Genomic DNA, 60948 nt, shown 5'->3' on the forward strand with positions numbered 1-60948 from the left:
ATCCGGTACACGCTATAACGAGACGAATATTTTTTCTCTTTTTTTTTGCGTTCAGACAGATTGAGATTCCATTGGGCATTTTTTTTATTATTTTTCCTCTACACTCAGTGTAAAATTATTGTAAGCTGAGCATGATACTAAGTCTGTTTATCCGTGTCTTTTCCATTTTTCTTTTGTTGTTGTTCATTATCAAAATAGAAAAAAAAATGAATAATATCATTATTCACGTGGCTACTGATGTTGACCTTGATTCTACATTTTTATGAAATGCATTCGACCAGCCGACTTGTATAAAAGTATTGTTCTAGTTGGTTCTGGCACATTTTACAACTCCTATTCGTAAGGGACCTAAGCCTTGGTTTTGTCACTTGTAATGTAAAGACAGCCATGTGTTGTCTATTTGCTTTTATATCTTTGTATTTCCTTTTGTAACTGTTTTTTTCTGTGGATCGAATTGTAATCCGATGATTTTGATAATGTCTTTGTCCAGTGATATTTGTTACATTGTATACAGTTGGTTTTGAAGTATGAAAAATAAATTCAGTTCAGTTCAGTTCAATTCGATTCGATTCAATGATGTATCAGTGAGTAATGAGTGTAAAAGCTGTGGTATAACGGTCGTTCTGTTTACACGGTAATTTGATGGCGCATGTGTGAATTGAGAACAGTCGAGACATGTAAACACACAAGGAGTATAGAGGAGAGAGAGAGAGAGAGAGAGAGAGAGAGAGAGAAAGATATGCATAGAGAGAGATATAATAGAAAGAGAGAGAGAGAGAGAGAGAGAGAAGGGGAAATGGAGAGCAAGAAAGGAAGAGACCAGATCACGGACAGACCCAATTACCTTCCTCTCTGTCTTACTCTGTCTGCCTCTCCGTTCATTATCCTTCTTTTCCACGAGCATTATGTTGGATCCCCCCTTTTTTTATTGCATTAAGGTACATAGTATTTATCACCTGTTACCAAAGGGTAAAGCTTATAGCGCATGGTTGGCGACCGTTCTGTTTGGTAATTCATGTACTGTGATTATGTCACAGACGCATGTGTAATAAACATTATTAAAATTGTAGAAACCAGCTATAGTGAGTATCATGTTTGTATGATTATGTTTGATTATATTGCTAAAAGGGAATTGGAAATGATGTCATATGATGGACTTGTACAGCTGACAAAGGAAATAATGTTTCTGATCGAAGGATTGCCGCCAGTTGAAATTATCCTATACTTGCAATTAAGAAAGTACAATCTGTACTATGGCACGTCTTACATGGAATATGGGGATGGGGCTCTCATTATAATAGCGAAGGTGTCTTGATATAAAGATATTCAAAGATAGTACCAGTCACTGTCAGCTAAGAGAAGACGGCATTTCTGTATAATATTCTTAATTGTTATTTACGGTTATTTTGCAACAATACATTGATTGATTCTATTTTTAGACAATAAATCTTTTTTGTCCCAGTAAAATACAGCGATATCCATGAGTCATGAGAGTAAAAGCTGTGGTGTATACGATTGCTCTGTTTACACAGTAATTTGATGGTATAAGAGAACGATGGGGTTGTTAAACAAACGCTTCTAGATTGATGAGTTCAAAGTCGAGACATGTAGACATACAAAGAATATGGAGGGGAGAGAGAGAGAGGGAGAGAGAGAGAAAGAGAGATAACAGACCCAAAGAGAATAAACCAAATTGGTTGAAAACTATGCAATGTACTTGTACAGCTTATGAAAGAAGTAATTTGCATAAAAGATTGGATTGCAATAATACCACAATAAAAAATAGCACCAATTTGTCTTAGGCCTCCAAGGGGGGGGGGGGGGTTCTCATTGTAGTAGCACGTTTTATGCAAGTTAATGTGTAAAGGCGTCAGGTATTAAATGACATTGCGTTATTAACCGTAATCGACGCGGTATTTGATCAATAAATACAGTACGTCAACAAGACCTACAGAGACATGGCGTGTATAGATCGCCTCGATGCATCATGGGAAAACTGTGTAGATATATCTTTGACACGACCCACAAAGACGATCCTTGTACATGTTCCTACTGAAGCCAATGAGGTTTGCCGGCAACAGACGGTTTGACAAGGCTAGCAACGTTGATAGTGATGATTTGACTGTTCTTCTTTCGATAATTTTCACACCGCTGCGGAAGAGCCAATGCTAATATATTCTAAAATCCACGTCATCCTGATCGCGCCTTATTAAGGTGGAAAAAGCTCAGACTGCGCATGTACACGAGCAGCTTCAACGTTCAATGTGCATCATTTCAATTGGCAAGGTGAATTGGAGTCTTTGAGCTTATTGCCTTGAGTTCAAAATGGCTGCTTTCGTGGGACTGAACGTTGGCGGTAAGATTTATCAGACGTCGCTTCACACACTTACGAGCGACCCCAATTGTCTGTTTCGATCGATGCTGACTGGTAAATTAACTTGTCCACATGACGAAAAGGGCAATCTTCGCATTGATAGAGACGGAGACATATTCCGGTATGTTTTGAATTACCTGAGATATGGAAGACTGTTTCTCCCAGACGGTTTCACTGAATATGAATTGCTAGAATGCGAGGCAGACTTTTTCCAGCTCAGCTCCTTGAAAGCCGAGGTTCAGATCTTAATGGGAAGGTCTGCAGCGTCGGAAAAGATCTGCCTCAATGTTGGCGGGAAAATCTACCAGACGACACGGACGGACCTGTCTCGCGAACCTGAGTCCGTCTTTCGTACCATCCTCGACGAGGATTCCGCCTCGGCGCGCGGGCAACACTTCATTCATGCAGATGGGAATATATTTAGACACATCCTAAACTTTCTGCGACACGGCTACGTCATTCTTCCCGATCGATTCGAAGAGATAGAACTGCTGAAGGCGGAAGCCAGGACCCTGAAGCTTAGATCTCTACTGGCTCATGTTTTGTTCGTGCAGACGATTGATGACAGTTCCTTTGGTGGAGGACTAGTACTCTTTCATCGCCGCACGGGCAAGCAGAGTTTCGTCGTCTATTTGCATCAAGACGGCTGGAAGGCGAGACTTTCTGTCTTTCTGGACTTGGTCAAACAGGATTGCACGATATCGCGTTGGGGACGAGTTCGTTCAATCGCCTTCAAGCTCGACGAGTCTCGATTTGGAGAAGAATTACAAATCGAAGGACTTCGCCACCGTGGTCGAATGTCCTATCCCACATCCAAAGCCTCCGTTGTAAATATCCTGTCGGTATGTGGCTACTCTACCCAATTCGTGGTCGAGGTGGACAAGCACACAAGTGTATCGGTGTTTGGCTGGCAGGATAACCCGGTCAGTCGGGACTTAATTCAAGACGTCCTCACCTGGTTAAACCGCACATAAGACGTCATTAGAAGACAAACTTATACAATGTATTTGTTGTTTTATAGGGCTTTAATTGTTTCGATATTAATCGTGATGCCTTCCGAAGACATCATCATCTGTTATTCATCCTCGGTGAATGATGATTGATTGAATCGATAGATAAGAAATGGTATTTACAAATGTGGCTACAAATCGTAATCATAGTCGATCTACTTACCATTGTCTATACTATGGCACTCTTCAAGATTGAGAATTGAGGAGCAGCTATACCAGCTGTTACACATTAATCAACTGACAGACAATATCAGGAATGTCTGAAGTTACAAAACCTTTGAATTGAACTAAAACATGTAGAATGACCTTTACATCTCACATAAAGTTTACATCCAATTGTCGCAGTGAATCGATACAAATGGAACCAAAATTAACTTTCAAACAGGACTTTTATACCAAATCTACGATGCAATCGTTCGGTTTATTCTTGATATTGTGATGATAATTATGTTTTAACACAAAGAGTAGGGTGATCACGTTTGATCTATTGCCTACAATTATATTTCTGCATGCTCGATGTTATATTTTCGCAACTTTTCTTTTTTTTAATAGACAACAATCAGTTCCCATACTTTCTGGTAGACAAGTGAAGTGTGTAATTCGCTTCTTGATAATCTAGACTAAATTTCTTATCAAATTTCCTCCTTTTTGACACTCAAATATAAGCTTACCCGAAGATTGCCCCAACGTAGCAACAAAATAAGGAACACAGTCATTTTACACTCAGTTTACTGAAATATAAATGGGAACTGTACACATGGATTGAATATCTACATTCTATAGGTCCTGAGGGAGAAATATCGGGTTTTTTTATACTTTGGTTGAGCAGTCTGAACTATGACCTGATAAGATATGTTTAATATCACAATGATTGAAATGTATTATAACGTCAGAAGACGGGTATATAGTTCCAGAGTGTTGATGACCTATCAGTAGCTCAAAATTTTTCATTATTCTCTTCATTCCATCAATAACAATTTTCTGCTTACCTAAGAACCAAGGTGTTGTTTTCTTTGATTTTGCTGACACAGTCATTTGCTGAGAGTCATATGTTTGGGGCTTCATATTACGTGAGCCTTACATGTCAAGACGGAAGCAGTTATTTGACTTGACACCACTTTGACACGACACGAATTCAAAACTATTTTTTTCTTTTTAAAGACTACTCCTTCTTGTTACATGAATGGAGAAAAATAAGATGCCAGAACAAACAGTATATTTTGTGTCATTATAAAGCCACAAGAAAGAAAGGAAGAAAGTAAGAAAGAAAGAAAGAAAGAACTGTCTCACTAGGATTCACCAGTAAGATAGGCATATACCCGACTTGCTCAAGACAGCGACTTTGCCGATAGGGGGAGGGGAGTACGCTGGAATATGACTTCCTCCCTTTGCGGCAAGGCCAGTAGAATGTGACCTTTAATTTGTTAAAGACTGAAACTAAATATGATATGATAGGCCCTATATGTATTCATATATATATATATATATATATATATATATATATATATATATATGTATATATATATATATATATATATATATATACACACACACACATATATATATATATATATATACGTATACTCTTGTGTGTATGTTCTGCTTCAGAAACGGATTTTTAATCTAACGTCACATCGCATCCTGGTCGCTGATGAAGAATGCGATGACTAACCTGTTTGGTGTCTTGTTCTAAAACATGCGCTTTCCTCGCCAGGATAAAGCGTTTTAATGCCATTTTAGGTTTTAATCTCATATATATGTATATATATGTATATATATGTATATATATATATATATATATATATATATATATATATTAGAAAGATTATGGTGCGTCTGTGTGTGTGTGTGTGTGTGTGTGTGTGTGTGTGTACAGGGATATACGTCTGGTGAATCAATATGAAAAAGTCAAGACCAAGTGACCAGGAGATGTGATGGTTATCTGAATAATAAGGCGAGATCATGTACCAATTAAGTATACTTGAAATTCAACAGAGTACATGCCAAACATTGACCGCTTACTTTCAGTAGATGATCTTCGTGTTAACCTAGACCCAAGGAATAAAGACTGATGGCGCAGTGGTTAGGAATGAGGAAATATTCACACACAAATTGATGAATGCGATTGTATGAAAAATGTTCATAAGATTTTGTATTGTAATGTTTCCCTCACATTTGGAGACTGTATAGTACCATAATCATCTTTAATCGAATAAAGTTATGTTGCACATCATGAAGTGGGCTGATACTCTATTATTGTTTGTTATTATTCTGGTTAATCATCAAACCGCAGGGTAAGGGTTGCTTTGCTTATTTTGGAGAGAAGTATCTAAAAGTATGTGAAATGAGCAGAGCCTGTGAATCTTTCTATTTTCCTCTGCGTTAAAGGGATGGCATGAAATTGTTTGAGGCGAGGATACAGTTCAGAACTCTTTGCGAGATACTTATAAACCACTGGTTTATGGAAATATTAAAGAACAAGCAGTTTATTAGACGAATTCAGAGTTTACTTGAAAGAAATCGATTTGAGATAGCGAATTGAGATATAGGAAAAAGTAAAGCAATGTTTTCCTAATAAAAATGTTGGTCTCACCTTTTATTAGGATCACTTTGTTTTGGGATTTCTCAGTAACTTGCAAAGCCAATATCTGTCAAATTAACTCTGAATTCCTCTTAGAACTATGCTTATTCATGATTACTATTTCACTAGAGATTTCTCATTATCTCAGAAACTTATTCTAAAAAAATGGAAATCTGAACCTCTATCTTAATCAAAACTGTACCATCCTTTAATTATTGTAGCACAGTTGAACTTGCAGTGAAAGAGACTGTATGTTTGTGTGTGTTCGTGTTTGTTTGTATTTTTATTAATCTATACCACTGCATGGGAGCAAAATATCTCTTTCACTCTCGTAAAGAAACACACCAAAACAAAATGTTTCACATAGACGTTCTAGTAAAAGATGGATCCATCTTGTGTTCACACCCCCAAAGTAACAATGTATTAGAAAGAGAAAACAGAAGTAGTACCTGTGTGATTGTCTTGTCAAAAGATTGTTTAATCACCAAACTTGTAGCTTCTTCTTACAAATAATTTCCCTCTCTGTATTCACTGAATGTATTTGTGGGGTTTTTTTTTTTTCATTCGGAGCTGTTAATTCCTTAAATTTCCGTTCGACCTCCGCTTCATGACAATCATAAAAGTTAACAATCATAAACGAATGTAGTGCTCACGAACGAAATAAGACATTTCTTTGTAACATAGTTTTAAAAAGGGATTCTTTATTCTTCTTATTATTATTATGACGTATTTTGTCTGTATCTTTAAGGGGTGAGACTTTTAGCAGTATACACACAATCATTCTTCTATGAAGGAGAGTGTAATTATCTATGAAGGAGAGTGTAAGAATCTACCGGGATTGTTTGCCTACTTTTTTTTTCCCACTGGGATATTCATTATCATACATCAAATGCATTCATCAAAACACATAATAAATCATATTATAATGAAATATCGTGATTCAGACCATCATAATCATCATACATATCAAGAGAACAGGAGTCTAAACAGACACCATTTTTTTCCGGAAAACTTGCAGCTTATGATTATTTCTTGCAATGATTTTTTTTTTCTTTATCATGATATTCCCTTACACTTTCTTTACATAAATCAAAACAAGGAATTATTCCTTTCATTTTACAAACATAGATTCCATATCATACAAGCATATAGGGATGCAATTCAATGACGAATTGTTAATGCCAACAAAAAATGATTTATTTTCCGTAAATTTTCCACATTTTTCGTAAATGTTATTTCTAACCCATCATTGACTAGACTTGATAGGGAAGTAGACTGTTTGTCTACTTCCCTGTAAACAATGCTACATCATTTGAAGTAAGACAATGAAAGGACAGCAAAATGATACTCTGATCCTCGCAAAACATCTCGGAACCTTGAACGTACTGTTTTGTCAAGAGTTTGCCCCCGAATTAAGAGTCTGACTTTTTGTTTTTGTATACACGAACGGAGAACGGGAAACTGTTTCTGCACATTACATCTCTACAAAAACGATCAAATAAACAAACAAAATAATAGACTCTTTTGTCTAGAATGTCACGTTCACGCATAAAAGTCTTTGCTCAGCTGTCCAGCAGCCATATGGTATCATCTCATCTCATTTCTTTTCATTTCATTTCATTTCATTTCATTTCATTTCATTTCATTTCATTTCATTTCATTTTCAACATCATGTTATTGTAGTAATTAAAGATTGGCCCATCGTCATACCATTATACCTAGTATATTGTAACACGAATGTACATTATTGATGAGACACCGAGAAAAATGGACATTTCGTGAAATGGCTGCGTTACAATCGCAGAGGGGAAGACAAACAACAACAGCAGTGTTATATAAGTCTGAATACAAAAACATTAGTCATCGTCTTTTTCAGAATATTGAGGAGGTACTTTCAGATACCTTTTCATAGCTTACACCATATCACCGCTAACATCTTTTATGATATATCGCAGTGATCAGTGGATGATCATACCAACCTCGCGAGATCACGAGAAATCTAAATTAGCATGCACGTTCCGATATCAGCCACTATGATCAAGAGATTAATGGATTTTGATTTATCGCGAAAAAAAATGAAAAGCGGAAAAAACCCTGAATATTAAAAGGTAAAAAGAAGAAGAAGAAGAAGAAGTAGAAGAAGAAGAAGTAGTAGAAGAAGAAGAAGAAGAAGAAGAAAGAATTGGAAAGTTCTTCATTGGCAATGAATAACCTGCAGAATTCCTGTAATTTGATTTATTACCCTGATCTTTTTTAAGGCTTCTTTGAACATAATCATTATTTCATGCAATAAACAATACGTAATTTACAAAACGACCTTGCAGTGTTATATTCATATCATTATGGATGTAGGTATGCATCCATGGTATGTAACATCAACCAAATAAGAAATGTGCAATACATACACATTAGCAAAATAAGAATTTATACCCTAGCTATCCCTTATGGTAGTGCAAAATGTAAAGCATTAATCGTAATCATGAGAGGATTATTTTTTTAATGTGATTCATATACTCAGAATTTAAAGAGTTAGTAATAGTTCCTCCGAGAAATCAAAAGTAACGGAAATGGGGATTATCCGATCTGTATATGTCCGATGAGAGACAGAAAAAAACAACAACAAACAAACAAACTTACAATCTGGGAGGTGAGCAGAGGTCCAGCTGCATCCTAGTTCAGGTTTTTATGACTTTTTCATGAAATTAATTCCAAAAAACACTTTTCTAATGTTTGTTTAAAAAAAAAGACTATAGGCCTCGCAGCCCTGCACTGCTGAGACAGATAAAGCCAATGTATCTCACAAACAACTCTCAAAACTCTCTCAAAAACTCTTTCAGATTCTTATTGGCCACGTCGCTCGGTAAGCCAAACACCCCAAGATATGAGGAAGGGAAAAACTTTCGATGGGTTTCCATGCCAACTAATACAGAGAAGAGTACAACCAAGTCATCTATATTCGCAGGATAACGACAAACGTGACCAGGACCCGTTGTTATAGAAACAGATTCTCCTGCGCGAGAACTGTCCAGAGTAACCGCCAACATGAGCACCTGAGTATTTCCTATCCATGTAACACGAATTGCATCTGCTGGATGCGAGCTTTCAGGTAGTAATATTGCAGACACACTCGTCAAAGTTGATTTATCCTTTGAGTATAAGACAAAATCGCCTCGTCTGGAAAACATTGCTACACCCCTGGTAGCTTTGTTTTCTTTTTGAAACATCTTTAGGACAAGGATGTGGGCGCGAAGAACATCAAGCTTCAGGATTTTCACTTCATCCTCAAGCAGCGTCAAATCGAAACCACGTGGAAGAGCAAGAAATCCAAGCTGGAGATATTTCAGTATGTAGCGGAAGAGCTCCCCATCACCTGGTAAAAAATACCGGCCGTTTACAGGTGTGGCTTGATCCTTTAGAATCTGCTGAAAAACAGAGTCAGGCTCTTGCGATAGAACCTCTCTTTTTGCCGTATATTTCGTTGCACCAACATTTAGAGAAACGAAGCCACCACGCATTGCCACTCTCAAGGTCTGAATGTCAGCTTTGAGAGATTCGAGTTGGTAGAAATCTGCTTCACGTTCGAGTAAGGTGAGCTCGTTGAAACCCTCTGGTAGAATGAGCTCGTTGTCCCGGAGGTAATTGAGAACGTATCTGAATATCTTGCCATCACGATCAATTCTGTAGTTCCCCTGATCATCCCTTGCACTGGGAACGGAACCACTCAGTAACGTGGTAAAGAAACTTTCAGGTTGACGGGTGAGAGTAGTTTCGGATGTCTCGTAGATTTTCCCACCAACATTCAAGCCTACGTAAGACGCCATATTTCGTGTCTTCTTACCTTAACACCCGACAAGCGTATCAAAATAGCGACTGGTTGATATGGGCGGAAGTGATTGGCTCTGTATTACGGGTAATGGGTAATATTGCAACGCTGACCTCACAGCGACCATACTCGGGATAAAATTGTGTTCCTCTTAAATCATATTTATATGGACTTTGCTCCTGTAAACACGAGCGTGTAGGCCGAAGAGAACTCTGAAAAATAATAATTGCATACCATTATTTGAATAAGGACTGGAGACACACGCGCAAACAAGGAGAGCGAAGAGTAAATAAGAGAACTGCGATCTGGGGGTACGGTATTTTTAGCCTTTTTCTGTTAGTTTCTTTTTAATAGCTTCTACAGGAATAGATAAGAAAAAATTACATTATGTATAACAGGCATATATGCCTGATTAGTACAATAGATGCATCGTATATGTATTTTTGTATTTTATATGTATTAGTATAATATATAATTATATATATATATTATATGTGTGTGTGTGTATATATATATATATATATATATATATATATATATATATATAGATATATATATATATGAAGAGTTTTATCTCAAAACGAGCTAACTCCATTCTTGTTAAGTTGAGACATTTTTGACTAAAGCTGCTAAAAACAAAGAAAAAATAAGAAAACACAGGATATTTTATATATCATAACTTTTAGAATATTCCTTGTTATGTCACAAGTGAGGTATTACTGGAAAGGGTTAATTTTGCTCTTTTCTGATGATGGACTTAATTCGAAAATATGTTGAAAAATGGCGCTTAGCTCATTTTGCAATAAAACTCTTCTATATAATTTTTGCATTACACCATGTCTGGTAGTCTTGTGGTGTTCGTTGCTGCCACACTAACCATGCCAACATCGCATCATTTTTTTTTACTACATTGTACTGGCGCTTGTTTCGTATGTAGCAGGAGGTATAGAGCTGGAAATAGAGACCTCAATGCTCGTCCACTTGAATAATATTAACCGTTTGAGAACGTGGGTGATGGTAGGGATCCCTGTCATCTTCCCAAAACGTGTTACGTGGGGTGGGAGGGGGGGGGGGAGTGTTAACAGCCGTAAGATCTTCTTCTTGAATATCTTGGCCAGATATGGTAATGCACAGAAGACTGAATTATTGGGCCCCTTTACACCAAAATAATTATCAACAAATTACAAAGCTATGTCAGCTTCATCGATGGCTGTTAAGGGAAAGCCAACCTTTTTGTGCGATGTGTGCGCTTTCCTTCACTATTGTTACAAGTAGCAAAGCGCAGATACACTGGTATAGTGGTGGCACTAGGAAATCTATCTGGTATTGGTGAGAAGCTTAAGAGCTGCAGCTGAGTCGAACTCCATGATTATTGCAACTGTTTGATTTGATTTGATTTTTTTTTTTTGCTCTTACACATTCCTAGAAGCACTTCAATAGTCGTCGTCAAGCTGAATGTGGTGCGGTGCAATGTGTAAGTGAAAAAAAAAAATTAGTCATCAACATCATAAAACATATCTTTGATGGCTACAACAACTTTACTGAATTCGCTTGGCGACTGATACCCTTCCTTGACGTGAAGTATGAATGATGATAAGACCTATATGGAGTCACTCCGGGTGAAAGACGAGCATGGTTAAATCAGGGAGGTGGAATCCACCTCCCTGGTTAAATGCAAGGTGAGCTGGCTGGGAGGGCCAGTATCATCATAAAAGTGACAGTGTTATAAAACTCATGTAGAACCAGAGCAAGAATACTGTTTCCGCATCACGATTACTCCATGTCGCATGCATGACGTTGAAACCTGTAATGCAGGATTGGGTAGACAATTACATAGAAAAAGAGTACTGACAAACATTACCTGGCGTGCCAACTTAATCGAAGGAACCAAGAGAGTAAACCATTTGTTTCTTTCTTTGTTTCTTTGTTTGTTTTTGTTGTTGTTTCTTTATTTAGTACTTCTTTCCATAATAGAGACTGAATTATAATAGGCGGTACCATAGGCCAAAGTGATCCCACACTAATATAGAATATCTTCGTTACACATACTGCGATGAAACACACTGTAAACTCAATGTGAGATTCGCAGTTTATTGTTACAAACTAAAGGAAGAAGAAAATGAGACCATTTGGGGCAGAGGTTCACAATGCACAGGTGGAAACCCAAGCTTGTAAAAGATCATCCCGAGGTGAAGGGTCACGTATGAACCGCTTAGATTAGTATCACAATATGATGGTGTTATCTCGTCGGAGCGGAAGGGGGTATACGGATAGGGGTGTATGGAGCCGAGAAATGTGCAAGCCTCTTGTCATGAATGTGCAAACAACGTTAAATCGAGGCAGTGTTTCTAATTCATCCATAATAAGTTTCAATCAATGTCATCATCATTTCAATTTCAATTTCAATTTGTTCAATGTGTACCATGCCCACTGTTAGGGGAATGGGGATAGGGGGGAGGTGGACCCGCTACCCCCAATTAGTCAGTTTTACACACCTTTGTGTGTGTGTGTATGTGTGTGTGTGTGTGTGTGTGTGTGTGTGTGTGTGTGTTTGTGTGTAGAACCAGAAGTGAAAAACCTACTGACATTGGTATGTTTGTATTCATTAATGACCGCAAAGTTTGCTTACTATGGCGGACCTGATTCACGGTGCCCGGGCAAGAGGCATCATACCATTGCATACCATTGCATACCATTGCATACAGGGTATAGAATTTCACTTAATTCAAAATAGGTGCCAATCCCATTGAGGAGGGGGGAGGGGGGGGGGGAAGAATGCTATTGATGCCTCAAAACTATGGGATTGCTAAACAAACATTTTCTATACAGAATCAGAAGTGATAGAAGAGTATATTGTTATTGTTATATTCATACATTGATGAATGTAGTAAAGTCCGCTCATAGGGGGACTGATGGGTGCACGTCACGAGACCGACACCCACGAGTCATACGGGTGCTGTTCGTTATTCCGAAGGTTCGCTGTTCCGAAGGTTCGTTAATCCGAAACACGCAAACTCCCTATACCTAGAGGTTCGTTAATCCGAACTTCAATTTTGTGGCGTTATTCCGAAGGTTCGTTATTCCTAAGATTTGTTAATCCGAAAATGAAATTTGGAATAACGAACCTTCGGAATAACGAATTTTTGGACTGAAGAGCTTTCGGAATAACGAACCTTCGGAATAATGAGCTATAACCGAGTCATACAGCTCACAAGTCATACATCCCATTAGGTATACAGCTCACGAGTCATACAGCCCATCAGTTCGACAATTAGCTAACAAGGCCCACGAGACCGAAACATAAAACTACGTGTTGTATCTGTCGAACTCGTGAGCTGTTTTCACCTAGTGTCGAACTCATGGGCTGTATGACTCGTGGGTGTCGGTCTAGTGGGATGACCCCGGACTGATATCGGACACTGGATTGGGCAATTTCGTTTTGCCGAAGGTTCGTTAATGAAATAAGGTTCGTTTTCCCGAAACGCACAATGTCTCTATAATATTATACTATAGTTCGTTAGTCCGAAAATAACGCTCGGCTCGTTACTCCGTAGGTTCGTTCATCCAAAAATGCTTAGTCAGTGGAGGGCTCTTAGTAAGAAGTTTACGGCTCACATTAGATTGATGACTGTTGATTCAAGTTTGCTCAGAATGGGCGAGGTGGGGAAGCCGGAGAAACTTTCCCCTCAAATTAGTTATTTTCTTTCCCTTATGTCTTTACTGCAACCCCCCCCCCCCCCCGTATTTAAACAAAATACAAACTGCCTTTCACAGGTTTAAGGTGAGTATATCTAGATGGTGCGTGTGCGTGTATGTTTGGTATTATACATACAGACACACCCATATCTGTATGTTACCCTGCACCACAAAACAAACAAAAAGTCGCCAAACACGAATTTTTAGTTAAGACCATATTCTGAAAGAGCAGACTTCAAGCTTTAAAATGATGTATAACTCAAATCAAATGGACTCTCGTAACCTATCTAAATATTGGAAAGAAAGCACAAACTCAGGAAAAGTGTGAACTGAGAAAAGAGGCTCTGAAGTACAGTGTCTATTCAAGCGCTTAATCTTTACCAAACCGTGCTGGCTGTGCGATGAATGGGACAGAAAATAGGAAGTAAACCACCCGAGTAACAACAATGAAGGAATTATCAGATTAAACTGAAATTAAACATGCCTCATTAACACATTCTGTCAATAATTAATGCCAACTTTCAAATCAGTAGCACTATCCTTTATTAAAGGTGAAAGTGAAGAGTGTGTACAAGGTTTTTCAGAAATGAAAAAGGGACTCTAAAGACACACCTAATCACACTATTCTACCAAAAATGTTCGAGATAAACTGCTACAAAACACACTTTCCCACCCGTTTTATGACCCTAAATTTTAGCATAATGTAAAAAAAAGACTTGCTCTTTCAGAAAATATGAAAAAGTCAAAATCGGCTAGGTTGACCCATTTCACTTATTTTCAGTCCTCACGCAAAATCAGTGTGTGCGACTTTTTGTTCGTTTTGTGATGCACGGTCACATATATTATATATATATATATATATATATATATATATATATATATATACATATATATATATATATACATGTATATATATGTGTGTGTGTGTGTGTGTGTGTGCGTAAGAGAGAAATCAAAAGTGAATAAAATTCTGAGTAAGTAACAAAAAAACAAGAATTTGGTGGTCTAAATTATCATTCAAGTTCAACTTGTCTTTAAACTTTCCAGCAAACATCCAATACAGCTTTCTTCTCATAGATTATAGTGTACAGAAATACTGCTCCCAACCTCCAGTTTCGATTTTCGCTTGTTTATTTTCATACTTCTAAAAATAGAGAATATGTTTGTGTGGTAATGCAAAGTACATAGCAGACAGAAAGGACTTTTGTTTGACTCTCATAAGAACATACAGGGAAAAAAAAAAGTACATATAAACAGTCATTATGCTGGTATTGTTAATATAAAGGAGCAGAGAGACATAAAATATGGCTGAAACACAGGAAATCTACCGTAACTTTGTAGGAATTGCAAGTCTCAAAGGAAGTATGAGTTCTTAGAATAAGTAGAATAAGTATTCAAAGTATAGTATATTTAGTGTAGAGAGTTACATTCGATCTACTGTATACACAATAATTGCATAGACTACAAACGACATACACAATAAATGGCACCATGCAACCTCATCGATTATTATATGCATCCTCATTGACTGCTATCATTTTGAGAGCTTTAATAATACAGCAGAGTAATCAATCAATAGAAATGATCTTAAAATACGTTTGAAAGCATTAATAGAGAGGTAAACCAAGCTCGTTACTTCAAATGGTAAATCATTCGACGGTTTGTGTCCTGGACATGCTGGAGGCGTAACTGTTTCTCTACTTGACTAAGCGAAAACAGCTCGAGTACTCTGACGTGGAAGGTGATTTTAATCTTTACTCTATCGAGTTCGTTATAGGTATGCTAAGTATGCTTCCTGTAAAATAGATTAATCGTAAGTGAGAGATAACCAGCGCGATTGATATTTCGAATAGCATGTTTTTGAATAATGAGGAGTTTTTCTGAAATGACTGTTGTACAATTTCTATATTTTCTATAATCTATAAATTTCTACTTTCTTTTCCCTATAACCAAGAGGGAGCTCCGCGTGCACTCCACAAGAAATCGACTTCATTTTTCACTCATATAGCCATGAATAAATGGGCATACACGAACTGCTTCCTATATTGTGCAATAAAGCCTTACCCCATATTCCATAATGCCTTGGCTTATCTTTAGAAAAGTCCAGGAGTATTCAAATAGTATGGGGCATATATGCAAATGCATCATGAGTATACCCTATCAATAAATCATATATAAAAGTAGAATATGTAGTACAGACTGTCGTATTTCTCCTATAAGCCAAGCTGAAAGTGGGATAAATACATATATTTAAAAGATCAAGTACACGTGTGTAAACTATCCTTTCAAGAATTCTTGACCGAGATCATTTTCTCTTGTATATACTCTCTATGGGGAGAAACGCATACTATAAACAGGGCCGGCGCAGCATTACAAAAGTGTGGGGGCTCACTTCCGGGTTTCATGAGCTAACAAGCAAAAAAAAAAAAAAAAAAAAAAAAAAAAAAGGTCCTCAGCTCTTTCTCTCCCCTCCCATTTCCGGGTGTTATAAAAAAAAGGTCTTCAGAGAAAAACATAACCTTACCGCCGCCATACTTCAAGATCTCTATCTATTTCTATTTTAGTGCCACTTACGTACTTCCGGGTTGAAAAAAGTGTGGGGGCCCAAAGTGATGACACCTTATGTATTCCTTTGTGTGGTGCACAAAGTGTGGGGGCCCGGGCCCCCACGGCCCCACGGCTGTGCCGGCCATGATAAAGATGAAAAAAAAGTGTGATAGGGAAGATACGAATTAGGTGATCACCTTTTTCAAGACGAGTCTTATAACACCATCGTAGCCACATCTTTCTTAATTTTAATTGAAAATTTAGAATAACATCCTTCACTTCTTCTTCTGTTACCGGAGTAAAAAAGCAAAAACAAAAAGCAAAACCAAAACCAAAACCAAAACCAAAACCCCAAAACAAGACAATGATTGAGAATTTGAATTTAATAGCCGAGAGTGTGAACGCGTCTTTTCGCAACCACTAACAGCGTTTGTGTCCGTTTCGTACTTGGTTATTAAAGGTGTATTTGTTCGGTCACACTTCTCAATTTTTCCGATACCTGCAGTTTGTGCTGGTCCCGTGGCCTCTTTCCCCTCCCTCATATTACAATCATAACCAAAGTAATATTGGCAGTTTAATACGCCGAAAAAAAATCAAATTTACATAGATTGCTGATATATTGACTACTGTAGGTCTTTGGGTATAGGCCTATATTACACCGTATTAAGCAGAATGCAACCAGTGCATTTAATTTCAGTTTTGTTTTTGTTATTTTGGGTTTTTTTGCTTCCCGGCCATTACCATTCATGTCAAAGTATAGGTGTGTCCTCAACTGCCTGTCGAGATACATTATCTGAATTTATTACCCATGAATCAAGTTGAGAAACTTGGGGAGACAGGTTTAGTATTGTACAATTAATGCCGATCCGATCACCAAAGTACACATACCTGTCAATAAAATCAAAATTCGAAGGGTAATTTCCTTGTTTTTTGTTTATTCTTTTGATATATAAAATGGTGAGGAGGCCGTGCGAGAAAGTCCTTAAGTTTTGAATGACATTTTTCGGTCTTTTTTAATCTTTCTTTGGATGACAGATTGTACCCACGCACTAGATAACCACACCAGATATGTATATGTTTTATGATTTGGGGGTTGTTGTTATTTTTTTTTCTCAAGAAACACAAGCTAACAAAACTTAGCCCAGGCTATGAAGAATATACGGGGTTATGGACCAATCGACATTTTTACCTATCTGGGCCTACTGAAATAAAATGACTGTTTTTAACTGTAACAGGACTATTTTTCTTACTTTGTATGAAATACAGGTGTACATGTCTCAGCATGTCCTCAAGGCTCAAAATTCAGAGTGAGACAGCAGCTAGAATATTTCTGCTAAGCACTTACCGATGGCACTACTGAGGAAGCTATCACTCCGTAAACCAAACACTCCAAGATACGAGGAAGTGAAAACCTTTCGATTGGTTTCCATGCCAACTACCTTAGACAGGAGTGCCACCAACTCGTCTCTATTCGCAGGGTATACACAGCTGTGATAGGGTATTCGGCCGATACTAAAGAGACGGTCAAAGTGATTAATTGAAGTCACCCGTATTGGTTCCCCTGCCCGAGACCTGTTTAGAGCAATTGGTAGCACGAGCACCTTGATAACTGTTTCTCTCGACGTAAATTGGATTTCACTGCATGAATCTTGATACGAGCTTTTTGTTAGAAGCACTGCAGATAAAGTCTTCAAAATTAGTTCATTTTGTGAGTACAACACAAAATCGTTCCGTCTGGCAAACATTGCCAAGCCGCTCTCGGCGGTATCGGACGTATTTCCGACTGGAAACATTAACCTACAGATCATGATGTGTGCGAGGAAGACCTCAAGTTTTAGGAATCTTGCTTCATCCTTGAGGGACGTCACATCGAAGTCGTGTGGAAGTGCAAGAAATCCGAACCGCAGATATTTCAGTATGTAGCGGAAGAGTTTCCCATCACCTGCTATTAAGTACCGGCCGTTTGGGTCAGGTGTGGCTTGGTCCTTGAGAATCTGCTGAAAAACTGAGTCAGGCTCATGAGAAAGAACTTCCCTTGTTGTCGTGTAGATTGTTCCACCAACGTCTAAAGAAATGGTTTCACCTGGCATTGCCACTCTCAATAAGGCCTGAATATCAGCTTTGAGCGATTCGAGTTGGTAGAAATCTGCTTCACGTTCGAGTAAGGTGAGCTCGTTGAAACCTTCTGGTAGAATGAGCTCGTTGTCCCGGAGGTAATTGAGAACGTATCTGAATATCTTGCCATCACGATCAATTCTGTAGTTCCCCCGATCATCTTTCGCACTGGGAATGCTGCCACTCAGCAGAGAGGTAAAGAAACTTCCCGGTTGACTGGTGAGAGTCATTTCCGATGTCTCGTAAATTTTGCCACCAACATTCAAACCTATGTAAGACGCCATTGTTCCCGTTTTTTTTTTCAAATTAATACCAACGCGTGATAGGCATGTACTGCAGTTGTACTATTGGCGGCTGGTTGCGCAGAAGTGATTGGCTCTGTACTGTAGTCTGCATTACAGATAAGCCTACACTGCAGCACCGACTGCAACGTCGATATTCAGGGTGGAACCGTGCCCCTCTTTTATCAACGGACTTTGCTCTCTTTTGCAAACATGAGTAAGTTGGCCGAAGAGAACCAAAAAACAGAACAAAACAGAACAAAACAAAACAAACAAACGAACAAACAAACAAACAAAAATACATTTCAAATTCTTTAAACAAAAATCAGTTCAATTCAAACTTCTTTTTTCTTCAATAGAATATGCTCAGTGATGATTGAAATCAGACGTGCATATACAACACAAGAATGAATTAAACGTTAAACAATCTTTTATACTACAGTACTTGGTAAATCATTCCAGTTTTGGTCCTTGATGAGTTATAAATGAATGTGAAAATTTAGTTCGTCCATACGGAACTCGAATATGAAATTTTGATCTAGTATTATTTTTGAAGAAGCAAACATAACCGTACGTTTATGTCTATGATCGAATAAACAAAAACTTGCACCATACTAAATGTATATTGCGAGATGAAAGAATGGAGGTACTCACTCAAAAGAATATGCTTGGAAAGGAGAAAATGTGATGAAAAGCTTACAACCACAAAAAGTGCAAGGAAAAGAAAGCAGGGAACAAAAATAGGAAGAACAGAAAGTGTATGAGGAAAAACAAGCACTTGAATGAGAGCATAAATGAAATCCATTAATTACACGAACAACTAAAAGCGGTCTTTTTCTTGTATCCTTTTAAGACTCTAGAAGAGGAGAATTTACAATTGAAATACAATTATTGTGATAATAATTGACTCCAATGTCAAAACTTTACTTTTTATTTTAAAATTACCCACTGAACAATGAGGATATTACTCCGCAGTCTAAATTCACAGCAATATTAACGCACAGCACAAACGATGCAGTTTCCCCTATACAACTGTACAAAATGGGAAATCATTATCATGACATCTATTTTAGGAGTCCTCCACACCCATTCTATACTTATGTATAGCTTATGATATACATTAGTCTCGCCTTCTGCCACGGTCTGTATCAAAAGGTCTTAACATTTGTATTCAATAATTGTCAAATAAGGGGTTTGCATCGAATATTCAGTATATATATATATATATATATAAATATAAATATACATATATTATATATATTATATTATGTACTGAATTATTTGGTTATCGTCTAATCATTTTTAATCTATAAGTGATATTACATTGTATTGTCATTTTTAACATTTTGAAATAAATGCAGCTAAATATCTGCTAACAAGCAAACAAAAATACATATACATGAAAAGAGATGGAACGGATATTATGTGTTTGTGTGTGTTTGTGTGCGTGCGTGTGCATGCTTTCGTTTGTCAAAGGAATCTATATAGTAAGCCCCTAAACATCCTTACGGAGTTAGTTCATGGGTACATTGGTACGAATGACTTTTCTTCTTTCTCAGTCGCTTAGTTCGCTTATAATGTCCCCCCCCCCCCCCCTTTCCGATCGACACCCCTGACAACCTTGATAGGTTAGCAATCCCTTGTGACGAATTCACGAAGGTAGTACAAATGAAGCCATGGTTTAAACCATGGACAAAAACCATGGAGTGTCAAGTAAAATCGCACGGAATATTTCGTTACGAAATTGGTCATTTTGTCGACAAAATGACCGTTTCGTTAACAAAATTATCATTTCGAGGACGAAATGTTAATTTAGTTACAAAATAATAATTTCATCGACGAAATGACGTAACGAAATATTCCATGCGACATTTGGCGCTCCATGGTTTTTGACCATGGTTTAAACCATGGTTTCATTTGTACCACCTTCGAACCACCTTCGGGCCTTTAATGAGTCCTCTCGTCAGCCCCCCCCCCCCCCCCCCAAACACACACTCAGGCTGTCAACCATATTGCGTACTGTACATGTACACATATGCATGCTTGTTCCAGATTCTTAGAGAATATTACCCCCTATCACAGGCTTTTGAAAGGGATGCCATCAAAATTACCCCATAATCGCTGACTTTCTGAAGGGAAGCCAGTACAATTACCCCCACATCACACGTTTTTGGAAGGGGAAACCAGAAAAACAGCATGACGTACATGCTGTGCATTTGGCAAAATGTCCTGCGAAAAAAAGGCCACCTCAGTATGCTTTGCAGGAAAACATGCAGCGAGTACAATGTTCATTCAGGGAGGTGCTAGAGAAGGAGAGACAACACTTCTGCTCTCCTTTGAAGTCATGCGCGGCACCGCCGAGAAGTTATGCGTTCAATTACAGGTGTTGACCATGTGCTTTGACAAAAGAGAGCATCAATAAGGCCAAAAAAAAAAAAAAAAAAATGGTTTGTTTGCCCTTCGCGACCGACCGAAAATCACGGAAATTTCGGGTCGGGTTTTTTATTTTTTATTTTTTGCTCTTTCAAGCTTATTTTTTTTTCACAAATTTCATCTTCTGCAAATTTATGAACGGTTTTAAACCCAAAATTATCCATGTTAACCCTAAAAGGGCCGGGCGGGGGGGCGGAATCCGCCCCCCCCCCCCCCCGACGTTTCGCGCTATAATTCTGTAACGCGAGAAGGCCTCGTCGCGAGGCTTCTTGACTTTCTTCGTTCAAGTCTCGCGCAACTTTTGAGACCAAATTTGCAACGTCCGCGCATACTTTTGCGAAGCCACGCCCATTTTTGTAAAGGAATGTCGCCCCAAAATGGGCACAATTTTGTGATTTTGTGTACATTTCCTATGGAAAACAGTGCTCTGTCATGAAAGGCATAAAAACCTGATTATTTTTACAATTAATCACTTTCATTGATTAATTTTGTGCTAATTATGGTAGAAAAGTGGTCAGTGACAATTTCCAATGAAAAAACAAAGAAAAAACAAAAGTTGAAAAACAAAGAAATACATAAGAAATTCTGAAAACAATAAAATACATAAGAATTGAAATGAGTTTTGGAAGTTTTCGTGATGTATAATTGTAGAATATGCTAAAACAGATTTACAGATCAAAAATTAGACTCTCAATGCTTTTAATTAGGCTAAAATATCACCTTGAGCTTAATTTGCATAATTAATTAATTAAAATTAGAAATTGATTGTTTCAAAAAATCTTATGACACAATCTTATAGATTATGACGCGGGTCTCACGCATGCAAAATTTCATCGCGATCGCACCTCCGATGGCCGAGATCTCAGGGGGGGGGGGGGGGGGCGGAAGCCATCCATCCATCCCGGTCTGAGCATAGCCAAAAAAGCCCGGCCCCTTTAGGGTTAAGCTAAAGAAAGAATGAAAAAAAAAAAGTCTAAAAAATGTTTTTTCATCTCATCGACCCGTCGTAATCGTGTTCGGGCCGCAGGCTACGTTTAAAGCATGCATTGCATGCTAGCTACCTTTTTGGCTCACGTGCATAGGTAGTGTGCTGGCTAGCTAGCTAGCTACCGTGGTACTAAACGTCAGTAACTGCGACCAGCAGCCCCATACGCATAGCGTAATTGGGCTGCGTACTGTACCATCCAGGATCATGACAGGGTAGTATCGCGGACAAATATCAACTTAAAATCGAAAAATTTCTTCAATTTGAAGACTTACCGGTGAAGTTGAAGTATTGATAACAGAATTCGTGAAATGTTTGGTTCTGCCAATAGTCCCTTTCTGTTCAAATTGATGACTTAATGTGACTCGGTCGAGAGGAACCTGGGAGAGCTTCACTGAATTGACGGCCAGCGCATACGCACACAGACATCTTATCCAGTTGATCAATTCGAACAGAAAAGGACTATTGGCAGAACCAAACGTTGCAGGAACCCTGTTGTCAATACTTCAACTTTACTGGTGAGTCTTCAAATTGAAGAAAGTTTTCGATTTTAAGTTGTTATTTGTCGGAGTCGAAGTATTGCCAGAAGGATGAGTGTATTACGAAGATGCCCTGCCAAAGTTATAAAATTACATGGGTAAAATGGGTATTGAAACAAAAAAAAACCGACCTACCGACCCTCTTGGGTTTTGACAATTAAGGGCAAACAAACACTTATTTTTTTTTGCCTTATATCGGGACTAGCGCTCTCACATCTAGAAATACTTGCTCCTACTGCAATTCGCTCTCTCTTTCAATGTGATGGCAACAATGAATTTGTGTACCTTGAATTGAAGCAGCAAATCAAAATGCAGTGTAAAACTCACAATTTTAACAGCAAATAGTTTAAAAACACGCTGGAACACACTTTAGCGGAGTACTTTATTCTAAAGATCAAAATATCCCTTATTAAAAGATAGAAAATTAACATGCGGAAGTGAGCGCATTATAGAAAAATATTAGGTTTTTAAGAGGGCCTAATTTTCATTTCATTTCGATTTGCTAATTACGAAGAAACTAGAAATACATGTTTATAATATTGAAATCTTTCCTAAACTATTCTAAATCAATTCTAGTATTTCATTTAAAATTTTACGGTGAAATAAAGCTTGTAATTCAACGAAAGGTGAAATGCGTTCTTCGTCTCCGAACTTCGTCTTGCAACTAGAGCGGTGCCGAGCGTGACTTCAAAGCGTAGTGGAATGCTAGACATCCCATTGTAACGCCTTGAACCCAAACATGTGTTTGCATGAATTACGAAGAGTTGCCACTCCATCTCTGTAACACCTCCCTGGTTCATTGGAGAGAATCAGGGAAAAAACACAAAGAAGTGGCACTATCCCCATTTCGGAATATTTCAAGCCTTTGAAACTAACCCTATTTGGGAACCTATTTCACACCTGATATGTGCATCTTAACAAGTACATTCAGATGTTTGGACAATAACCTTTGTGTTATCATGCATCGTCACTGACAAAAGAACCGTTTCTCTCATTTTGGTCATATGAAGTTGAGGTGCCTTTTCAGATTCAAGTGCATTTGAATAAACACCGATAATAGGGAGCCGCAAACCTGAAAACGTGACAATTTTCCCATCACAAAATATAAATTGGCAATTACTGAAGTGGACACTTCCGCACACGCATATAATATTGCTTAATGACAAGACATTTATGTCATCTACGGCGTACTGTCCATGTTTACTCTGAACAATGTGCTAAAGAAAGATGTGAAAAATTATGGGATTACAAATCGCAATCAACCTTCCAAAACACAATTGCATTTGCTTTCTCTTGTAAAGTATGTGCATTTCGCAAATGCACATGCACTTTTTTTACCATCTTCTGCGCATGTACGACTAAGATTTCTCAAAGCGGCGTCTTGTTTTCATTCAGGCTGGCTGTCGGCGGTGATAATGTGATCAAAGCAGGAAAGCACGTTTTAAATGTTTTTGTGACACTTTCGACAGAAACCGGTGCATGAGATGAACGAATGATGAACGTCCATGTGTAGTAGATCCATGGAATGACAAGCCATATTTCATTTGCTGATAAACAACGAATATCACCTGAAAGTCTAATGTGTAGCTACAGTTCACAACTAAACAGTTCCCTAATATCCCTTTGTTCAACATTTCTGCATGTTTTACATGTACACTTATTGTATTCATGTATTGAATGTTTTGTATGACCAGGAGAATGAAGCAATACTTTGATCAAGAAGCAGTATTCATGGTAAGTGTACATGTAGTTCCTATAAAAATCATTAGATGTAATTAAAGGGGCATTCCAGACGATTTTCAAAATTTCACATCATGTACTGTAGTACACATATCGGCAGCTCCATGTATATATACAATTTCAGGGATTTATTGTGGTCCTTGAGCAGAAAAAACCAATACTCTGAAAAATCTTGTAACAAATCATACTGAACAGTGTTGATGACAGAATCTATACAGATGTGTAGAATCTGTGCATGCCTTCTTCTTTTGTTCTGCTTCCTTGAGCCCGAACTGATGCATTCTTATGGTGAGGCTGCCATGTCAACATCCTTGTTCATTGCAATTTGTTGTGAATTTTGAAAACATTCTTATTCCTCATCCCAACACAATGAATTCTAGAACTTTGTACTCAGTATAACTAATTTATAGTTGTTCAAATGTAAAAGTCTGAAAATCATCCGGAGGTCTGCATTTGGATGTCCACACAACCACCAATCACATGCTTTCTTAACAGATTCATAGCTCTGGCCATCACTCGGCATTCCATCGCATTCACAAAGAACACCTTGCACTCGTGTATTCATTGGTTCTCTCTCGTTTTAATGCTTCACCTCTGAAGAATGGATGGAGAGACATGTGAATCGAGGGGGCTTCTGTTAACATGGTATGATATTCACAAGATGTAAATTAAACACATTTCTATACAGCTTCGACTCTTGGCAACACAAGATGTGCTTGTGGGAAGAACTAGGCTCCATTTCCACGAGTTTGCCACATCCTGTGAACTCATTTCAGCAATGAACACCCCACCACATTTTTTTAATGAATTAGTGATGTATGGTAGCAAAAACTTAACGGTGGTTTTCTGAATGACACATCTTTATGAGCATCAATTGTGAGTACACAGGACACTCCAGCATAACTTGCAGTCATATGATATCATCTTGGCAATAGTTCCCTTTTTTGGGGGGTGGGGGGGGGGGGGGGGAGGGTGGACATTGGTGAAATGAACAACTGAATGTTTGGCTGACATCTCCTGGAGCCATGCTTTGCAGGTAAAAGAGCTGGACAATCACTGCCTACATCTTCAACATGCCATCCAGAGCAGGAAATGAAAAATATCTTGGACAGAGCTCTGATAACTTACACAACAGAAATGCGATGCAAAGTACAAAGTTTCTTTTTTGACAAAATTTACAGCTTTTTTTGAGAAAAACAAGGGAGACATTCTTATCAACTCAAAAAGACGCAGGACTATCCTGCAATCAGCATTGAAAGAATGCTGTACAAGATTGCAACAATAAAAAAAAAAAACCAACTCAAATACTCATACAGCTTGGCTATGATGATGATGATGATGAAAAATGGTGGATTAGAGTTCATGGAATAACACAAAGGAGTTTCACACAAACATATCTGTATAAAGAACTAGCAGTAAGATCAGATGCTGGAAATTGATACACTGGCAAAATGCATGGGATAAAACCAAAATGAAAAAGAAAACACATCTCAACATGTGAGGATATCTATATTGTATGCCATTCCTCATAAATCATGGAGGGATAGGAATAACATCTGTACATGTCATATCTGGCCCTTCCACAAAAATAAAAAAATTAAAACAAATGTAAAAAAACTAAAACTCTCAGATGCACTGCCATTATATTCAGGTGTCCCTCAACCCCCACCCCCCAGCAGCAAAATTCATGCATTAAACAATTTTGCAGAATCTTCTCCTCCTAAGCAGAGTTTTGTCTGCAACAGATTCCAAAAGGCATTCTCCACATGAGTGCACTTGTTGAAGAGATTTCACCTCGATGTTAATACAGGTATGTACATGTATTGTGTCATATTACGTGGACCAGGACTTCGCTTGCTCTTTTAATATGGCTGTATGTCCAACTTTGTGAAGTCTCACATTTATGGACAACTCAATGGAGAGCTCACTCATTTCATAATTCCACACAAATCTGGTTACAAACGTAAATGTCCTCTTTGCTTCACTGGAGTGACCAAACAAAACTGGCTGCTTTTGTATGTGTAAGTGGCAAGTTGCCTTGCAAAATTAAGAAAGCAATTCCTTTGAGGCATCCACATCTGGGGATAAACCCTGATCTCAGCTAAGCAGCGATGACGCACCATGTACAGTGAATGACGATACCATGAACTCGCCAATAATACACTTAAGACCTGATGGCACACATAATGAACACCGTGAAACTCGTTTTGCTTAAATTCCTCTGACTCTCACTGATCAGCCAGGTGTTTGCCCTTTTTCTCTTTTTCTTGTTTAGTTTTTTTTTTTTTTTTTTACCCCAATGATTGCATAGCACTCATGATATCAATTTGTTCAAAAGGGATTTCTTTTGAATTGTCCAATAGAAAAACGTAACTTGTTACACCGGGGCTACCATGCAAATCGAATTAATTTCATCATGCAAATCAAGTTACATATATATATAGATATATCAAAAGAAAAAAAAGACATTCAACATTAAATTTCCGTTGAGAAAAGATGCAAGACATAATTTAACTAGCAAGTTCTGACCCTTGTCAGACAAGACATTCGTATATCATACACATACGTATGCTGCAAATACTTCATGCCCAAATATCTCCACCATGATGCCTCCTTGTGAAATGACATATCACAACGTAAAAGTTTGTATAGATATAAAACACCGCTATCATCTGCTGACATGTTTATAAGCTGCAACTTCAGTGGATGAGAGATTTCTTCTCCAAATTTTCCCTTTTATGCTTCTTTCATCTTCCGAGAAAGAGAGAGAGCAAATTCATAAGGCTAACACATTCACACCGAAAATCCTGTCAGGGCCAGACTTATGCTAAGATGTATCAGCTCAGTGAAAGCACAATACACAAATATATGCACAAAGAAAAGGTGACTACTGCCTTCTTTACCAAATGCGGGGATAACCCGCCAAGTTTCATAACTGGGTTTTGGCCACAGATTCTCAATTCAGTAGTGTCTGTACAGGGAAATATGGTGGATATAGAACCAGATTTAAGTCCAAGTTTGTGTTGTTGCTGTATACAAGTCGTCAAAAAAGCAAAAATCGACCTTGGAGAACACAAAACCTGGAAATATTTCCACAATGTGATTCAATAGGCATTACTTCTCATTTTAGTACTTCTCTTCATTTCTTGCATTTCTTATAAACTTTTTTTTTGGCAACAAATACAAATATCAATTGTAATTGTTTCTTTCAAATATAGCATTTTGCCTTTCCACTTCTGCTGAAGTTTATTAATCTTTTTTTTTCTTTTTATTACTGCTCAGCATTGTGAACAACAACCTAAAAAAAAGAAAAAAGGCACCAGTCTACTGATGGCAATGTATGCTTGATAATTCCCAGCAATCACACCTAGTGTATCACTCGCAGTTAACTTCTCCAAGTGCCAAGCAGTCTAGGAAAACTGGTGAGCAGGGTCTCACTTTCTTCCACCATGTTACTCTCCCGAACATGTTAAGCAAAACGTACACCTCACTTGTTTCTCAGCCACTATGAAGACACCAGTACGCCACGTCTCGGTGTGAAATTGTTCAGTGGAACTGCTCGTACCCGAATTCACACATCACACAAGGTTTCCAAATAAACGAGACTGTCCTCGGAGAAGTATGCCGATCCCTAGCCTACCTGTTACGCTCTTGACCAGATCAGCACTGGTAATGCAAACATCACTGTCGCTCGTACACACAGCCACAAGGAAACTCAAGACTCGTTCTTACAATTACAGGCTTTCTTTCCATGCACCAAGACGACAGGTCAATCTATGTCCACATCCCTAGTCATTGACATATGTTATATTTGAGGGAGTTTAAAAAAAAGGACAAAAGGACTACAAAATTTCCAGGTACTAACTCACAGACAAGGGCTTGCTTCCCACTGGAACACATCTTTACAATGGGATGACATACAGAGCAAATGGCAACATGAATCGCTGCAGTTGCAAGTATTTCAGGAGCATAGAACTACGCGAATGTCAATACCAGATCCTACAAGGTAGATACATTTTCCTGTGGGACATTAAACGCGCAGCTCTATTCACTATCCAATCATAGGTACAAAAAATGGAAACTCATCACTGATCACATTGCTGGACGGAGTGATACCACTCTGGCATCACTGCACGCAGCAAATAAAATTTAAGAGAGTTACATTATCACGTTTCTTTGCAAAAGCCAACTTACTTTGCTATGTTCAAGACATATACCCTAATCACTACACCTGGAAGATTTCTACTAGAGAACAGAGACAGCATATAAATGGGGCAATGTAAAGAATTTAAAGATGGGTAGTTGGTCTGTCATAATTTTGTGATGATAGTGCTGAAAGAAAATAACTTCTGCTCACTGGCTATTATTGATTACACAACAAAAAGCTTTGCCTACAGACATCAGAGGAAATGGGACATAAAATTGGAGCAGCCTTGCTTCCTTTATTCTATTTCTTGACATCCTCGGTGAACGTGAATTACTCCAAATGCCGTAACTGCAGTTGAAAATACACCTTTGGGAATAAATTACACAGCACATTATCTAACCACCATCGTATCTTTGTTTTTTGTTTTCCCTTCATGGCAAACATTTACGCATACATGACGTTGCCATTACTTCATAGGAGTGAGGGAGGGGAATTCCTCCTCGTTATCCACCAGAATGGCGGACTCGTCGCGATACCTGCCTCCACGACCACCACCGCCACCCCCAGCACCTCCTCCGAAGCCACCACGCCCACCTCTTCCCGCGCGATCGCGATCACGATCACGGTCGCCACCTCGTCCTCGTCCACCTGGTCCGCCTCCGCGTGGTCCGCCGCGGCTCCCTCGACGGCCACCACGCCCACGCCCGCCACCCTGCTGATCGGCAAAGGTGAAGTTGATCAGCTCAGATGCTGCTTGCTTGCTGGGGCGGTCCTTCGGGTAAATGTCCGTGTGCTGAGAATGAGATAAACAGACCACCTGATGTTACCCTTTCGCTCTCACTCTAGGCATAATGACAAGTGCCTCTGAGATGGCTTAACTTCTCACTTTTCAACAAATGCTGAACAGGTAACCAAAACTGGGAAATATTTGAAGGTTGCATTTAACTTTCACTTGATAGCAAAGGGAAGAAAACAACACTCACAGATGCATCTGACATCTATGAAATAGAATACAGTCAACCTAGCTTAAGTCGACCTCGCATAAGTAGAATAATTGCCGAAGTCGGAAGTCTTTTCAACTCCCTTTCTCTTTATTTTTATTGTGATGATCTTAATCCCTCATAAGTCAAAAGTCAAATTTTCTTAAAGTCGAAACTATTTCTTCAGTTCAAATGGATTTGACTTAGACAAGGCTGACTGTATGGGACATGTTTTGCTGATCAAGAGTGCAAACAAGACAACCGATTGCAAGTCTGAAATATATACTCTGCGGTTCTACATAAATATTTTATCATGTTCCATTCCGTCCTTACTTGGGCCAAGAATGCAGTATGGGCAATAAAAACACAAGAAAATAATGAAAAAACAAGCAGAAACACACATAAAGAGCATGGCTTAATAGGTAATACTATACTTCAGCCCTCAAGTTGGCATCACAGTTTCAACATTCATGAAAATAAGGGATGTCCAAAGGGCAATCAGCGAGACACTTGTGTGTTCCATGCATCTCATTACGCAAATATAAGGGAAATAAGGGAGGTTTTCATTTCTTTGGTGTTGACAGAAATAGAACAGTTTTAACCCATTGAGGACGAGTCCCGAGTATACTCGCGCAAGTATCTATGGGAAATACGTGTTGTAGCAAAAGTAGTCTGTCCTCAACAAGTTAAGGGAGATTCCTGCATCATTGGGGAACCTTGGCGATTCTGAAATCAGCATATTCACCATGCAGGCAGGTAATGTAACAATACATGAGATTAATGCAGCGCAATTATCCATTGCGACTGAGTGCTCATGGCGCTTTGTGACATGATGAAAATAAAGTAGAAATGAAAACAAAAAGAGAATGATAATTACAATGTTTAAAGATACCATGCTTTGTCAGTCAGGCACACAGTAACACAAATAAGTCTTTTATGCCACTATTACTATCGGCGGACATTTGCTTGCCATCTATCCAAATACTGTATTACACAATATTTTTGCGGCATGAAATTTTCGCGAATTAGAGTCGACTTTATCACGGTATGAAATTTTCACGAGTTGCCTCTAACATTCAATGCGTATAGTGTAGACAAGAACTTTCATGTGCATTTTAATTTCGCCAATCTTGCTCTCACGAAATCCACGACATTAAAATGCATGCCAACATTCCTAGTTTTACAGTACCTTGTCAGCGTCTCCATCCTTGGCTGCCATCTTCTTGAGGATGTACGTCTGCTTCCACTGTGAGTTATCTTCTCCCTCTCCGGCACGTCGCAGGTTGAACTGGCTCTTGGCGCGCTCCTTGGCCTGCAGCTCCTTGTACTCGTCCAGGGTCATCTCTTTATTCTCAGGTTCCTTTTCCTCCCCATCCTCAGCATTCACTTCATTCTCTTCTCCCTCCTTAGGAACAGATTCACTATGAAATAATGAGCAAAAAAATAAAATCACACATAAACAACAATATAACAATAGTAAAAGTAATAACAACAATAATAATATATAAATAACAAAAACAGAATTGACATAAAGGCTAATATAAGGAAGTCCTCAGGATGGGCAGTTTTCTTTTGTTGTATGGAAAATTTGTTATACCTAAAGAGTAATGTTCTACCAAATAAGCTGTATTTATCACATACAGATATTTTCACGAATGAGGTCATGTACATTGTCGCAAGATTGCGCTTTTGTGAATTGACCAATTTTGTTATACACGAAGAGTGAAGTATACTGTATAAGTTGCTATTTTTGCATAAAGATATTTTCGCGAATTAGGGGGTCATGACCATGTGCATTTTCGAGAAATGTTGTTTTTGTTTTTGTGAATGAGAATTACAGATTTATATCACCTCCCTGGGTTTTTCAACAATTTGAGAGTGCAATACACATCTCATTCCAATGTGTGTTGTAGAACTCAAAACAGGCAATCTAAAGTACTGTGTGTAAATAACAAAAAAATAACGAAAATATCTTGCTGTACAGTATCTGACTTAACTCTCCTACCTTAAACAAGAGACCCGCGGGTCTAGCGCTCACCTGAGTATCGCAAGTTCACCTTTCACGCAGTCACTAATCTAAATTATTCACAGCTCTACTAAAATTTGACCAGGCATTCTCAAGTAAAAGATGAAAATGTACAATAAGGGCCCAAATTTTTTAAAGATTCCTTAATTTTTTTTTTTTTTTTGGGGGGGGGGGTTGGGGCCCCTTGGGGCCTTCTGGGTGGGGCATGGTGCCCATTTTGATAAACTGAGATCCTGACCCCCTAGGGATGCTACCTGCCAAGTTTGACGAAAATCCATCATGAGGTTTTCAGGAAGAAGATGAAAATGTACAATTCAGGCCCCCATTTGGACCTTCCCCCCCCCCCCCCCCCCCCGCCCCAAAGAGGGGCACCCCTGGATCTGCTATGAACAAACTTGAAACTACAGTCATTAATGTACTCACTCATAGTATTAGGACCTATCTTAGCTCTATAACTTTTGATTCTAGGGAAGATTTTTAAAGATTCCTTCATTTTGGGGGGTTTGGGCCCCCCTGGGGGTCCCTGGGTGGGGCATGGTGCCCATTTTAACAAATTGAGATCCTAACCCCCTAGGGATGCTACCTGCCAAGTTTGGTGAAAATTGGTCATGGGGTTCTCAAGAAGAAGATGAAAATGTACAATTTAGGCCCCATTAGGACCCCTTCCCACCCCCCTCCCCTGGGTCCCAAGGGGGGCACCCCTGATTCTGCCATGAACAAACTTGAAACTACAGTCATCAATGTACTAACTCACAGTATTAACTTAGCTCTATCACTTCTGGTTCTAGAGAAGAAGATTTTTACAGATTCCTTAATTATGGGGGGTTTGGGCCCCCTGGGGGCCCCCTGGGGGCCCCCTGGGTGGGGCATGGTGCCCATTTTAACAAATTGAGTTCCTAACCCCCTAGGGATGCTACCTGCCAAGTCTGATGAAAATCGGTCTTGGGGTTTTTCAACAAGAAGATGAAAATGTAAAAAGTTTACGCACGACGGACGACGCACGACGGACGCCGGACGAAGGGCGATCGCAATAGCTCACTTGAGCCTTTGGCTCAGGTGAGCTAAAAAAGAAGAAGAAAACGCAATATATCAACAGAAATGAGGGAAGAAATGACCAAATAAAACATTAAATTGAAAAGTGTCACAAATTGTCAATCATTCAATTGAATTGTCTCTGACACAATGCAGCATGACATTAATGTTCACTGCTTGCATTCATTGCAAGATCTATGTAATAGCACAAAAAAGCAATATGATTTCTAGGAAAATTTGTTGGAAAGGATCACTTCCCTCCCACAAACTTCCGGAGACACTGGGATGACAGAAAGTTACCTTGGTGCATTCTCGTTGGGTTCACCGTCTGTCTGTGGGGTCCATTCAGGGTTGCCGGCTGATTCGTCAGTGGCATTCGATGTGTTCAAATCCCTGTAGAATGCAAAGATAACTCGCAATCAGTCCCTACCCACTGGAGATCAATGTTACAAAGCCATTCTGCTTGCATCCACTAGCAATAGTATGGCCTATGCATAAATCTGAGTATCTTTGTGTTTCTGCTTTGTAACCTGTGCATTATTCTACAAAATAAAACTACAAGGTACAGAGAGGTTGTAAAGAATAGCGGCAATAGTGCCTTGTAACTTGAATTTATTGACTCAGTATTCTGTGATATGTTTACATCTAATGTCTTACTTTCTTCCCGTTACCCAAAGTCATTGCATGAAATAATCTTGCCATGGAAAATTATGTCACTACACTCCTGATGGTGTATCTAAAAATTGAATTCCATACCTTCAAGTACATATTCTTTTCTCTCTGAAATTTGTAACATAAACCCGCCTACAATTCTATCATTACCAATGGCAGTATACTTGTATCTGCAGTCAATGCCAGTGGGTTGAGGGTTAAAAAACACAATACACCCTATAGCAGATCATACACTGTATGCGTATCAATCTCACCTAGTCTTACACCTTTTAGGCTTACTACGCTTCCATGCATTTTTGCAATCTGGTCTCAACACACTACCTGGGAGCCCACAGCCAAGCAATCCCAGGGTATAATCCCTTCAAGAATGACAACACAATAGCTACTCATGTCCAACCAAAAGAAAAGACTTTCACAATTGCTGCTCTCCAAAGCAGTCCAAGTAAGAGGTGTATCTCATAAAAAGGGAAAGGGATTAATCATCTAACAATGCTGCATGGCATAGAGTATTGAAAACATATGGAGCGCACAGTAAACACCACAGCCACTGATATTTTAAATGGGCACACAAAAGAATTAAGCACGTGTAGAAGGCAGAAAGAGAGTCAACACCAACACTATGCGAGCAAAACACTCCACTATGAAAATTTGTTTGGGTCCTCTTTGGTCTGGGTATGATAAATTTGAGGCAAAATTGGACAAAGTGATAGCACTCTCTTTATGATTCCAGCCCTAAAAGAACATTGTGGCCAACCTGCTCTGGGCAAATGTAAGGTTAACATATTTGGGTACTCGGTATCTTAAGAGTTACAAAAGATGAGACAACATAAAATACAGTGGAATCTTCACCGAGATTGTCGAAACAGAATATAAAATTACATTTTGGTAAACTCTATTCCTTCGTTCCGAAGGGCTCTAGGGATCCAGCAATGAATAAACATATGAATCAGTTTAGAGTCACTATGCATGACTCTACATATGTGTTACAATGAACAAAGAATCAAAATGCTCTTTTTTTTTTTTTTCTTCTTTTTTTTTAAAGATGTTTGATTTCCTAAAGGTAGAGACTTGTATCCCCAAACTCTTTAATTGAAACTACACTCAATCTTCATTTGTATGCAACAACCTTTACTTACGGTAAACACATTTACCCTTTCTCAAGAATCAAATTGATGTTGAACTTTTAAGGAAATTTGCATGTTTTGTTTTGTTTTTTCCTCAGAGCAATGATGAGTTTCATATTGAAAATGGAAGACAGCTTCTCACATTTCGTTTACTCTTCTAAATTCCACTCATAGAGTTAAAGTTCTAAAAATCAATGGAGAAGGCTGAACTATTTGAGCGAGTGAAACAGATGAGTTTTAATATCAATTTTCACATTGCAATGAAAATTACATCAATTTTACATCAAAAAGCTCACAGAAAAAAACCTAGTGTTTCTTTGTACGTGGAATAATTTTGACCAAATTGATGAACTCCCATACAAAAGATTGCAAATATCTGTCTTCCTCTCTCTTCCCTCTACCCTTCATGTCAAAAATTTAAGTTGAATTAAACTACAATTTATGATGCATACGTGCCAGAAACATTTGGAATTTAGAGGACCTGTGTTGTCCAATGCAATAAGTATTTACCAGAATACACAAAAGGCACGCCTAATATGTGGAAAGAGCTACCACAGCAACACTACAGATATGTCACACAGTTCTGTGCACACACAGGGATGCCAACTTTGTACACAGCTTTGCAGTAACTATTGGAAAGGATGGAAAGGTACATTCTTGGTGGAAACACATAAAATCTACCTTTCCTGCAAAATACATGTACAGTGATACAATTTGGGGAATTTTTTTGTTTGTTTTCCATCAAACCTTCAGTATTTCGGGAAAAATAAAACCCGACAAAATACTGCAGTACTTCGGGCGAAAAAACACACAAAACGCTGCAAAAGAGTAACAATTGGCATCTCTGCACATGGTATGTAAAGATTCCACTGCATTTTATGCTCCACTCTCTCTGGCAGGTGGCCTTACTTGACATCATCCTTCACGTTGCCCCAGTTGTGCTGGCCACCGCCGTCCCTTTTCTCCTGGGCCTTGTATGAGCTGCTGGGAGACCAAGGCAGGAACGGTTCGGGTTGGATGCATGTGTGTTTGTGTGTGCGTTTGTGTGTGATGTTGGATACACACAATATGTACATGTAAGACAAGTAGCGTACGTGTGGAGGGATAGGAGCAAGCAGGGGAAGGTATTGGAGAGTCATGCACAGAACAGGTAGAGAGGGGGGAGGGGGAAGAAGCAAAAATAAAATAAGACTAAAAATAAACCCAATAAATCAGAAAATGGGACAATTAGCTGAATATCATTCTACATTAAAAGCACAATAAACTGAAATAATGCAAAAATATAAGAACACACATGGGTACACTACAGCATAACTACATGTACACATATGCACAGGGCAACTTGCAACACAAATAAAACAATTTTTCTCAAAAATGCCATATACAATGACAACAGAGTTCTTTTATTCATTCCCCTCCCAAGCAAACTAAATAGAAGTCGTAACAGCATAGTATTTTTGTCCCAAAATGTTTACAGATAATCCGAGTGAAAACATTTCAGGTCATGCAAACCTGCTGCAATGAAATTATTAGACAGAAATGACATGAATTTCAGCACAAAAGCATCCATGATTTAAAAAACAAAAAGTGATTGCATTGTACCCGAGAGAAAAATAATCATCAAAATTGTTGATGCTCTCATCTTCAAAATTCAAAGCATGAGAGCAGGATAAAAATACCAACAAGCAGCTTGGCGTAAGCTTCCTAATCTATCACGCTTCCATCTCGGTCTTCAGCAATTATCTACACAAACAAAAAAAAATCATTTTGGGACAAAATGCTGTTTCCATACAACTGTCTCATACTTCCTTCGTAATATCCTACAAATACACTCTCCCCTCCCCCTGGTGTACTAGTATTTTGGGGTTTGAGGAATGTAGAGGACATAAATCAAAAGCTTATCACAGCAAGATTACATAGGGGAAATAAGCAAATGATTTTGCAGAGCAGTAGGAATGGATGGCAAGTGGAAGAACACAATGTACATCACATATCTGAACCCCTCCCTTCCCTTATTCACATATCATACAACAAACCTCTTGTCAGAGCCACTGTGTCTGTCAAACTCTCGCTTGCCACGGAACTCCCGTCCTCCGCCACTGCCACCGAATCCCCCTCGGCCACCGCGACCTCCTCTTCCCCTTCCTCGACCCCTGGGCCTGTCGCCCTGGTCGCGGTATTCAGTGCGTGGGGGCCTCTCTCCCTGGTCCCTGTAGTCACGCTGGGGCCTGTCGCCGCCACTACTCCTGAACTCAGACGGGGCCTGGTTCTCCTGGTTCTCAAAGTGGTCCTGGCCTTCTACAGATCTCCTGTTGTCTCGGTTTCTTCTAAAGTTTGGTCTGTCCTGGTTTCCACCGCGACCTCCTCGTCCACCGCCATCTCGTCTCCTTCCTGACTCTGTGCGATCATTTCTTTCTTGCCTAGAATCTGTTATAAAATATGCAGTACAGAGTGTGGTTTTCAATACTCGTGGATTTTGGAAATATGTCCTCAGGTAAACTAGAACTTTTGCGAGCCGATGTGGGATGCCATTTTTTTCTGGAAGTGGATGCTACCATTGAAAAAAATCAGAAAAACATGAGACAGACATCAACAACACCACCAGAATTGCATTCCCTATTTGCAGTTGGTGCATGTGCGCCAAATATTTTCACATGCTTTTGCAATGGGAATTGGCGCTCACCCAACGTTTGCGAGCCATGTGAAGGCGTTCAGCTGAAGATCACGGAGCAAGCGCGCAATGCATAGGAATTGTACATCGTGCCGCAAGCCAAGATACTACGGCGCATATCGGCGCAAACTGTGCTGGGTTTTGCCCTGGTCAATCTTGACCACTGCGTTTGTCATTGGTCATATTTTTTATGATAGCAATAGCGTTTATAAATAATCTTGTCAATGTTATATGAAATGGTTGAAAATAATTTGCTCGATTTGTTTAGTGTGGAAAACCCCTTAAACTGCCGCAAATGGGGCATTTTACTCTCATCTTTGTGTTGTTCTTCACATTTGTTATGTGCTTGTAAAGATCTTTCAATTGTATTATGTAAATAACACAGCCTGCAAGAATCTTCAGTTTATTGAAGGAGACAGACTTAACCACAAGATCTAACCATGGAACCTGCTCACTGATTAACAGTTACAGCATGCATGTCCACGTCCCACTCATCTTTTCATGCATTTTGCAGATAACGGGGCAATTGTGCACTTTACGGCCCTATATTATCGGTGCGAGATTTTACCCTAATCGAGCAGTGCGTGCGAATTTGAGTACCTATCAGGCACCGCGGGTTCGACAGCGTGTCTTCCGGCACTGTACTGTGTACATGTGTGTGAGATTTCGCGTAGGGATGCAGTGTGTATGAATGTGTCAACGTGTGTGTGCGTGATGAAAGCCCTTACGGTACACCATATGGTTGCTCTAACGCCCTTCCCTGCGCGGCGCGGCGTGATCGAGCCAAGGAGGTACTAGGCGAGCCTAGTACCTCCTTGATCGAGCGCGAGCAGACCCTAGACAAACAGGGTGCTGGGCATTGGCACACAACGGAACGCAACCAGTGGTAAACTTTTGTGCTTCAATCATGATTTTAAATGAATGAATTCTGCTTATATCTGTAGCAGGGGATCACTAATCAACCTATTGCAGAGGAAATATGTCCACTCGCGGCATTGGCGAAATCATTCTGTGAAATAATAATTAAAAAACCAAAATCTTATCCCGATTCGCCAGTCTGATAGGCCCGAATTCACGAAGGTGGTACAATTGAAACCATGGTTTAAACCATGGACAAAAACCATGGAGCGCCGAGTGTCGCACGGAATATTTCGTTACGAAATTGGTCATTTCGTCGACAAAATGACCGTTTCGTTAACGAAATTATCATTTCGTGGACGAAATGTTCATTTAGTTACAAAATGTTGTCATTTCGTTACAAAATAATCATTTCATCGACGAAATGACTGATTTCGTAACGAAATATTTCATGCGACACTTGGCGCTCCATGGTTTTTGTCCATGGTTCAAACCATGGTTTCATTTGTACCACCTTCGTGAATTCGGGCCTTAGTATTTATTTCGTCTACACATTTACCGTTTAACGAGCCCGACCAGACGCCCTGCGAAGTGTGAATAGCTACCGATTTACGGGCAGCCATCACATGGACACACACACACACACACAAACCTCGCCCGCGTGGTTGGTTTGCGCGATTTGTGATAGGGTCGGATCGGGATGGATGAAGGAGGCATACAGTAAACTACTATTCACGTAATTGTTGTGGCGAGCTCGCGCAAGCTAGGATGTTCAAAAATGGAATCTATTGTATTGCAGACTACTGCCAACTTTCTCACACTTTGCCCCATGATCATGGCAATTTTCTGCGATGAAACATTGTATATCACACTATATGTAAAGCACGATAATCCTGCCCCGGAGAGCAAAGGCACGCGAAATCGCGATCGCACAGTTCGATATGATCAGCTCCGCAGCAGAAGCGCAGTGAGTGAGGAGGACTTTTAGTGACCTTATCACTTGTCAAACGGCGTTCCATACAGCAAGAGAAGCTCGCCAGCTGCTCGGTGCGTGGTGGCTCATGGGATATCACCTTTGCATACGGCGAATAGCTACCGATAATATAGGGCCGTAAAGTGCACAACCGCTGTCTATCTAGAATATAATAAGGGATTTCTAGACATTCATCAACAAGATACACACACATGGTTAAATGCAATGTTGTAGACTCTAAACATTAATTAACAAGATACAGACACATAGTTAAATGTAACCTGACCAGACCGCTGTGCAAACAGCAGTCTGACATGTACTAGTGTTTAAACGTTGTAAACGACCGTCGCTTTTGACGGCAAGACCACAAAAATGTCTTTTATTTTGTTTGATTTTAACAGTAATACCACCCACCTATATCGTATTTTGCTGATGGTTGAGTTGAATTTGGTGTTTTATTGGTATCCAAACCTTATTGTTGAATTTTTCGGAGTAGATTGTGCAATGATTCACGAAATCAACGAACTACCACGAACGCTCAACCCGAGGTACCGTGGTAGCATTTTACGTACGCCCGTGCGTTTCTTGTGTTACGTAAAGCTTGTGGTCTTCTACATACATGTATTTCCGCGCGTGCTACTCTCATGATTTGACGTCACTTCCGCTCCGACTAGCTCATCTACTTCCGCTCCGACTAGCTACGTTGTAGTATCTAAGAGAGTGATTGCTATTCAATAACACGCAGAAGATGAGGAGTGAAGCAATACGGACGCTTACAGACCTGATTTTAAGGACGGATTTCGGTGGGTTTTTGACGTAATCAAAAAAAATACGCATACCGATTATTGAATGATTATCATAGATTACGGGGATTCCTTATATTTTAGTTTCCCACGATTAATAAAGATATTCATGAAGGAAACGTACACCCACCGCTGAAAATAACATCTGCGAAGGAGTAGAGGTGCAGCCGCTGTCGCTTCGCGACAAGCGGCTGCGTGTAGCTAAGTTAAATGCAATGACATGTTGTAGACTAGCCAGACCAGACCGCTGTGCAAACAGCGGTCTGACATGTACTAGTGTTTAAACGTTGTAAACGACCGTCGCTTTTGACGGCAAGACCACAAAAATGTCTTTTATTTTGTTTGATTTTAACAGTAATACCACCCACCTATATCGTATTTTGCTGATGGTTGAGTTGAATTTGGTGTTTTGTTGGTAACCAAACCTTATTGTTGAATTTTTCGGAGTAGATTGTGCGATGATTCACAAAGTCAACGAACTACCACGAACGCTCAACCCGAGGAACCATGATAGCATTTTACGTACGCCCGTGCGTTTCTTGTGTTACGTAAAGCTTGTCATCTTCTACGTACATGTATTTCCACGCGTGCTGCTCTCATGATTTGATGTCACTTCCGCTCCGACTAGCTCATCCACTTCTGCTCCGACTAGCTACGTTGTAGTGTAGGAGAGTGATTGCTATTCAATTACACGCATAAGATGAGGAGTGAAGCAATACGGACGCTTACAGACCTGATTTTAATTAAGGACGGATTTCGGTGGGTTTTTGACGTACAAGGTTTGTAGGGAACATAATTTTAAAAAAATATGCATACCGATTATTAAATGATTATCATAGATTACAGGGATTCCTTATATTTTAGTTCCCCACGATTAATAAAGATATTCATGAAGGAAACGTACACCCACCGCTGAAAATAACGTCTGCGAAGGAGTAGAGAGGTGCAGCCGCTGTCGCTTTGCGACAGCGGCTGCGTGTAGAGGCTAGTTAACGTTAGAGTAGACTCTATCCCCTGGCTAGCTCTGCTCTGATTTTATGAATGCATGCAACACATCACATGTGCTGGCTACAGTAATTGTGACCATGGGATGGCCATCCATTCACCTCACCACCATTGATTCATGCAAACTATTTTCATGTTGTACTTTAGTTGTAGTATTGGAGTAGATGTCTATTTTTGGTAATCATGTAGAAATGCACACCTACCGTTCGCTTCGCTGTTTGTCAATAAAATTTTGTGCAGCTATTGGAGATGCTAAATTGAACCATATCAGAGAGTTTCCATTGAATTAGAAAGCCGAAAAGGTAAGAAAAATGAGAAATCGGAGTTGAAAAGTACGTCGGTCGCGAACATAGTCTCCAACGTAAAGTGGTGCACCGATTTCGCAGAGAACGATGTCAACGATTGTAATCGATTCTGGTAGTCTCTAATCAGCCGCTTACTAACAATATCGAACTTGACTCGTGCAATACGTGTAGCCCCTACTTTCTTTTTCGTATTTTTTTCCTTATTGTTAGCTCACCTGAGTCGAAGGCTCAAGTGAGCTATTGTGATAGTTGTTTGTTTTCATTGCCACTATCATGATTATCACTATTCAAATTATTGATACGATTATTCATACCAGGATTAAGACATCGATCCTTTCTTTAAAAATTGTGGCAAGTACAAATGTATTGATTTCATCATGACAAAAGTTGATAATAATTCAAATTGAATAGTGTTGAAGGGAGTAGAATGAGGTTGACGGAAAAGTGGAAGAAAAAGGTTAGGCTATTACCAGGGAGAGAGAAAGAGAGAGAAAAGAAGATGAGAAGGAAGTTGAATTCAAAGGGGGTTTGTTTCTAGTATCTTCATAATTTATAGGCCTAATTAAATTAATAAATTAATGAGAATAGTATTATAAAAAGTGTATGTTACACAATCATGTATTGTGGACTTCTTAAAGTGCTCATTTTACCTAAAAAGAAACAGAATATTAATTGAAATGGTAATATGTTTTTGATTGATAAGTTCAACTTAAATTGTTTTTATGATAGTATTTATTTTTCCATTTCATTTTCTTAGTTATGTATACAAAAACTGCAACCCCAGTAATGAGTATTTGCTTTTGTTTTGTGGTAAAAATCAATTTTATTGTGCAATATTCATGATGGATAATTCCCATTTTTTCATATATCTTTTACTGTTTTGTACACATATTATCTGTCCAACATTTAGTCAGCAAAAAATGTTGACAGATATACAGTCACACGCAGGAGAAAATTACATAAAACGATAAAAAACAGACGCATCAAGATCACTTTCTTCCACATTTTACTGTCGAGCCGACGTAATTATTGTGGTTAAACACCAAACAAGCGGCTGTATTACAGACTACAACAATCGATTATCATCGTTATATCGCTCTTCCACATAATCGATCATCCATCATGCTACGCTGACACGGCCGTCGATCGGCGTACTTTTGAGTCAAAATTAGCTACTTTTCTTCTGCAATTGACTATGAAATTTCATGAAACCGTCAGATATGGTCCATCTTGACATTTCTGATAGCTACAAGAAGTTTTCATTAACAAATTAAGGAAGGAAATGGTAGGTGTGCATGGTGTGCATTTCTACACGATTACCCTATTTTTTAGGTAGGTAGGGTAGGCCTATTGTTACGAACGACTCTCGCTGCACAGTTTAAATAAATAACAAAACATCGGTCGTCCTACAGGCCCTACTCCATTGTGCTCAATGCTGACCAGCTAGCAGCTGTGAGTTCGTCTTCACTTGACATGATTTCACGTGTATTCGGTGACCCTACTGCGATGCCCATGCATGTGTCGTACGAGCAAGTGTGTGATGACCACGATGAAAAACGTGGATGACGAATTACAATACGCAAAACGTGGATAACCGCAAAGACAGTCCCTACAGTTTCACTGCTCATATTCTTCAAATACTGATTACATGAGCTTTTAAGACACACATTAAGAATGCTGAAATCTTAATATTGCTTAAATGAGGCAAATAAATTATGTTCCATACCGTCTCTTCTTGTTTTTTGTTCTGGTTCAGGTGCTTTTTTGGCAGACGCCTGCTCAGGTTTCTTGTGCTGCTTAGCATGTTTGCTGCTCTTCTCCTTCTTCTCCTTCTGGTGTTGCTCGTTTTCAGCAAATATATCTTGAGGATCTGAGACAGAATCAAACCCCAAAAGGAATCGATCACTTACACCTATAGTGTAAGTGACATCCATGGTGAAAATATCCTTCGAAATATGAAGGATGATGAAGATATTTAACGCTATAAGACGCGCTGTCTCCCTGAAATCCCCGTCATTAAAAATGGCGTTATATCAAGCGTGTACTAAAATGAATGGGGAGCACGCACGCACATTTCGCTATAATGTTTACATCGGATTTCTACCTTGGGCGATATATACGTTCACTGTGCATCGTACGTAGTCGCATTCTCAAACGGGTGCGCTGATTGCGGAGGTATGCCGTCGCAGCTAACGCATCCACTGTACAGCGCGGTCCCGTACGCGAGCGCACGGGCTTGGCGAGCCCGACCGGCCGGCGTGTTTTTTTTAGACGGCACAGATTGGGGAAACTAAAAATCTATCGGGGACCCTATTCCTAAACCTAACCCTAATCCTAATCCTAAACCTAACCATCAAACCCTAACCCTAACCCTAACCCTAACCCTAACCCCAACCCTAACCCTAACCCTAACCCTAACCATAACCAAAAACCCTAACCCAACGTTTTTCCCATAGGTTTAACACGCGCCATGCCCCAATCTGTGCCGTCTTTAAAAAAAACGCGACCGGCCGAATTCCTAGGTTGGTGCACACGGCGAGCATAGTCACTGTAAAATGAAGGTGTTACCCCCCCCCCCCCCCCCCCATATACGCGTACGCACGGACTGGAGCATTTTATTTTGACGAACATTCACATTGCTGTATATCATAAAATGCAAGGATTTCACTTAGTACTGTTTATTTTACATGCTTTATTAACTACTTCATTGTTAATTTATCACTATGAGCTCTCATGTAACATCATTTGATGGCTCTTTTACTGTTTTATGTTATACATTTGACTATCCCTCCATGGATTACTTAGTATTTCCCCTAAACGCTGTCCGTAGATTAGTCGAATTTAAAGGTGAAATTTTAATACAAAAGCGCGCGAGTTTTGCGCCAGGCAAGACAGCTGTTCTGTGACTGTTACATGGCATAATACCGCATGATGATGCTCAAAATGTAGTTAGTCTTAGTGTGTCACAGAGTCATATCATTAGTAACTTTCACATTGTAGGGTCTATCGTCCTACCCGTGTCAGAAAGAAAACGACAATTTTATGCGACTTGCCGAAGCGGAAAGTCGTCAGGGGCTTCGCACTAGGCCTGCCTTATTTGGAAATAACATGAATATGAATAAGATAGGGATCTCCTTGTAAAATACGTTATTTTGTAAGGAGCCAAGTTACACAAATCCGTGAAAATTTTAGACCCTTTTCACTAAAAGAAATGAGAAAATATGAGGTAAGCACTCATTTTAGAGCTTCATCTTCATGAAAACTGAGATCCATGCGCATCTACCAAGGGTCTCATCTGAACGGAGTTTGAGTTTCTTAGGGTGTCCCTTTAAAGAGCTATCTGCACTGTATGGATCGCCCGCGTGTTTGTCCACAATGGTTATGCACCCACACACAGTACCCGGTAGGCGCGCGTTAAAGACATTTCCCACAGTTCTTTGCAACTGAGGTCATACGGCGCCAAATTTGTAGTCGGCTGTTGTGAAGCGCGCGATATCAGAGCTGTGTTGTGTGTTGTGTGCTATGTGATGCCTATGTGCGGCGGGGCGCGGCGGCGGGTACGGTTGTTGTATGAGACCCCAATCTGTGTTTGTCCAGTGTTGTATTAGCGACGTTAGTCAACATGGCCGGTATTTTGACGAATTCTCCTCAAAAAATAATGCCAAATACCATTATTCAGTCTCCGGTTCGTCCAATTCAACTGAAGCCGACGCCACTGAGTCCCATGAGTCCAGGATTTGGTGATTTTTATCCATGGAAGTGGTCTGACAGTGCAAGAGACATCGAGCTAAGCCCATCGAGTTCGTGCGGAGGCTCGCCGGGAGTTGATCGAGGGATGTGCAGAGGGCGGCCAAGGGCGGAGATGATTGCAGAATTGAGAAAGGCGGGAAGTGAGTCAGACGGTGCGATAAGATGCAGAATTTGCTCACGTATATTTCCCAGAGAGAAATCACTGCAGGCTCATCTACGAACTCACACAGGTAAATAAATGAACTGATATCTCCTGTAACCTGCCCACATACACAGGGCCCAAAAATAAGATTGACTTCTAACAGTTAACTTTGTTGACGTTTAACGAAGCTCGAGTAAAATTAACACACGTGCACACCCATGCCATGATTACAGCCTAGTATTAACGTTAGTATTACTGTTCTGTGGCACACTGAAGTTAATAAATAATTCATAGCCTTGTATGTACATGTATATCATGTTTGAAAGATGCAGCCTGTTAACCTACCTCTTAAAATTCACAGTAAACATGGTAAACAGGGGCCAGGGCAGCAACAAAGACCAGCAGTAGCAGTAGAACCTCTACAGTACACAGGTACAGCCAGCGCCAGTGCAGTAGAGGCCTAGAAAACCCTATATAGAGTCTAGGCTATAGAGGTTCTAAAATACTGAGTACTGTATACAGTTTCACAAAAAGTTTTTGTACTTCATGTCCATGACCTCTTGCCAAACTAACAGTTAGATTTGAAGCTGGAAATTAGCAGGCGAGTTAAGACGCGGTCCTCATTTTGGACCGCTATTTACCAGTTGTTGCGCACTGAATGGTGAATAGTCTAGTTATTAGTCATCTTTTGTGCCAGTGAAGTTGGTCATAATAAATGTTCAGTCAACAGCAGCCAGATTACAAATGACTAGGCGGCGTCTAGACTCTAACATTGGTGAGCTCACTGAGATCAGTACCTTTCAGCCTTGCCTCCAGACAGCGCTGTGCCATGATTGGTACAAATGGTAGACTCTAACGTTTCACCAGGATGATTCTTATGAATGGGTGATAATGTTGATGGTGCAAATGAATGAAGTTGTATACAGCGCATACAAATCATGTGTGTGTACCAATCAAGGACGAGCTGTACCAATCATGGCACAATTAACAAAGGAAGGTAACATAAAAACCAATTTTTTTTTATATTTTTTTTTTTGCAAAATTTCTTATATAATTTTCATATCTTAAAGGCTCTATGCATTTAGAATGTCATTACATTGACACACAATGTTGCAAAAGATAGGCTGAAGAAAAGTACAATTTTGGTCCATTTGTGTACAGTACCAAATTAGATTCCCTTTGGACTAATAGGCTATTAGATAATGACAAATAATGAATTAAACTAAATTTTAAATGAGATACATGTACTCTAGGGCCTACCGGTAGTAACAAAATGGACCTAACTGGTTAGGCCGTACTGCTTTATTTTTGGTGGGGGGGGGGGGGGGGGGTCAATCATTCAGCTTACCATTTACCACGACTCAGGCTACGGGTAGTAGTAGCAATTTAACTAGAGTGTTTACAATCCTGTGATGATAATCTGCTTGGTATTTTTTATTTCAGGAGAGCGTCCATACAAGTGTGACTACCCAAACTGCGGTCGGGCATTTGTACAAAGTGGTCAACTGAAGACACACCAGAGACTTCACACAGGGGAAAAGCCATTTGCTTGCTCAGTACCAGGTAAGCGTTCACTATGAACTTATAATGTGAGTCTATCGTAAATAACAAGTGAAACACATGAGCCTGCATGGATTAAAAGTTAGTATAATATTTCTACTAAACTACAATCTACTGTTAAAGTGGAAATTTTCACGGTGTTGAAATTTTCGCGCAACCAGAAACTAGCATGAAAATAAAAGCACACGAATATTTTTGCTTACTGTATGTTCCTGTGCATGATGTCTTGATTCCGCGGAATTAAAAAAACGCGAAACTCTGCTTGCATGGCCAAGCGCGAAAAATTTATCGCGCGAAAATATTCACTTTTACAGTATACTTCTAAGGTGCTTCTCATCAAGCACGTTCAGCAACTGGATAAGAATTGCTTTTGTTTCTTCATGTCAATATCAGTACAGTGCACTTCTATTATATAAATCTTAAAGGACAAGTTCACCTTTATTAACATAAGGATCAAGAGAATGCAGCAATATTAGTAGAACACATCAGTGAAAGTTTGAGGAAAATTGGACAATCGATGCAAAAGTTATGAATTTTTAAAACTTTTGTGTTTGAACTGCTGGATGAGGAGACTACTAAGGCTCGTGATGTCATGAGTACAACAGTATAAAGAAAATGTAAAGAAAATTCAACATATTTTCACTTTTTTCGCATGATAAAAGAGCACTTCACTTGCCTCTTTCTAAAGGCAATGGGAATAATATTACCCATAACATATGTCAATAACGAGTCAAGGGAATGTGCACTTTTTTCAAAAGATGAAATTTTGTGAAATTCTCTTTATATTTTCCTTATACTGTTGTACACATGTGACATCATACACTGCAGTAGTCTTCTCATCCAGCGGTGACTGCACAAAAACTTTAAAAATTCATAACTTTTTAACGGATTGTCCGATTTTCCTCAAACTTTCAATGATATGTTCTACTAATATTACTACATTCTCTCAATCCTTATGTTAATGAAGGTGAACATGTCCTTTAAGACACAATCTTGTAGACTACATTTGTACGATATGGGTGTCACACATGCCAGATTTCGTTGCTATAGCACCACTTATGTCCAAGATCTTGGGGGGGGGGGGGAGGGAGAGAATATGCCCCCCTCCGGTTTTAGCACTGCCAAAAAAGCCCGGCCTGATTAGGGCTAAATGTGGCTCCTAAAGGGATAATGGATCCTTGTAAGCAAGCAAGCAAGCAAAAAAATAAGAATAAAATAAAAAATAAAGATAATAGGCAAGCATAGAGTCCCCTCCTAGGGACTAATGAGGCCAGTAATAAGCATCTTTTGCAAAGTTGCAACACAAGAGGGTCATGGGTCATTTTGTTTTCTTAAATCACTCTGATGCTTCGGATGCAGGCTGCCAGACGAGATTCACTCACGCAAATAGACACTGCGCAGAGCATCCATATGCCAGTCTACGCCGCGAGACAACACAAGTGTCTGTAAATGAAGTCACCCGTTCAGATGAGAACAGCGAAGAAGTTGCTTCATGGCTGCAGAAGTAAGTTTGTCTCTTTTTTTGCAAAGTTGGTGTACACTTCCCCCTCCACAGACACCAAACAGACAAACTTCAAATCATAGGACTCATTCTACGCATTGTATTTTTCTCTCATTAAAATTGCAAAGTTATTGTCTCAAAATTAGATATGTCTTCAAATTTTCCTTTTTCATAAAAAGTTTCCAAACCTGACAAAATGTAACAGATAGGAATTGAAGTTCTAATCGTGTTGACCAATCTAAAAAGTGCCCTCCTAAAGACAATGACGTCTATATATTTGTGTTTAAGTACTTGATAAAGTATACATTTGTAGAAGGCATGGGTGTACTTCCCCACACAGTGGAGATAGTCCACATCATTGCATGGACTTTTAAGGTCTCCTGCAAATATGGGGCAAATTGTGAAGTCCAGAGAGAAAACAAACAAACAAACAAACAAACCAAACTGCAATGATGAAATGTACCTCATATGATTTTCTTTCCTTTCGCCTTGTTTGATAATAGTGATAATTATGTTCCTCTTTTGCTGTTAATCCATGGTAGTTTTTCAGTGTTAACAGAGTCTTTCCAGAGCACACTATCACTGTTGCATCCCAGCATTGCATGTGACAATTTTTTTTCTTTTTTCCTGGGTCAACAGTAGCATAGTGAATCAAACATCTTCAAGGCAGTGTGTGCATAATGGGATTGTGAACTCGTGAACCTCTGATCTACCAAATTTCCCTGATTCTGCAGGAAGCTCCCTATAAATGTGTATCTTTTCATGTCTTAACAAAAATTATTCATCATCTCCCTGATTTGGAAAAGATTATGATTGAGATGCATGTGGCACATACATGTACCTGCATGTGTCTCTCTAATACTGTAAAAGTGAAAATTTTTGTGCGAGTGAGTTTTCACACTTTGCAGGGGACGCACTTAACTTTTTTTTTAACCGGCCAGGCAGACTACTTAGAATCAATTTTGACAATGAAGCAATATTTTGGCTAGCCAGACGGACTAGTAACTTCAGAATTTTATGATTTCTAGCTAGTCCGACATGATTTTGGGTGACCAATGGCCAGCGGACCATCGCCAATTTCGAACCCTGCTTTGCATGGTAGGATAATTCTATCTTATTTTCTATTCCGAGGAATTCAAATATAAAGCAGTATTACAAATAACAAGATAACATTTTGATGTGTTTTTATTTTTGCACTAGTTTCATATTGCGCTAAATGCGGGAAAATTTTCCAGTTTTACAGTAGCTCTCTTGAGACTGGAACCTGCCTGGTTTTAATATGTTAAGTCTGGTAGCGCTGAATCTCCTTTGTAAGGGCAAACAGCCTCACGCACTAAGCCACAGCTTATAAACATTAACTTTTAAACATAGTAATGTTTATGACTGTGTTTATTGAAACCTAACCCAGGTACGCCGACAGTCAACAGAAGCCAAGAGGCGGAGCCGGATCCACCAGCACCACGCCCACCTCCAGCCGGGGCTCGCGGAAGCGATTACGCGCCATGAGCGGCAGCACCTCGCCCGGAGAGGAAGAGGGCGGCAGCGGAGAGACCCCCAAGAGGCGAAGACCGTCAGTACGGCGATTGCTCGAGGAACAGCAGGAGAAGATGATGGGGGCCATAGCGCTGATTGAACTGGCTCAGAATTCCATGGCTCTGCCGCCTGTACCAAAAGACAGCTAGACTGCCGTGGGTACTATCTTTTGGTAGAACATTGCTCCCTCTATCTTATTACAGGGAAAACTTTCCTTGGAGGAAAGGTTTACTTTGAATGAAAGCAGATGCAGTGGAGGAGGGAAACATTGACCAAAAGTTTTGTGAAGTTTTGAGTGAAGTTAGACAAATATTTTTGGAATGCTGCCAGCATGTAACTTTCAGTCATGTGATAATGTGTCCAGATGGTAGCTGAAGATAGCTGTTGTAGTCAGGTGGCAGTGGCATTGTGTGCTAAGTATCCTTTGGTGTGTACATATTATGCTCACAATTGTTGCATTCCTCAAAAAAAAAAAAAAAAAAAATCATAGTTTTTGTCATTAGTCAATAGAAGAGTCCTATTGCAGAAACAATACCACCACATGACCAAGATGGCTGCAGACCTAAATGGCCCAACAGGACTCTTTGATGACCTACTAACGTTCAGACAGTCATAACATGGGTTCTCCTTCTGTCTGGTCATCATGTTTTGTCGAATGTTTTCTCTGCTCTGCTGCAACTGCTTTCATTCAAAACAACTTGGACAGTGTCAGGCCCAATCTCCTTACAAGGAGGACATCAGCACATCCTGTAAAGAGCGCTGCAGTAAGGAAGATGTCCAGATGCTTCACGCTAGCCAGATGGGAGAGTTTGCATTTTTAGGGGCAAGTAGGAGTCTATGAAAAGGCGCTCTGAAGATCATGGCAAGATGCAGAAAACTAGCATTTGTCTCCACTCTTATGTAGGTTGAAAGCAGTCTATGCTCTTGTTCGAGACTAATCGCTGCATATTTTTTCCAGTGGCCTCCTTTTCTTCTTATACACTTGTGTCTTTTATCGTGTTCTCTGTTTGCCAGCATTTTTGTTTCTTGTAAACTGTCCTGTGATTTTGAATCTGTAAATATTCAAATAGATTATATTGGTATCTCTAAATAACTGTGTGAATATGTCAGTGTTTATCAGTGTATGTATGATTTTATTTGTCACAGACAATAGTTATAGCTATGTGTTATGCATGTGAAAGCAAGATTTTTTTTTTCTTTTTTTAAATTCAATGGGTACTGATGTGGATAGTTATGTCCCTTTTTAAATCCATGGGGAGAAAAATGATGAAATGTTAACATTGCTTGATTAACAGAGCACTTCTCTTGTTCATTTTATTGGTGATAAGAACAGCAGATTGATAATCTGAGCTGTTCAACCAAATTAACAGTCACAGAAATGTTGCAAGGTATTGTATGATGAGGCCTCTTTTTGCTCAAATACTGTATTATATATATATATATACTATATATTTCGCGAGTCTAAATTTTCGTGAATCAGGAAATCCTGACGATTTTGCGAGTGGTTGAATTTGCGATCGTGGAGTCCTGTACTGAATGGAGAAACGTACATGCGTATGTCACATTCACATCGGGAATAGAGTCAATATTTTCGTGTGTCTTTAATTTCGCGAATAGCACCCGACTCGCGAAATTCACAAAAATGAAAACCTCGTGAAATATTCGGCGTATACAGTATGCTATGTTGAATGAGGGACCAACTACAACAACAGTAAAGCTGATGTGATCAGGTGCATTTAGTGGTCTGGTGTTGAGAAAGCAGGGGTCCCACTCATATGGATGCACGATGTAAAGACAAGTCTTTTGAAGCCATTCTTTACACAGGAACAGCTTTATGGATGGGCCTAGAGCAATGATTCTACTCTGTGTCAATAAACACTTAAGCTGAAAACAAACCACCACAAGTGAATGGAAAAGTAAACAAAAGTACATCCAGAAAGTATGGAGAATGATATCTACCCTAACATACCCCAAGAACAAGCTGAGGGACTTATGACATTTTCATGAAATGAAAAAAAAAAATGAATTCTTGCATATTTTTTCTCTTTATATTTTCTCGATATTGTCATATTGATCTGGTATCACAAATTGCTGTAAGAGTTTCAATCTAGAGAAAATGCCACATGAAAATCAAGAACAGGTCTGATTTTCCTCAATCTTTCTCAAACTTCTCGTTTCATAATTATTTATTAAAGAAAGACAGTCACTCTATGTACATTGCAGCATGTAAGATACAGCAGATCGTCTAAAAGCTCCATGTAGTACTGCTCATCATAACAGAACTTGCAATTTAACTTTACTGCTTGCATAAAGATGTAGCTCTCATGTCATGTCTTGGTTGCGTGCAGGTACTTGACTGTAGCCACAGATAAAGAATGGTTACTTTGAATATGAAATGCTCAGAAAGTGAACAAAAAATAGGTACAGTGGACTCCCATTATAGAGAAGTCATCAGGACCTGCAGTTTCCTTTCATTATGTCGAAATTTCATTATAACTGAACAAATAAACAATAGATAGCATCGAGCAGATAATGTTGCAGCCTGAATGTTTATTTCGATGTAACCAGAATTTGGTTATAACCGTGTTCGTTATAATGGGATTGCACTGTACGTACTTGTATATGGATTTCTAGTAGCAAAGCTTTTTACTTCCATACTTCTGGCCTGTATCTCTCTATAATTGCAATGCTGATTGAGAAGTACATGTACCTGGTCTTTGATACTTCATTGGCAAAGTGTGGTCTGGAGCTCCCTTTTCAATCTGTAAAACTCATCTACCAGACTTAAAGCAGAAAGGAATCAAATCACACAGTGTTTAGTTATATATATACTTGAAAGTCAGTATACAAATGATGCACAGGGCAGAGTGGATCGGTGAGAATCGGATGCGCGAGTTTAACTTTGGAACTGTTCAAACCCATAAGTGCAGCAAGTGGGTGTTAGGCTGTTTCCAAAGTTAAAGGAGGGCATCCAATTCTCACTTATCCACAAAATACAGTGTAGGCCTGTGCATCATTTGTTTTATAAAATGGGCCTGCATATTCTTGAAATTCAACTTTTTTTCCCCTATCATGCATCTGGTACACCTACAACTCTATACAAGGCTTGAGCTATGCGTTCAGATTTTTGAATACTGCATGCATGGCTAAGTGTGAATCAGTAAAAATCAATGCATAATAATTGACCAGTCAGATTGCAGAGATTCTAAAACCCATTTTATAATAGAACAAAAAATGTGGTGTCTGGGTATGGAACTTGGGATGACAGGATTTTTGTACCATTACAGTAGACTGTTGTAAGAAGGAACACATGCTCCTGGCATTCATTGAAGTTCTAAAGTTTCTTTGCATTTGTTTCCCAGACCCTGGTATAGAAAGTTTGAACAGATTGAATTCACTGGGACTGAGGAGTTTGTTACAATAAGCATTTATTGTATTATCATGATGTACACTGTATAACATTTGCTGTATTTCCTGCTGTGTTGTACACAAAATATGGCTTGAACTTGCATTTCCGTGATGGTTTGTCAAGGTAGTGTGAACATTAGGGAATAACTACTTCGGTTCACGATGCTATGCTCAATGGGATACCCTGTTTTATAAATGCCTTTTACCAGTGTATACTGTACCTTGAATCCCCTACTTTGATGAACAAGTATGCAGAATTTGCACTTTTTATATTTATTGCAAAAGCAGTACTTGTATCAACTGTAAACCATTGCTATGCTTGGGAGTGATCTTTTACCTGTGATAAGATATATATTTTAAAGAAAATATTTGCCATAAAGACTATTTTTGGGCAAATTTGCTTCGAAAATAAGCAAGCATTTGTACAGCATTTTGTACCAAAACGAGATGTCAAATAAATTATAGCGCACCTCGCAAAAGTAATTTGTGCTTGCAGATCTGTCGGGTGTTGTGAAACGTGTTGGCTATGTGTGTTTGAATGCTCTGTATCGAATGTCATCCAGCTGCGAACCCTAGGGTGCAGAGATGCGAGCTATTGTGAGATGATGGGTTGCCATGGTGATATGGTACACTGGTGACTGGTGGTAACTGACACACTCATTCTGATGAGAAAATTTATGTTGATAAGGTTGATGGTCAAATGGTACCAAACTAAACATGCACAGTCATGGCTAGGATCAGGGCTAGAATATTGTACAAACAGTCAACCTTGCCTCAGTCAAATCTATTTGGACTGAAGAAATAGCTTCAACTTTAAAGAGAAAATTCTACTGAAAAGAGGGATTAAAAAGCAATAGAATATAAAAGAGGACTTGAAAAGGCCTTCAACTTGGGCGATTATTAAACTTGTGCGAGGTGGACTTAAGCAAGGTTTACTGCAGTGCCAAACAAAATGTGCATAATCATGGCTAGGATCATGGCTTGTACACATATTGAACATACATTGCCCTACCTAGGTATGTCGGATTGCTGATGTTGATTATTATTACCACAGTTATGATGACCATACAGAAAATAACAATGATGGTGATGATTAATTTGTAACTCGAAGTACTGACGGAGCTGCCAACTGGTATGTTTTGATGATACCTGTACATTGTATTGTATGTTCTTTGTCGAATATAAGTAGATGTCACTGTGTTTTTGAGATGAAAAATGATTTGCTGAAATCTTCAATGTACTTTTCCAACATTTAAACCAAAATATGTCTTCTGCCTTCAAAAAGTTGATATCTCTTTGTATATATATATATATATATATATATATATATATATATGTATATATATATACTAGTAGTGCGAGAGATCTAATTTCTTTCAGTATATATAAATGTATATATATATATATATATATACATATATTTATTTATTTATTTATTTATTTACAGGTGTATTTATTTATCTAAAATGAAAAAACAAACTGGTAATCCATCTTTGGCCAATAAAACTCGATTTTTTTTCTGACTACAAATTTTCAGCGTCCTACACCAAATAAACTCATGCTTTACTGGCCAAAAATACATTACCAGTTTGTTTCTTCATTTCTCTGTGGAGCCAATTTTATACATTTTACTATTTTTCCAACTGCACAGGTTTGGCAGCCCCGTGATGATTGTGGTGACAGTTACGATGATGATGGTGATAGTGATGGCAACAGTGCAATGTAGAAATTTAAAAAATGCTTGAAAACAACTTTTTAACATTGTATATGTATATGGAAACAAGACTGGCACTGCCAAAAAGTAGCCAACCAGTAAAACACATCTACCCTTGTGCCTAACACACATACCTGACACATCACCATGTCACTTACTGTAAAAGTGGAAATTTTCAACACATTTCATGCAACTTGCACTTGTGCGAAAATAAAAGCACACAAAAGCTTTTTTCTTCCTTTACATTAAACTATACTATTTCATATTTTGATTACACAGAATTAAAAACTTGCGCAATTCACTTTATCCGGCAGAGGGTGAAAAATTACTAAAGCAAAAGTATCCACTTTTACAGTAACAGAATACCCTGATGAAGTCTTAGTATGAACAGTTAGACTTTATAAAACTTACACACAAATCATTTTGAAAAATAACAATTTCCTTGAAATAGCAAGGAAAGTTTGAAATGACTACCACTTCTCCAACTGTGAAATTTTTGGAATGTCGTAGAAATGGAGTCAAAAGGGGCCTGAGCTTTCGAGGCAAAATGACAAACAGGCAGGGACAGCAATCACATACACAACAAGAACAGTCAGGGGAGGGCTAAGGAAGAACAAAGAAGAAAGGGGAGGGTTGGGGGTCGTGGGCAAGAAGCCCAACGGGTAAAGGGAGGGGGATTAAAGGAGGGTGAACAGACAAAAGGCAGAGGACGGTCAGTAATGATCATGAGGACCAAGGGGGGGGGGCAACCTTTGAAGGATAAGGATGAATAGGGAGGCAACATCAAACAAGATGAGGAACATCAGAGGGATAAAAAAAGGAAAAGAGTGAAATAGCAACAGCAAGGGGGGGGGGCTGAGCAGGCAGCGAGCCCTGGTGTACCAAGAAGAGGCAACAAAATGAGAGTGAGAGTCGACCAACAAATGCAAGTTATCAAACATATCAAAGTGTATATACATTGTAACAAAGCTGCAACAAAGTTCATGCTGTATTCACCAACGGTTTATTTCTTATATATATATGAGCATTACACATGTGAAGCCCTATGGTGGCATTACAGAGATGACTGATTACCAGAGAGTACATTCCCTATAAAATCTCTTTGCTGATTACCTATAAGATCACCATGTTTGAAGATTTCTCTGGCCAGAATTCACAAAGCTAGTTTACACCTAGTCCACGGATTATATCATGCACGGTTCAACTGTGTGAATGCATATCACACATCACGTATAAAACCAACACACATCCATCAATGCAAGTTATCAAACCTTTGAAGGATAAGGATGAATAGGGAGGCAACATCAAACAAGATGAGGAACAACCAAGGGATAAAGAAAGGAAAAGAGTGAAATAGCAACAGCAAGGGGGGGGGGGGGGGGGGGGCTGAGCAGGCAGTGAGCCCTGGTGTACCAAGAAGAGGCAACAAAATGAGAGTGAGAGTCGACCAACAAATGCAAGTTATCAAACATATCAAAGTGTATATACATTGTGTATATATATATATATATATATATATATATATATATATATATATATATACATGTATATATATATATATATATACCCATCTTGGAAAATTTTTTTGTAATCGTTGGATCCATGGCGTACTTGAGACTCTTTCTTCTATATATATATATATATATACATGTATATATATATATATATATATATATATATATATATATATATATGAGCATTACTCACACCAGGGAGGTGCTAGAGAAGGAGAGACAACTACTGCTCTCCATTGAAGTCATGCGCGGCGCCACCGAGAAGTTATGCGTTCAACTACAGGTGTTACCCATGTGCTTTGACAAAAGAGAGCATTAATAATCGGGACTAGCGCTCTCACATCTAGAAATACTTGCCCCTACTGCAATTCGCTCTCTCTTTCAATGTGATGGCAACAATGAATTTGTGTCACTTGAATTGGAGCAGCGAACCAAAATGCAGTGTAAAACTAACAATTTTAACAGCAAATAGTTTAAAAGCACGCTGGAATACGCTTTAGCGGAGTACTGTATTTGAAAGATCAAAATATCCCAGACTAAAAGATTAAAAAACTAACATGCACAAATATGCGCATTATAGAAAAATATTAGGTTTTTAAGAGGGCCTAATTTTCATTTCATTTTGATTTGCACATTACGAAGAAACTAGAAATACATGTTTATAATATTGAATTCTTTCCTAACCTATTCTAAATCAATTCGAGCAGACATTTCTATTTCATTTGAAATTTTACGGTGAAATAGAACTTGTAATTTAACGAAAGGTGAAATGCGTTCTTCGTCTCCCAACTTCGTCTTGCAACTAGAGCGGCGCCGAGCATGACTTCAAAGCGTAATGGAATGCTAGACATCCCATTGTAACGCCTTGAACCCAAACATGCGTTTGCATGAATTACGAAGAGTTGCCACTCCATCTCTGTAACACCTCCCTGCTCACACACAAGGTGTGTCTACCCGTATTGACTTAGAGGCATGTTCTCCTGATTAGAAGACAGGTGTTGTACCAACTCAGTGGTTTATACGTGTGCATGGCACATTTTTGTCTTAACTCTTTGTATCCACTAGACTACCAAGCTTCCGCCCAACAGCCAGTTCTGGTTCTTATCCCTAATATACAGCGGGTATTGTGTAGACACGTATGTATCAAAATTAATGAATTCAAGTTGTTTTTACTGCAATTAATCAACAAATTGCCTTTCGATGAAAATAAGCACCATCTGTTTTTCTTATCATGGCTACTACTTCATGAATTATTTGTGCTTATTTACATCAATGAACGGCAATTTTTTTTTTTTCAATTAGCTGCAATAAGAAACAAAACTTGACCAAAAAAAATACTAAACTAAAGGAAGGTATGTCTGTGTTTATACTTGTTTTCTTCAATGAAGCAGATATAAGCCATGGCTTTTAAACTACCCTTGCAAATTGGGCCACTGTGCTTGCAAGGGCCGTATCACATCAAATTTCACTCAAACTTCACTCAAACCTGCACCACCAATTTGCTTTCACTGCATTCTTGCCATAGGAATCTCACCTTTCTGTACATTCTCCTTCACTTCTAGATGAATTGACAAGGAAACAATGAGGAGCCAAGATAAACGAATAACTTTTTTTTTTTTGCACGTTTGTTTTGTATTTCAGTTTTCAATGGAAAAACAAAACAAATACAAAGAAAAAAAAAGTTTCTTGCCAACACAAAATATCATTCAGGTTCAAAGACAGCTAGAAAGATAAAATATCACTCTTTGGTACAAATTATGTTATAAATATAAGAGCATAATGTGTGGTCACCTCTATCTGGCGTGGGCGTCGGTCAGGTAAGAGCTCGGTCAGTGGGGTAGCATGGCCCTTGGAATGGGTAAAAAGGTGGGCATATACATAAGGTGCCCTCTAGTGATCCATGAGTCATATATACACTGGTCAAGTCTCCAACTTTTTTTGTCTCGTTTTATTTCTTTTCTGTGTTTTTACAGGCTTTACAAAGATCTGTATCTAGAATGTGGTATCATCGTTTCATACATATGTACAAGATATATCCTTTCATTTGCTTGACTGGCGCAAGCGCAGAGTTTCTACAATGTATATTGCTTGTTTTTGGCTACAGATTCATTGCATCACGCCTTGTCCGAAACGGAGATTGAAAAAACAAAAATGCAAAGTTTGGATGTGACACTTGCATCCTGACAGTATTCTAGTGTCCTTTGTTACCCCCTGCTTTTAGCTTTGCGTCACTTTGGTATAGATATGCACTGCACTTTTCATCAGTGAATTTTGTGTTCAGAAACTGAGAGACATTTTTGCCTCATGGGCGTTAAACCCCGCTCCCTAGCTTCTGAATTTACTCCCCGATTCCCCAATTTACTTCCAGTCTGTGCCAAGGGTATTGTCAAAACATGGAACTTTTGGTTTCTCATCTCGCTTTCTCTCCACTGTCAAGCGTAGAAGCCCTCAATAACAAGTCATCTATGTCTTGGTAGACACTACTAGCAGGCAGCACAGCTTCAATACATTTCCAGATCAAATTGCCTCACCATCGTGCACTACAGAATATGTGGAAACTCAAAAGGACATCTTCCAACTTCACCTTCACTTCTTTGTATGTTCTTTGAATGTTCTCGGTATCTTCCAGCCCCCCCCCCCCCCCCCCAAATGACTGCAATTCCTCTTTCATGTCAATGTTTCTGCAAAAGATTTGACCAAAATATGCTGTCAATTGAAGATACACTGAGCACATGATGGTTGCTTAAATATTGAATTTGTTAGTATCATTACTTTTTCAAATGGTTATATGCATCATTTTCCACGTATCCGTTTTTATCTCAGGTAATTTCCAAAATCACTCTTCTGCATACCGCATCAAAAGGGTGTTAAACAGCCTTTAAAAGAAGGGGACCTATTCAAATCTATCTGAAAACATCATATCACAATAACTTTCCCCAACCAGAAAGTTAAGTTGCCTTATGATGGGCTGATTATATCTACAAACAGCAAATTCCCCTATAATTCTTCATGAGGGCTTCTACCTTGGCAGCAGTGGACATGCAGGAAAACAATACGAGTGAATCTGAGAGGACCAGTTCCCATTCTGATAAAAACTCGGTCGAAAATTTCGTGTCTAAGCTTTTTGAAGCTGTCAGACTCTTGATCGCAACTCCGTCCTCAGTGACCGCAAATTAGCGACTGGTCAAGTCTCACTGTTGCCATGGTAACTGGAATACTGGAATACATACGAACTGCAGGCCCTAGGACAGATGACCGTTACATCAAACATGGCACATTTCTCGGAAATCCAATGCCATAAATCGTTACCAGAGAGTCGCACCCTGGCATATCAACATAAATACTTAGAGTAGATCTCCCAAATATGACAAACATATGCCATTTCCCAGGACTAGTACATTTGACAATTTCATTCTGTATCACTGAGCAATTTCAAGCAAGTACCTCATTGTAACCAGTGTCCTTAACTAACTGCACACACTTTCATATTTAGATAGACAATATATATGTATATATTTATATATATATAATATCTATAATATATTTATAATTTCTGCTATTTTCATTGCAAATAAATCTACAATTTCTGTCGCCATGAAATGTACATCAATTTACATTGCTGCCCTTAGCCCTGGCACATTAAAAGCATATGTACAGTCTCAAATTGATCGTCCTATTGTATCCTGAAATCGGTAATCATGTGCTACTTGTATTTACACCAGCTTGTCATGCAACAAAACTTGAATTCTACCACAGTTGTACGAGCTCTAACCTGCATCCGATTCCGTTGACGAAAAGTGGCTTGACACTTGCCAGGGAGGAACGCCTGCGGATACCACATGCGACGCGCCCGAGCACGAAAACGACAACAGAACACTCTCACACAGATGCCATTGAAAGGGGTGAACCACAAGTCATTACAAATTACAATCGATACAAAAACACAGATCCAGTTCGATTTTTTTTTGCCGTCGCCATTTGTAAAAATTGACCAGACTGTGGGCATCTGGTCTTTATTGCTGGCAGAGCGTAGCAAGAAGTACACAAACATGAAAGCAGTCAACAAACAAAAACCACATCTGGCTGTTTGATGTAACTCGCCTTCTAAACTGCATCTTTTGAAGAAACCTCACAACTGCATTTGCCAGCCAGCTGTGCCATGGTACCCTGGTATATTGTATGTAGTGCTTCAACACTGCTTCTTACAAATATCAGCAAGATTACTGTACACAAATGGTTTGTATTCACTGGGATATTAACAATACTCCTGTGCACCAGTGCTTTGTTTAATACAATTTTCTGTATGCAAAACACACCCACAATACCATTTTTAACCCGTTGAGGACGAGTCCCCAGAATACTCAGGCAAGTGTCTACTGAAAATGCGTGCTGAAGCAAAATCAGCCCGTCCTCAACAGGTTAAGAGTACGCGGATGGTGCTAAGGGAAATTTCTACATTCATTAAAATCCTCATACACTTTGAATATGAATACAGACAGCAGTAATCATTCCTCCTTAACTGTTTCACTTCTGCCACCACAGGAATACAGTAAGCCATGGCATACTATTCAGGTTTATAGAAAGAATCTTTTTTTTCCGTAAAATTTCAGGAAGTGAGAAGCTGATTTTTCTTCTTTTTGTTTTGTTTTTGCACTGAATACTTAATAGAAGAGATCTCGGGGGTAAAGTGTAAAGTAAAAGATTGCAAAAGACAAAATATATTTCACTAGCTGGCCCCTAGTTTCAAATACACTATGTGACTCAGTTTGTGTGCAATGTAAACATCTTTACACTACATTGAAAATATTAAACACACACCTACGCATTTCCCAGAATAATATTCTTTTGTAATTGTTAAATGACCTATAAACAATACATACACTCTTGTTTGAAACCAAAAAACAAACAAACAAACAGACCAACCAAAAACAAAAGCTATGCTCCAGCCATGTGAATTTACAATTACAAAAATGTAACAATGCAAACAAGTCTTATGCTTACAACACTTATCATGCAAAGTGATGCGTAACATAAAAAAAAAAAAAAAAAAAATCACTTCTACTAGTTTGCCTAGAAATACAATGCCAACTACAGAGAAAAAACATA

At 39.0% G+C, this 60948-nt stretch overlaps 4 protein-coding genes across 5 annotated transcripts; 1 reads left to right on the top strand and 3 right to left on the bottom strand.

Moving 5' to 3' along the window:
• Window positions 1-8775: 8775 nt before the first annotated feature.
• On the bottom strand, window positions 8776-9786 carry LOC140236522 (uncharacterized). Its single transcript, XM_072316446.1, has one exon. The coding sequence runs from the start codon at window positions 9784-9786 to the stop codon at window positions 8776-8778; it is 1011 nt and encodes a 336-aa protein (XP_072172547.1).
• Window positions 9787-17143: 7357 nt separating this feature from the next.
• Window positions 17144-18430, bottom strand: LOC140236699 (BTB/POZ domain-containing protein KCTD8-like). The gene has a single exon (XM_072316620.1). It carries the CDS (start codon window positions 18428-18430, stop codon window positions 17351-17353), a length of 1080 nt encoding a protein of 359 aa, XP_072172721.1. The 3' UTR covers window positions 17144-17350.
• A 6254-nt stretch (window positions 18431-24684) lies between these two features.
• LOC140236954 (uncharacterized) lies at window positions 24685-42831 on the bottom strand. 2 transcript variants are annotated; one of them, XM_072316899.1, is made up of 6 exons: window positions 42447-42831; window positions 36142-36532; window positions 35015-35086; window positions 32610-32702; window positions 30441-30672; window positions 24685-29064 (listed from the first exon to the last, which is right to left on the bottom strand). In XM_072316899.1, exons 1-6 carry the CDS (start codon window positions 42652-42654, stop codon window positions 28738-28740), a joined length of 1323 nt encoding a protein of 440 aa, XP_072173000.1. In that variant the 5' UTR covers window positions 42655-42831; the 3' UTR covers window positions 24685-28737. The 2 variants fall into 2 exon arrangements, with proteins under 2 accessions (XP_072173000.1, XP_072172999.1); XM_072316898.1 differs by having other exon boundaries at window positions 35015-35089; window positions 42447-42830.
• A 1501-nt stretch (window positions 42832-44332) lies between these two features.
• LOC140236706 (zinc finger protein 367-like) lies at window positions 44333-50283 on the top strand. Its single transcript, XM_072316627.1, has 4 exons — window positions 44333-44700; window positions 46056-46175; window positions 47532-47676; window positions 49082-50283. The coding sequence occupies exons 1-4, from the start codon at window positions 44343-44345 to the stop codon at window positions 49353-49355; spliced, it is 897 nt and encodes a 298-aa protein (XP_072172728.1). The 5' UTR covers window positions 44333-44342; the 3' UTR covers window positions 49356-50283.
• Window positions 50284-60948: the final 10665 nt, after the last annotated feature.

This window comes from Diadema setosum, chromosome 13 (genome assembly GCF_964275005.1).
Source record: "Diadema setosum chromosome 13, eeDiaSeto1, whole genome shotgun sequence".
Lineage (NCBI taxonomy): Eukaryota > Metazoa > Echinodermata > Echinoidea > Diadematoida > Diadematidae > Diadema > Diadema setosum.

Bases quoted from the DNA above. Each gene is read 5' to 3' on its own strand.
- LOC140236522 (XM_072316446.1), bottom strand. From the start codon at position 9,786: ATGGCGTCTTACGTAGGCTTGAATGTTGGTGGGAAAATCTACGAGACA.
- LOC140236699 (XM_072316620.1), bottom strand. From the start codon at position 18,430: ATGGCGTCTTACATAGGTTTGAATGTTGGTGGCAAAATTTACGAGACA.
- LOC140236954 (XM_072316898.1), bottom strand. From the start codon at position 42,654: ATGGATGTCACTTACACTATAGGTGTAAGTGATCGATTCCTTTTGGGG. The intron at 35,090-36,141 runs GTTTGTTGTATG...TTGGTCTCCCAG, and splicing joins CACAGTGGCTCTGACAAGAG to CAGCTCATACAAGGCCCAGG. The intron at 29,065-30,440 runs GTACTGTAAAAC...TCTCATTCTCAG, and splicing joins AGGATGGAGACGCTGACAAG to CACACGGACATTTACCCGAA.
- LOC140236706 (XM_072316627.1), top strand. From the start codon at position 44,343: ATGGCCGGTATTTTGACGAATTCTCCTCAAAAAATAATGCCAAATACC. The intron at 44,701-46,055 runs GTAAATAAATGA...TTTTTATTTCAG, and splicing joins TCATCTACGAACTCACACAG to GAGAGCGTCCATACAAGTGT. The intron at 46,176-47,531 runs GTAAGCGTTCAC...CTTCGGATGCAG, and splicing joins ATTTGCTTGCTCAGTACCAG to GCTGCCAGACGAGATTCACT.